At 44.5% G+C, this 71,838-nt stretch overlaps 2 protein-coding genes and 1 pseudogene across 2 annotated transcripts; 2 read left to right on the forward strand and 1 right to left on the reverse strand.

Moving 5' to 3' along the window:
* The first annotated feature begins 152 nt into the window (after positions 1 to 152).
* Positions 153 to 1,535, forward strand: LOC122475940 (annotated as a pseudogene).
* Positions 1,536 to 22,901: 21,366 nt separating this feature from the next.
* LOC122475795 (olfactory receptor 10J1-like) lies at positions 22,902 to 48,502 on the reverse strand. The gene is made up of 2 exons (XM_043567895.1): positions 47,964 to 48,502; positions 22,902 to 23,848 (listed from the first exon to the last, which is right to left on the reverse strand). The coding sequence occupies exons 1-2, from the start codon at positions 48,466 to 48,468 to the stop codon at positions 22,902 to 22,904; spliced, it is 1,452 nt and encodes a 483-aa protein (XP_043423830.1). The 5' UTR covers positions 48,469 to 48,502.
* Positions 48,503 to 67,695: 19,193 nt separating this feature from the next.
* LOC122475799 (olfactory receptor 10J4-like) lies at positions 67,696 to 69,931 on the forward strand. The gene is given in 3 exon segments (XM_043567897.1): positions 67,696 to 68,978; positions 68,981 to 69,164; positions 69,197 to 69,931. Coding segments are annotated over 3 exon segments (1,026 nt in total). The 5' UTR covers positions 67,696 to 68,839; the 3' UTR covers positions 69,900 to 69,931.
* The last annotated feature ends 1,907 nt before the right edge of the window (positions 69,932 to 71,838 follow it).

The following is a 71,838-nucleotide window of genomic DNA, read 5'->3' on the forward strand; positions in this document are numbered from 1 at the left end:
TTTCTCTTGGTCCTTCTAATTCTGTACCTGCTGTGACTCTCTCCAACAATGTCCTCATCGTGACTGTTATTTTTCTGGACCGTCACCTCCATATTCCCTTCATCAGCAATCAGCTGACTGTCTCCATGTGGGACATATACATCTTCCCAAGCATGCTCTCCATCTCGGAGAACAGCTACGCTGTGGCCGTCATTCCTTGCATCCTACCTGGCCTCCTGAGTCCTCACCAGCCCGTTGCCATTCAAGACGGTCATGCCCACTCGTCTCCTGCCTCACTCGTGCGGCCCACAATGCTTTTCCTGTTCCTGGCCACGCAGCCTGATCACTGTGTGGCCATCTGCAACCCCTGTGGTAGCCGGTCCTCGTATTCATCGAAGTTCTCCAGAAAAACAGAACCCGATAGGTTTTATTGATACGTGTAGCAGATTTACTATAGGAATTTGCCTCATGTGCTCAAGGAGGCCGAGGAGTCCCGTGACCTCACATCCGCAAGCTGTGTAGAACCGGGAAAGCTGGTGGTGTAAATCCCAGTCTGAGTCTGAAAGCGCGAGACCGGGAGCACTGATGCGTGAGGGCAGGAGAAGACGGATGTCTCAGCTCATCCGCCGACAGAGAATTTGCCCTCCCCTGCCATTTGCTCTATTCAGGCCCCCAGCAGATGGGATGATCCCTGCCTACGTTGGGTAAGGGTGATCTTCCCCACTCGGTCTGCTGATTCAAATGCTAATATATTCTAAAGACACCTTCGCAGGCGTGCCCAGAATTAATGTTTTGCAAGCTGTCTGGACATCTCTTAGCCCAGTCAAGCTGACGCACAAAATTCACCACCACAGCCGTCCTAGGGAAGAGGCCTGTGCCAGTGGACGTCTGCGTCTCTAAGAAATGGCCTGGGCATGGCCTTGTCCAGGTAACATCTGTGTTTGGCCTGCCCTTCTGTGACGCCCTTGTCATCTTTCACTTCTTCTGTGACGTCAGGCCCCTGCTGAAGCTGGCCTGCGTGGACACCCCTGTCAACGAGATCGTGAACTTTGTCGTCAGCGTCTGTGTCCTGATTCTGCCCACGGGCCCGGTCTTCTTCTCCTATGTCCTCATCGTCTCCACCAGCCTCAAGATCCCCTCCGCCCGGGGCCGGAAGAAGGCCTTTGCCACCTGCACCTCCCGCCTCACGGTGGTCATCGTCCACTATGGCTGTGCCTCCGTCATCTACCTCAAGCCCAAGTCCCAGAGTTCCGTGGGGGCAGGACAGACTCATCTCTGTGACCTACACCGTCCTCACTCCCCTGCTGAGCCCTGTCGTGGACAGCCTGGGGAACAAGGAGGTCAAAGGTGCCCGGTGCAGAGCCGTGGCAAAAACACTGCTCAAGTCTCAGTGCATCGAGACTGTGATAGTTTCTCTCCACGTACTTGTTCCTCTGAGTGTTGACTCGCAGGGACATCGTGATTCTCCACAGCTCCACGGAGCCTCCAGTGGGGCCTGCCCCTGCAGTGTCCTCTCCGGAGACGTCTCCTGTCACACTTCAGTCATATTCCCACGAACGCAGGTAACAGGCCCTGGGATTCTGGCCAGTTCTTACATCTGCCAAATAACACACAAAAAAGGAAGATTCATGTTGGACACCTTGGAAAAAGCTCCAAAAATTTTGTTCTGCTTTGAGGCCAGGGGACCTCCAGGAGAGGTGGGGTTGGTCAATCTAGCTGCGCCTTTTACACTTTCCTCTCACGTTTTCATTTGTTGCCAGACTTTGGTGCAAGTGCACTACTCTTTCTCTCCAGCTGGTCTCTTTCGCCCCCCACCCCAGGGAGCCCGTGCTGAGCCCTGCTGGATGCTGTTCCTCCCGGCTGCTGTTCCTGCCTCCCCCACGGCCGTGGCGTGTCAACACCGGGACTTAGTATCACACCAATGATAAAGTTGTTTGCCTTTGTACACACCTCACGATTTATAAGGAATTTCCACCTGCAGGCTTTTATGTGATCTGGAAGGTAGGCAGGTCAGCAACGATCACCCCTGTGCAGTAAATAAAGAAACCAAGGCACGTATCGGTGGCATTGATTTGCCCACGCATACAGAATTAGACAGCTGAAGACTCGGGATTTGAATCTACTTCTCTTTATTGTGTCTCGTTCCTTTTAGTGAATCCGTTTACAAGATGCGGGAACTTCACGGGCAAAATTAGGACCTTCAGGGAATAGCGTGGGCAGGGCTGTGGCTGGTCTGCAGGAGGCTTTGTGCCCTTGAGGAAAAAAGCATCCTCTCCTCTGGATGCTTCTGTCAGAAATGGCCATCACGGTTTTACTGCCCTCTCCTGGGACTTATCCCGAATCCAGATGTCTAAGCTGTGGATGGACCCCCTTAGTGTCACACTGGACACCTGCAGAATCCCACGCCGCAGGGCTGATCGAGGGATAGACGAGGAGCCTGGAAACAAATAGGTGCCAGTGTCCTTGCCCACAGTCTTCGTTCAGTCCTGGGTTGTCTGAAAGCCTCATTTCCCAGCCCGCCCTTATCGACTGGAGTCCCTCTCACGTCTCTAACTCGGGTCTTGTCGAGAGGATGTGTGAGATGTACAAGTTCTGGAGTTACTGTAAGTGTGGTACCAGCACGGGGGCTCCTAGACTGAGCCAGCCTCTGTGGGTCCTGAGGACCAGATCTGTCCCCAGTTCTGCCAAGAGCTGGAGACAGGAGTTTACGTGGAGGGGGGGTGGAGGCCACGGTTGCCCTGCCAGCATCCCGGACATCTTCCTACAGATACAGGAGCTATGATGTTAAACTCCCAGTTTCCAGCCCTGTGCCTCTAGTTCGGTGTCAGAGAAGATGACACGGGTGCATTAAGTGTTTCGTGTTCGACATGGTATGTCCTGTGTCCTTCAAAAGCTGGTATATCGATTCATTTCTTCGCTCATTTTTACCCAAGTGGTGGTTATTGAGGGCTGTATGACCCGTTGATGCTGTGAAGCTGGCTCTGAGAAGGCTGGGGCCATCCCACGCTTTGTGACCAGGGGACCCCTTTAAACTCTTCGTAAAAATGAAGGAGGACCCAAGAGTCTTTGCTGGTACCATCTGACCGCAGTAGAAGTTAAAACCAAAAGATTTCCAAAGTATGTTTTATTCACTTAAAAATAACAATCCAAATGCCAGCACAAGTCACGTTGTTACGAAAAATAACTACAACCCGGACAAAAAGAGTGACGCCCGTGTACGTTTTTGCTAATGTGTCCAGCGTCTGGTTTCATCCAAGAGACCCGGTTCTCCCGCACGTGCCCTGACGCCCTATCGCATATCGCGTAGCCTCTGAAAAACTTCTCTCGGAAGAGAATGAGCGAAAACGGTGAGGAACGTCCGCTTCATCTTGAGAATGGTTTTGACTGGACAGAGCCTCTGGAAGCACACCCACATCTGCCTTCACCGACCACGCAGATTTTAGAATCAAGGTCAGAGCCAGAAGTGGGCGTGGCGGGGGGACGAAGCATCACTCCTTGGGGGCGGTTAGCAAAGGACCTGAGGAGGCCATCCCGGCCCCTCCTCTCTTCGAGCATTCCTTTGGTCCCTCGGAAGGGGCATCGGGGAGCACGCCTGCGCAGGAGAGTGGAGAAAAGAAATGGAGAGTTGGGGTCAGGAGGCTCATTACCCCTCGGTGCTCGGTTTGTGGGTGAAAGGCTGGCTTTCCGAAACTTGTTTGCCTGTTGATTTCCCTCCCTCCTGACCCCACCCAGCAAACCAGAGTCTTTGATGCTTCCTAGCACCAGCTGAAGCTTCAGACCGGTCCTTTGGACTGCCAGCATCCAACTGGAAGAGACACTGGATGGATATTTTTGTAGTAGTTGGCTCTAAGCACACTGGAGTTCAGAGCCAGGAAGTGCGGTTTGAAAAAAAAAAATCTAATGGAAGAGAGTTTCATGTTTGCACGTTTCATGTCTATTCAACCGTGGGCCCTTCTCTGTCATGGGCCAAATTGGTATATGCATACGCATCCGTTTTGGGATTCTGTTCTGTTGTATGGATCTATTTTGGCTATTTTGTGCCAATTTTATGCTGTTTTAATTAGTATAGATTTATGAGGTATGTTGATATCTGCTAGATCAAGTAAAAAACAAACCCCATTGTCATTTTTTTTTCTGAAAGAGCCTCGTCTATTTTTGCACATTTCCTAAACATAAGCCCCATGAAAGCAGTGAGGTTGTTTATCATTTTGCTGGCTGCACCCCAGCAGCTTTAATAAAAGTGACATAGTGTAAGCACTCAATAAATATTTGTTAAATAAAGGAATGAGCTTCTACTTCTGGGCTAATTTTAGAATTAGTTTGTCAGTATGCATGCAGCATCTTACTGGGAGTTTTATTGGGATCGCATTGAATTTGTAGATTGATCTGGGAAGAATTGACATCTTTGCATCCTTGAATCTTCCCATCAATGAAGGTGGCCCCATTTACACAGTGCTTCCTTTATGTTCTCCAGCAACGGGACATAATATTCTCCAGAAGGATCTCATAGAAAAATATCCACTTACTGTAATAACCAAATTGTCTGAGCACCTTACAAAAACAACAAAAATAGACAACAGCTTTATTGGGATGGAATTCAGAATGTAAAATTCACCCTTTTAAAATATGCAATTCACTGGCTTTTACTAAAATCAGAGTTGTGCGCCTGTCAGCACTACCTAATTTCAGAACATTTTCATCACTGCCAAAGACCCCCTGTGGCCATTAGCAGCCACTTTTTCATTTCTCCCCTCGCCCCAGCCACTCACAAACACGGATTGACTTTCTATCTATGAAATTGCCTATTCCGCACATCTCAGATGAACGGGATCACACAATTGTGATTACCTTCTTCCATTTAGCACAATGTGATTAAGCTCCATCCATGTATGTAGCATGTGATCAATATTTCATTCCTTTTTATGGCCAAATAGTATTCTAATATATCGACATGCCATATTTATGTATCCATTCACCAGTTGATGGGAATTTGGGCTGTTTCTACTTCGTAACTCTTACAAATATAATGCTGCTGGGCACATCAGCCTATAAGTTTTTGTGTGGACACTTTTTCATTTCTTTTGGATATATACCTCAAGACGGCATTGTTGCTGGATCCCATTTTGTAGAGGATGTTTGTATCTATATTCATCAGGAATATAGGTCTGTGGCTTTTCCTCTTGTTTTCTCGTGATGCCATTGTCTGGTTTTGGTATCAAGGTGGTACTGGCCTCATAGAATGAGTTGGAAATCATTTCCTCGTCTTTTATGCTGTGGAAGAGTGTGTAAAGGATTGGTATTAATTCTTTAATGTTTTATAGATTTCATCAGCGAAGCTAATGGTGGTTCTGGGCTACTCTTTGTTTGTTACTGATGCAATCTCTGCTTCTTGTAAGTCTATTCAGATTTTCTATTCCCTCTTAAGTCCATTTTGCAACTTTCTGGGAAGTTGTCCATTCCCTCTGGGTCACCTAACTTGTTGGCACACAGTTCATAGCCTTCCTCTATGATTTTTATTTCTGTAAGGTCACTGGTGATCTCTTCTCTTTAATTCTTGATTTTAGCAACTTGCATCATCTTTTTCTCTTGGTCTGTGTAACTAAAGGTTTATCAACTCTGTTGATCATTTTAAACAGTCAACTTTGGGTTTTGTTAATTTTTTAAATTCTGTTACCTGTATTTTTTATTTCCCCTCCAATCTTTTCATTTTTTCCCCATATGTTTGCTTTGGATGTAGTATCCTCTTCTTTTTCTAGGATTTTAAGATGATTCTTGGGTTGGGGCGCCTGGGTGGCGCAGTCGGTTGAGTGTCCGACTTCAGCCAGGTCACGATCTCGTGGTCCATGAGTTCGAGCCCCGCATCAGGCTCTGGGCTGATGGCTCAGAGCCTGGAGCCTGTTTCCGATTCTGTGTCTCCCTCTCTCTCTGCCCCTCCCCCATTCATGCTCTGTCTCTCTCTCTCCCAAAAATAAATAAACGTTGAAAAAAAATTAAAAAAAAAAGATGATTCTTGGGTTAATGACTTGAGAACTTCTTTTTTAATACACACATGTACTTCTTTAAATTTCTCTCTAAGCACTGCTTTTGCCATATTCCATAAGTTTGGGGATGTGTTTTCATTTTTACTCATCTTAAAGTGCTTTCTTTTGTATTTCTTCTTTGACACATTGGTAATTATTTAGAAGCGTGTTAATATCCACATAGGTGTGAATTTCCCAAATTTCCTTCTGTTGGTGATTTCTAATTGCGCTGCTGTCAGGGAACATACTTTGTTTGATTTCAATACCCTTAAATTTATGGAGGCTTCTTAATGGTCTCACATACAGTCTATCCCGAAGAATGTTCCTTGTGGACTGGATGAGGATGTATATATGTTGATAGTTTGGGTGGAATGTTCTATGGATGTCTGCTGTAGCTGTTTCATAGTGTTGTTTGTGTCTACTTCCGTGATGGTCTTATGCGTGGTTGTTTTACCCATTATTGAATACAGAGTATTAAAGGCTCCAACTATTACCATGGAATTACCTATCTTTTCCCTCAAATCTGTCAGTTTTTGCTTCACGTGTTTTGGGGTTCTGGTAGGTGAATGTACAGTTGATAATTGTCATCTCTTCCTGATGCATTGAACTTTTATCACTTTTGTCTTACAGCAGTTTTGGTCTTCCAGTTAATTTTGTCTGATATTAATATAGCCATTCCAGATCGTTTTGGGTTGCTGCTTGCCAGGCATATCTCATTCCATCTTTTTAATTTCACCTTATTTGTGTCTTTGAATCTATGGCCTGTCTTTTGCAGACTTTGTATAGTTGGCTTAAAATTTCCTACTCCGTTCTGCCGATCTTAGCCTCCTGATTGGATTATCTAATTTATTTCTATTTTTTTGTACTTCCTGATCAAGGAGGAGCTACATCTCCCACTTACTGTTAGTTTTCTGTCTGCCATGTGTTTTTCCTTCCTCTGGCCTTCTATCCCTGCCTTCTTTTCTGTTAGATAGGTATTTTCTAGGGTACCATGGTTTTTCTTTCCCGGATTTTTTTGAGTTGATTTCTTAGTGGTTGCCCCGAGAAGGATTACAATTTTTTACCTTAAAAAACATGCTGATTCTTATTAACACCAACTTAATTTGCCCAGAAGCAAAAACTTTGTCCCAATGTAGATTATTCCCTTACCTCTTGCCGTCCTTGTTATTTTTTTTTTTTAATTTTTTTTTTTCAACGTTTATTTATTTTTGGGACAGAGAGAGACAGAGCATGAACGGGGGAGGGGCAGAGAGAGAGGGAGACACAGAATCGGGAACAGGCTCCAGGCTCCGAGCCATCAGCCCGGAGCCCGACGCAGGGCTCGAACTCACAGACCGCGAGATCGTGACCTGGCTGAAGTCGGACGCTTAACCGACTGCGCCACCCAGGCGCCCCAAGTCCTTGTTATACATATTGCTTTTTTGTACATCGTTGTACACATTTTCGTAACGAGTGCTTTATGCTGCTGTGTTTTAAGTCGGGAGGAGAAGAGAGTTGCAAACAAAACGTATCTGTATTGTCTTCTCTATTTGCTGACACGTGTGTAGTCTTGGGGTTTTCTGACTTTAGCTGGAATGTTCAAACGCGGTCATGAAATGACGTTTGTGGACTTCTGATAGCTGTGCATAAGTAAAGGAAATTTCTTTTTAGTCTTAGCTCCATAAGAATGTTTATGATCAACTGGATGTTGGATTTACATCTGATGTTTTATGTTTCTCATCCTTTGAAATAATACATTTTGATTCTTTTACTGTGGACTCATCCTTGCATTCCTTGTTTAAACCCAGCTTGGACAACGATGCTGTTTTGTTTTGTTTTCACTGTGGATCCTTTTTTTAAAATTTTATTTATTCTCATCTGTAGGTGACATTAGTGTTTAATTTTGTATTTTTAACTGCCTGTTTCTGGTTTGATACAAAGCTTTCGAGGCCAGTGGCCTCATGATTTGAGCTGAGGACATTCTCCTGCTTTTATAAAACCTGAAAGAATCTGCATGTCTGCTCTTAAACCTTTGGTCTCTTTGTCTTGAGGAGGGCGGAAAACTACCTTTTCACTGTCATTTTCCTGTCTCTTGACTGTCGCTCTGTTCATTTTCTAATCTTTCTCAGGCCATTATTACAAATTAGTATTTTTTTTTTAACATTTATTTATTCTTGAGACAGAGAGAGACAGAGCATGAACGGGGGAGGGGCAGAGAGAGAGGGAGACACAGAATCGGAAACAGGCTCCAGGCTCTGAGCCATCAGCCCAGAGCCCGACGCGGGGCTCGAACTCACGGACCGCGAGATCATGACCTGAGCCGAAGTCGGACGCTTCACCCACTGAGCCACCCAGGCGCCCCTACAAATTAGTATTTTTATTAGAATTTTACGTTTGGTCCGGGTGTTCAAATTAATCTAAAGCGTCTCGTGCTGTTATCATTTTCACAGCTGTATTTGCATCCCTAGTTAGGTCCTTATTTCGTTTGTGATTTTATTTGGGTGATCCTTCCTTCATCTGTTCTCAGGGGTAACTACCAAAATTTTAATATCTTCAAGGTCTCCTTTTTATTGCTATTTTTACTTCAATCTTTAAGGCCCATCTAATTATTTGATTTGTCTCTGTCTTTGCCATTAATTCGTATGTTACCAATGTAATGTTACTTGAGAATTTTTTTCCCTTGTATTCGCTTTCTTCTTCTGCATTCTTGAATTAAACACTGCGTTTTAGGTTTTTCCAGGAAGCGGATTTACCTCGGGACCTCTTCATACACCACTCTGATTTTGCAGGTCTGCATTTTTATCTTTTAATTTCACATGGTTTATAATTTTTTTTAACATTTTTATTTCCTCTTTCATACTTCTTTTTTCCAAAGTATATTTTTATACTTGCAGCTGCAGGGATGGTGGTGGGAAGGGCCTAGCAAGGGGTGGGTAGCAAACTTCTGTGTTTGTTTGTTTTCAAACGTACTGCACGGTGTGTGAAAGCCGTGTGTTGAAGCTCAAGGAGACCTCTTTGCAGCAGACAGTGTGGTCAGATTTTTGTGAAAACTCGTGGGCACCTTAAAATAATTTAAAATCGGGTCCAAGGGTTTTTCTCACCGTTTGAAAACTTTGGTTATTTTCTCACAATTTGTCTGCCTTACCAGCGTTTTGAAAATGTTTAATGTCTCTTAAATGACTTTACGATGCCGGTTTCTCCTTGTATCTTTGTCAGTGTTTGCTTGATATATTTTGAAGCTTGGCTGTTAGGTCCATTCCAGTGATGGCGTCTACACATTTCTGGTGAAATCGTTCTTTTTTTAAAATTTGTATCAGAACTCCATTTGCCTTTTAGTGCCCTTTTTTCTCAATGAATTTTAGTCCACGTGATATTTATGTAATTATTACAGGAGGCTTATTCTTATTTTGGGCTTCCCTTGTGTCATGTTTCTCCGTATTTCCCCTTTTTCTCAGCCTTTCCTCAGTTTTTAGATGGTCTGTTTTATATGCTCTATACTGGCTTGAAAGTTTTCCACTCGCTACCTCTTCAGCTAGCAATTAAAACATTTTTAATGTTTGGGAAATAGTGTACCTACAGTTTAAAAATTCAAGTATTACTAAAATGTATATACATGTCCACACACACACACACACACACACACACACACACAGAAGGAAGTGATTCTCTACTCCACCCCTCCCTACCCTTTTCTTTTCCCTAGAGGCAACCTGTTTTGGGGGTCTTCAGAAAAACTGAACCAGTTGCGTGTGTATGTGTGTGTTTTACGTACACGTGTGTGCGAGGGAGAGAGGTGATGAAGGCTAACTTTTACCAAGTGGCTCACATGACCACGGAGGCTGGCAAATCCCAAGTCCACAAGGTGGCTCAACAGGCTGGGGGCCCAGGGCAGCGCGGGTGCTGCAGTTCAAGTCTGAGGCCATCTTCTGAATTCCCTCTTGCTCAGGGTTGGTCGGTCTTGTGTCCCATCCATGCCTTCAACAGGCCCGCCCACATTATGGAGGAAATCTTCTCTACTGAGAGCCCACCAATTTAAATGTCAATCTCCACTCAAAACACCGTCGCAGAAACATCCAGAATGCCGCTTGACCAAATGTCTGGGCACAGTGGTCCATCCAAGTTGACGCATAAAATCAACCATCACACTATTTTCAACAACTTTATCAGTTTCCATCCTCATTTCCTAACTCACACGCTTCCCCATTCCTCTTTTTCAATATAGGTTTACATTCTTATTTTAGTTGTCATTTACTGTTTCAGTGACAATGATTCGATGAATATTACTCACAGCTGATCTGTGCCATGTGCTATAAACACGTATCTCTTGAACAAGAAGGCTAAACGTTTTTTGTTTTTGTTTTTGTTTTTGTTTTCTCTCTGAGGTCCGTAATATCAGTCGTTTCTTAATTTCCCTTTTTCTTTTCATGGAGCCACTTGTCCAGGAGCCCTCTGCCTTTGTCCAGTTTTTCCCAGTTGCTCCTTAGCTGATTGGAGGGATGTGACACTTCAGTTCCAACCTGGGGGTCCCCTTCCCTCTCTGCTCTTCTCGATTCACTGTCTCCTGGATTCTTCATCTTCAGTGTGTACACCTTCGTTTCCATGGCTTCCTGAGAAAGAGGGGAGAAGCAAATTTTGATCCCTTGCATGTTGTAAAAAGTGTTATTTTACTCTCGCACTTGGTTGATGACTGGCTGAATTTAGAGTTCTGGTCTGGGACACTGACAACTAGTGATGGGAAGTCTCCTGAAAAATGGAGTCTGGAGGCTTCTGCAGGGGTGCTGTCAGCCGTAGCACTCCTCATCACTGCAGACCCAGCAGGAAGAGAGGGACTTGACCCTACACGACTGGACCTTGCGTCCTATGGATATCACTCTACTACTCCAGGAGGCTACATCTCCCGGGGAACAGCTCAGCCAGTGCACAGCACCATACTTGGAACCTCCCCCTTTCCTCCAATGGACTTCTAGTTGCTAACAGCCCTCCCCAATCCCCCCCTTTCCCCTTAAAAGGAAGGTGCCTCTCCTTTGTTCTCAGACTTGCGTAGGGTTGTGCTGCAGCCTGTTTGCCCCGGACTGCAATTCTTATTCCCATATAAACCCATCTTGTGCTGCTAAAATAATCAGCAATTTCTATTTTTAAGATTAGCGGGACTAGTTTTCCCTCAAAATGTTTACGCCACTATTTCATGGTTTTCTACTTTGTAGCGTAAAGTCCAGGGCCGTTTTGATCCTTGGTCCGTTGCTTATTATTCTATCTGGCTTTTTATTTTGACGTTTGTAAGGTCGCCTTTTTAACATCGTTTTTAGAAACTTCGTGAAGATGTATTTTGCATGTGGCCGTGATTGTTTTCATCGTGGGAGTCGTTTGGGCCGGAAGCTCGTGTCCTTTTGCTTTTTGAAATTCTCTTTTTACTATGGCTTTGAAAATTTAACCCTTTCTACTTATGTTTGAAGTCTGTCTAGTCAACTATTCAACATCTTTTATCGTCGATATTCATATGTTGGCCCCTGATTTTTCTCCTATTTGCCATCTGGTTCTGGTATTCAAGACATTTCCTCAAATTTCTCCCCCAACTCTGCTGTTTAATTTTTTATTTCAGGTAATGTATTTTTAATTTGTCAAAGCTCTTTCTGCTTCTCAGAACATGCCTTTTATACAGCAGCACTTTTATTTCACCAGTACGGCATCTTGTCACGTCCTTCTGAAAACGTTGAATATGTGTCTTTGGAAAGACTTTAATCTGCTCTCTGGGCCGTATCTGATTCTCCCATGTTCTTTTGTTACCCGTTTGTCAGGCGATGTCTGTTTTCATGTTATTCCCAAAGGCTTGGGGATCCTTGTCAGTCCATTTGTAATATGACTAGTTCACTAATGACTATCTGTTTGGAAAGTGTGTGTGTGTGTGTGTGTGTGTGTGTGTGTGTGTGTGTGTGTGTGAAGGGCTGGGATATCTTGAGTGGTGGGCTTTCCTTATGAGGGTGATAAAGCCGGGTGATGTGGTAAAGATGCTTTCTTTGGATTCTTAGGCTAAGCTTACTTTTTCAACATAGGATGACACCGAACTTTCCATATCTTTTGGTCTTTGTTCATGAAATGCTAAGTTGCCCAGGGAATATCCTTCAGTTTCCTGATGGGGAGCTTGTAAGCCTTTTTCGTCAGTATCCTATAAGGTTTGCCTCTTCCTTACTTTTTAAAAAATTGCTATGGCACCCCCCCCCCCCCACACCTCATCTCTGTAAATGTCCCCAGAAAGTCACCCTCCAGCCTTCTGCACAGGCGGAGGAGAGGTTCTGGCTGTATAGCATTTCTTAAACATTTTCAGAGGTGTTTTACTAAACTAATCACACACTCTGAGGTTCAGAAAGGCTTGCTGCCTCCCTTTCCTGAACGTTTCTGCCTTCCGGAATTCTGGGTGAGAAATCGGCGTTTCTGTTGTTTGCTCTGCATCAGGCACCTTCTGCGGTCTACGTGCTAAGTCACACGGAAGACAGTAACAATGTATTAATCTGCGTTCCAGATTCCATAATTCACCGCACACTCTTGCTGTCATCTGGCTGTTTCTCTGGCTAAGGAGGCGAGCCTGTTCTGAACTGAAATTGAGTAGGGCTTTAGGGCAAAGCCGCAAACTATTACATATGTGAACTCTGTGTTTCAGTTCTGTTTAGCAGAATTCCTAAAACTTTGTTCTAAATTGTGACTAGTCTTAGCCAGTGTGTAGAGCTTCCCATGGAACAAGAGAGGGGAGTGTAATTTTCTTATAATTCTTTTATTAAAAAAAATATTACCACGACAGGGAGGGCTGCGCTTTCTGGGCCACGACCCCCCTGTTTCCTTCTCCTGGCATTTCCCACTGTTATTGTCTTCCACCTCTGGTACTTTCTTGACTGGGCTGACCTTGCAACTCCCGTGGCCTCCAAGGGGCTTTCTCGGTTGAATCACACTTGTTCTGAGTCTCTAGGTCATGCCGCATAGTTTGTAGCCCACTAAAAACTCCATTTCATCCATTTTCATCGTCTGGCTGAATGCTCCTGCTTTAAAATTGTTGTCCCTTCCAGGGTTTGGTAGGGGTGCGGCTGGAGAGTGTGGAAAAGAGAAATGCTCGCTGCTCTCACTGTGCTAAAGTGAACATCAGAGAAACACGGGTTCCGTTTTCTTTACCATTTTCTGAAGTTTTTTCAGCGAGTATTGCCTTTAGAAACAGAAGAATGCCCACTAACATGCCACTGTTTGACCAGAAAAGAAGACAAAAATGGGTGGCATCCTTCTCAGATGATTTGCCTACCATCCTGGCCGGGGTGGTGGGGCTCACACATGTAACGCCCCCTTATGGAACCCAGGTGTCCCTGGGTTTCCCTAACTTTAGAGGCCGCCCCAGGAGCACATGGCAGCCTGACCTTGCTTTGGGTCTTTACTAGAATCTGCTGTTTCGTTGCACTTTGCTCTTTAGTCTTTGCAAAGTCGATGGCTGAAAATCTCGTATGCCATTTTGGGGGGCGACCCTGAGTTCGTAGTTGAACAGTGATCCACGATAGCATGCATTATTGTCTCCAACCAGGCTGACAGCATCAGAACCTGCATAAAGCAAGCCGTTGGGTTTTTGACAAATATTCAGATACACATTTCGAAATACAGTTAATCATTCTGTGACTTAGCCCAAAATAGCTTTGCACGGTAAAATTCAGTAGAGGTGTACATTATGTTTATTACTGCAAACGTAAAATGCAAGAACAGTTGATGACTGAGAGCTATTAATTTCGGGGGCAAATTTAAGAGTTTTAAATAGGAAAATAAGTCCCCGTTTCATTAATATTAAGAGTGTGTTGGGTTTCAGTTTTAGAAAGAATGTCATATCCTGTAAAGCCAGTGCATACTTATAAATTTGAATATACAAAGCAGAATAATGGAAATTAGATACCACAGTTCTAATCTTTGTAAAATTGTCTGGTGTCCTGTATTTATACTTTCATTTTATTTATTTTTTTAGTAATAGATTTTTTTCCCCAAATTTTTATTTAAATCCTAGTTAGTTAACATATAGTGTCATATTGGTTCCAGGAATAGAATTCAGTGATTCATCACTTACATACAACACCCAGTACTCATCACAACAAATGCCCTCCGTAATACCCATCACCCATCTAGCCCATCTCCCACCCACCTCCCTCCGTCAACCCTCAGTTTTTTCTCTATCATTAAGAGTCTCTTGTGGTTGGCTTCCCTCTCTTTTTTTTCCCTTCCCCTATTTCATCTGTTTTGTTTTGTAAATTCCACACATGAGTGAAATCATATGGCATTTGTCTTTCTCTGACTTATTTCGCTTAGCAAGATACGCTCTAGTTCCATCCATGTCATTGTAAATGGAAAGATTCATTCTTTTTCAGGGGTCAGTAATATTCCATCTACATATATCGCATCTTCTTCATTAACCGGTCGATGGACATTTGGGCTCTCTCCATAGTTCAGCTGTTGTTGACAATGCTGCTATAAACATTGGGGTTCTTGTGCCCCTTCGGATCTGTATTTTTGTATTGTTTGAGTCAATACCTGGTAGTGAAACTGCTGGGTCCTAGGGTAGTTCTGTTTTTAACTTTCTGAGGAAACTCTATACTGTTCTCTAGAGTGGCTACAACCAGTTTGCATTCCCACCAACAGCGCAAGAGGGTTCGCCTTTCTCTGCATGCTCACTAACACCTGTTGTTTCTTGTGTTACTAATTTTAGCCATTCTGACAGGTGTTATGTGGTAGTTCATTGCGGTTTTGATTTGTATTTCCCTGAAGATGAGTGGTGTGGAGCATCTTTTCGCGTGTCTTTTGGCCATCTGGATGTTTTCCTCGGAAAGATGTCTATTCCCGTCTTCTGCCCATTTCTTCACCAGATTATTTGTGTTTTTGGGTGTTGTGTTTGATAAGTTCTTTATAGACTTTGCATACTAACCCTTTATCTGCTATGTCGTTTGCAAATGCCTTCTTCCATTCAGTAGGCTGCCTTTTTGTTGATTGTCTCCTTCACAGTGCAGAAGTTTTTCATCTTGATGAGGTCCCAATAGTTCATGTTTGCTTTTGTTTCCATGCCTGGTTTCTTTGATCTGTTCTGCTGTCTTTTTTACTTCTATGTCGTGGATTTCTGTTTTAATCGTTATTATTTTCTGTTTGGGGCTGTATTTGCTCTTCTTTTTCCAGCTCCTTTAGGTGTAAGGTTAGGTTGTGCATTTGAGAATTCCTTCCTTCTTTAGGAAGGCCTGGGTTGCTATAGTTTTCCCTCTTATGACCACCTTTGCCGTATCCCAGAGGTTTGGGACTGTCGTGTTTTCATTCTCATTGGTTTCATGTGCTTTTTAATTTCCTCCTTAATTTATTGGTTAACCCATTCATTCTTTATTAGGATGTTCTTTAATCTCCAAGTATTCGTGATATTTCCAATTTTTTTCTTGTAGTCGATTTCAAGCTTCATAGCATTTTGGTCTAAAAACGTGCATGGTAGGATCTGGATCTTTTTGTACTTGTCGAGGGCTGATTTGTGTCCCAGTATGTGATCTATTCTGGAGAAAGTTCCATGTGTACTCAAGGAGAATGTGTATTCTGCTTTAGGATGAAATGTTCTGAATATCTTTTAATTCCATCTGGTCCAGAGGGTCATTCAAAGCCTTTGTTTCCTTGTTGATTTTCTGCTTAGATGATCTCTCCATTGTTGTGAATGGGGTGTTAAAGTCCCCTACTATTATTGTTTTCTTATTCATGAGTTTCTTTAAGGTTGTGATTAATTGATTTATATACTTGGGTGTCTTTAAGTTGGAGGCATAAATATTTACAATTGTTTGATCTTCTTGATGGATAGACCCCTTAATTATGATATAATACCCTTCTTCATATCTTGTTACAGTCTTTGGTTTAAAATCTAGTTTGTCTGATATAATAAGTGTGGCTACTCAGGCTTTCTTTTGACTTCTATTATCATGGCAGATGGTTCTCCATCTCCTCACTTTTGGTCTGCAGGTGTCTTTAGGTCTGAAATGAGTCTCTTGTAGGCTACATATAGCTGGGTCTTGTTTTTTTTTTATCCATTCTGATACTTCCTGTCTTTTGATTGGAGCATTTAGTCCATTTACGTTCCAAGTAACTACTGAAAGATGAATTTAGTGCCAATGTGTTAACTGCAAAGTTGGTGTTTCTGTTGATGTTCTCTCTGTTCCTTTCTCATCTTTGTTGCTTTTGCTCTTTTTCCCCCCAAATAATCCCCTTTAATATTTCTTACAAGGCTGATTTAGTGGTCATGGACTCCTTCAGTTTTTGTTTAGGAAACTCTTTATCCTTCTATCCTAAATGACAGCCTTTCTGGATGAAGAATTATTGGCTGCATATTTTCCCCATTCAGTATGTTGAATATATCCTGCCACTCCTTTCTGATCTGCCAAGTTTCTGTGGACAGATCTGCTATGAACCTGATCTGTCTTCCTTGTTGGTTAAGGACTTTTTTCCCCTTGCTTCTCTCAGGATTTTTTCCTTGTCTGGTATTTTGTGAATCTGACTGTGATATGTCTTGATGATGACCAGCTTTTGTTGAATTGAATGAGAGTTCTCTGTACTTCTTGGATCTCAATGTCTGTGTCCTTCCCCAGATTAGAGGAGTTTTGAGCTATAATTTGCTCAGATCAACCTTCTTCCCCTTTTTCAATCTCTCTCCATCTTCTGGGACTCCTCTAATACACATGTTATTATGCATTAAGGAGTTACTGAGTTCCCTAAGTCTATCATCGTGATCTGCTATCTTTGTTTCCCTCTTCTTTTTGGCTTCATTATTTTCCATAATTTTACCTTCAGTGTCACTAATTTGTTCTTCTGCTTCATCCACTCTCATTGCTGTGGTGAGGTTTGCATCTCAGCTATCACGTGTTTATTTTTGGCCTGACTAGATTTTAGTTCTTTTATCTCTGCCATAAGGGATTCTCTAGTGTCCTCTGTGCTTTTTTTCCCAAGCCCTCCTAGTATCCTTATAATCATTGTTTTAAATTCTAGTTCACACACCTTAGTTATGTCCGTATTGGCTTAATCCCTGGCCGTTACTTCATCCTGTTCTTCTTGAGGGGGTGAATGACTCCATCTTCTCATTTTGTCCAGAGAAAAAAGATAATAAGACAAAAACCACTAGGTCAGAGGTGTGTTTTGGTCTGCTTATTAAAAGCTAGATCCAAATATATATATGAATTTTTTTAAAAAGAATAAAAAATAAAATTAAAAATAAAAAGGAAGCTAGATCCTATTTCCCCTAGAGCGGAAGCTTTGCAGCACTCTATGATCAGTCGACCTGGTGCATGAGACGGGTTTGTGCCGGTCTTCTGGGGGAGGGGGCTGTTGTGCCGATTCTAAGCTGGTGTTGCTCTCGTAGAGATGCACCTGCAGGGCACAGGGGTGTGGAGCTTGGTGTAAATGGCTCCGGTCTCCACTTGGTGGTGCTGTTTTACTCACTGAGGTTGGTCAGTGCTGATGGGTGGGAGGAGGGCAAAATGGCATTTCCCCACTCTCTTATCCCTGAAGGGTCTGTGCCTGCCACTCTTTAGGAAGCCCTCACGGATGGGAAAGACTCACCCCTCTTGTGTCCTCGGCTTCTGTCGGATCCCTGCCTTCACCCCGTCTGCGCCCACGCTCTTTTCCTGCCGGGTGGCACCGTCTTTTATCTCAGGCACATGGCAAGGTCTCAAAACTCCCAAGTTTAAGGGACTTGTGGCACACGGACCTGCACTGATACTCTGGAGGGAGGGTCTCCCTGTGCTTTTCTGTTCGCCGGTCTGTCCCAGGAAAGTGGTCGTGTGACCGTGAAGCAGTTCAGAGTTTATGGTAAAACTCAGCCGAAAGCTGGCACCAAGGCTGCCCGCACTCCGCCAACATGCCCCTTCCTACGCTTGAGAACGGTGCAGCCCGTCCGCGCTGCCACTTTTGTCCCCGGGGAGGGCTAGCCACCACGCCCCAGTGCACTCCGAACAGGGCAGCTGTTTCTCCCCACGTGACCCAGGGGATCCTCAGACCACCTGCCCACTCCCAGGTCACCACCCACCTTCCCCACGGCAGCACCCTTGCCAAGCCAGGTATGACCCCGGCGATGGTGGACTTCTGAAACCTGAGAGTTTATGTTCTGCTGGGGATAGTAACTTGTGGTGGTCTCTGTAAGCAGGGCATCCCCCCCCCCCGCCCTGCAGCGCCCACAGTGCGTATCTCCCCCCAGATCAACTCTCTGCACCTCCTGCCTTCCACGAGATGGTCACTTTTCCACTTCTAGGCGTACAGTTTTGTTCTGTCCTCACGTTGATTCCTTAGGCGTTCAGAATGATTCTGATGAAATTTATTTATTTATTTATTTTTTAACGTTTATTTATTTTTGAGACAGAGACAGAGCATGAGCAGGGGAGGGGCAGAGAGAGGAGGAGACACAGAATCCGAAGCAGGCTCCAGGCTCCCAGCTGTCAGCACAGAGCCCGACGCGGGGCTCGAACCCACGAGCCGCGAGATCATGACCTGAGCTGGAGTCGGCCGCCCAACCGACTGAGCCACCCAGGCGCCCCTGATTCTGATGAAATTTAAAGTGGGGTTTGTGAGGAAACGGCTAAGAGAGAATCCTTGAGGCATTTTGGGGGCCAAAAGGTGGTCTTATCATGGCAGGGGGACAGGACCCGTGGGCAGAAATGGCTGCGCTGGGATTGGGAAGAGTGAACCCGATTATATACTTTAAAGTTTGTGGAGGGAGAGGGCATAGAGAAAAAGTCGGTTTCCAAGGAATTTCTGGATGCTGAGACCGAGGTCTTACAGGACCCTGAGGATTTAGCTATTGTCAAGGCAAGGTTGCTTTTAGTTTTTAATGACATGGAAACATCAAGGCATTAAGGCAGCCAGAAACTTCTTGAGGGATGTTAGGCACTGCAGGTCTCTGGAAACTATCAGTGGGCTGCAAATCTTAAGGGGATTTAATTTAAACTACATTCTTCCTGCCTTTGTTTCCCTCAGCAGTTTGATATTTATCTAGTTGTGTTTGAGGGAGGAGGCAAGCTTAGGGTCCCCCTATTCCCCCACCATCTTACCTCCTCTCCTCATGAACCTTATACTTTTAAATAAAAGAACAGTGAAGCACAGTATTTTTAGCTTTTTTAATTCTATTTAAGTCCTGAATTTGCAGTACGATTTTAATTTTGCCTCCAAAATCATATATGGAAGATAAACTATTTTTAATCCATATCTAATGAAGAATGTGAATAGAAGAAAGTGTTACACAAAAAAATAAGGTATTTCCCTCAAGATCTTTTTTTGCTTCTCTGCCAATCTCTGTCTCTCATGTGAGAAGTGAATACCCACCTGGCATCCCACACGTGTGATGGCCGTAGCCACCCAGCAGCTGCGTAAGCGTCCCTCCTTTGAAATGTCCAGTATTTAAATATGAACACCGAGGGGCGCCTGGGTGGCGCAGTCGGTTAAGCGTCCGACTTCAGCCAGGTCACGATCTCACGGTCCGTGGGTTCGAGCCCCGCGTCGGGCTCTGGGCTGATGGCTCAGAGCCTGGAGCCTGTTTCCGATTCTGTGTCTCCCTCTCTCTCTGCCCCTCCCCCGTTCATGCTCTGTCTTGCTCTGTCCCAAAAATAAATAAAAAACGTTGAAAAAAAATTAAAAAAAATAAATATGAACACCGAATAGTTAATAAAATTCCAGCGTTGTTAACGTTTTCAAGCAAGATTTTACTTTCAGTAGCCCAGAAACATAGTCTAATGGTATTGGACTTCAGCATTAACTTCAGTTGAGTATTTTAGCTTTCAACTGTTGGGTATTTGATCAAAATGTGTTGGAGCTGCACCTCTGTTCATTGACATTATTTGAATAAAATGAATTAGAACCGACTGAATGAAAAACATCAATTCGTGGTAAGTAGTAAGGATAAATACTGGTCTGTGAATTTTCTGATTCCATTTGTAGATGTATGCAGCCACGCTGGGTTATGTTACAACAAGCATTTCTGATTGAGGGTCATGGTGAAGACTTTGAAATCCCTTGAACCGGGGTGCCTGGCAGAGCACGGGAGAATAGGCAGTAAATTCTGGAATTGCGAGCAAAAGTTAGTGACGCCCAGTTTGGGGATTTCTTTATTTATTTTTTGTAAGGGACTGCACGTGTGCGACCTGCACAGTTAATGAGAAATACAGTAGCATTAGAAGTTAAGCATATGTGGGAGGAAGGTAGGAATCAAAAGTGAGATCACGGTGCCCGGGTGGCTCCGTCGGTTGAGCATCCAGCTTTTGATTTCGGCTCAGGTCATGATCCCAGGGTCATGGGATGCAGTCCTGCGTCGGGCTCCGCACTGAGCGAGGAGCCTGCTCAAGATTCTCTCGCGCCCTCTGCCCCTTGCTCCCCTCTAAAAAATTTTTTTTCAATAGTGAAGTAATATAAAATGGCCAGGAAAAATTGGAGAGGTAAGAACATAGGGATCGTGTTAGCTAATAATAGGGATAATGATGATAATATGCCATATTTCTCCGCATTTCTGGTGGTTAGCACAGCAGTTTCTCCTGTGTTTTTTCTAGTGTAGTTGATTCTTACAACAGCCTAATGGGAAGGACGGAGCGGACATTGATAGCCCCATGTTGTAGATAAGGAAAGATTCAGTGACTTCCTTACAGATCCACAGCTGGGAAGGAGTACATGTGTGTCTTCATTTCAAATGCCTTATGATTTTGTGCTCTTTGGAACAGAAGAGACCAGTTGAGAGGTGAAGGGTGGCGCCCAGGTGTCTGGGGAAACCGAGTACGACACGTGCTCTCCGGCTCCTGGTGCTCCCCGAGGCACTGTTTCGGATGCGTGACGGCTGTGTGCCTGGAGGACCATCCAGAAGCGAACTTGCCCTCCTCATTCTCCAGGGTGTCCGAGGAAAGAGACAAGCCAGGCGTAGAAATAAGAGCGGTGGCAGGAAGGTGGAAGAGCGGCCTCTGAAATCTCGGAGGTGGGGGCCGCCTTGGGTGGGCGAGCTTGAACTCTGAGTTCGGTAGATGCAGTTGGAAGTTCATGGCGATGATTTTGCTGTTTTCTGACTCTAATAGAAATTTTAAAGAATTGTCTCTGTTTCATCGTTTACAAAGGACTTTCACACTTAAGTATCTCATGTGTTCATCACAGGAAACTTTGGGTATGTTTTATAGATGAGGAAACTGAGGCTTAGTGAGGCTAAATAATTCATTCACATGTGGATTGTAAGACGTTCAAAGGACTCCAAACGGAGCCTTTCTCTTGCAGTGCCTGTGTTCCATCCCCTTCACTCAGCTGACCTCCCAAAACCACTGCCTAGTGTTTACGTGGCTAAGTTGGCAGTTATAGATTATCTACTGAGGAGGTTGAACAGATAGGGCAGCATTTTTGAAGCCCGTCTGAAATAACATCTTTTTATTCACTTAGTAAAACTGACTTTTGGCAAATGCAGGGTACTTTTATTTTTGGGTTCTCTTGGATTTCACCATAAATTTCTAAAAAAAAAAAAAAACACCCAAAAGCCCATAGTTTGAATCTGTGTAAGAATGGACCATAATGAGCTTTTTATGAAATATCTGGATAGAGCCCTATTTTTTTTTTAAATTAACATAAAGGAGAACACAGTCTGTGAAAACCACATCCCTTGGTACAAGTGAGCCGTGATACGAGCAGGTGGAGCTGAGCGCCTGGGTGCTACGTCGCTCACACCTTCGTGCGTGAAGACGCCCAGGGGGGAGCTCCCCGTAGTGATGTGTGAATGCACAGCAGTGGGGTGGGAGGGAGTAGTTGGAGCGATTTCATCAGAAGGTCCATAGGAGAGAGGCTTTGGTTTGGGGTTTCGAAATGAGGAGAGCGCCCTGCCGAGTGGCAGTGAGGGATTCCCAGTTAGCAGTAGACTGGCCTGAGGATAGGAAAGGGGAGGCCACCGGTCACTTGGTGTGGTTGGGTGGAGGACAGGCTGAGGGCAGGGGTGCTGGAAGTGGAGGTGACCAGTGGATGGTGTCCCATTAATTCGGGGCCTAGATGGTCTTAAGTGGTAGTAGGGTGGATGGGTGGAGTGTCTTTGGTTGCTCCTAAGTTATCAGATGGCTACATTGTCTTTACCGTGCACAACCGCCCAACCCTCTCCTACTCGCCCCTGCTGTAGACTCTCTCCTTTACTCCCCTGCACTTATTACTTCTTCCACTCCACAAAAGCCTCTCCCGAGGCAAGGCCCTCTCTCCCTGATGGGTGAATCACTCACCCATTCCACTCACCAACCTTTGTACGTCCTCATAATATAGATGCCAATATGATTTATTTGGTGCTACAGCGTTCATCACTTTCAAGGGATTTCAGTCACTTTCCAAAAATGTTTCTCTGACATGATCATGAGAACAGGTTGCCGTTTTCCCATATGGCCAACCTGGAACTTCTATGGAAAAGATCCTGAATTCAAGCCTAGTGAGTTTTATGGAAGCTCCCATCTCTGAGATCCACTTAGTTATGGTGTCTAGGATGCAAGGAACTTGAGTTTCCAGGGAAGAATTTACTTCAGCTTGGGTTTAAATGTGTGTAGCTCTAGGTGGGTGAAGGGGAAACCCCACGTCCAAAACAAGGACATTACAGATTACATTTAAAATGTTAGCCCTGTCCCGGAGCAGCCTCCCCAGGTTAATCACTCCTTCTGTCCTGATCTCATTCTGCCCACATGGCACATCCGCTCCCCAGAAGTTCCTTCCGTGTTGACATCCCATGCTGTCCATGTCCACGCTCCAGGGAAATGTGTCCCTTTCTCCAGTGGCTGAATCTGGAATGCCTTTGTTCTCTCTGGCCCACCCACTGCTGTAGTAAGTTCTAGAATTTTAACTCTAGGGACTGTGGGTCCTTCTCTGCTTTCCCTCTCTAGCAAATCTTATAAGACCCTCCATTGAAGTGGGCCCATCTTGTCAGGAAAGCTTCCTGCCAGTGGCCCGGAGCAGAGCATCCTTGACCTCCTTGTTCCTCAGGGTATACACCACTGGGTTCAGCAGGGGGGTGATGACGGTGTAGGTCACCGAGATCAGCTGGTCCTGATCCCTGGTGTTCTCCGACTTGGGCTTGAGGTAGGCGACGGAGGCACAGCCGTAGTGGACGACGACCACCGTGAGGTGAGAGGCGCAGGTGGCAAAGGCCTTCTTCCGGCCCCGGGCGGAGGGGATCTTGAGGATGGTGGAGACGATGAGGACGTAGGAGATGAAGACCAGGCCCATGGGGACCAGGATCACCAGCACGCTGATGATCACGGTCAGGGTCTCGTTGACCGAGGTGTCGACGCAGGAGAGCTTCATTACAGGTCGGATGTCACAGAAGAAGTGGGCCACCTTCGTAGCACAGAAAGGCAACCTGAACACAGATGTCACTTGGGTCGTCGCCACGATCAGCCCAATGCCGCAGGCGCCCCCCACCAGCTGCACACACACCCTCTTGTTCATGATGACGGAGTATCTCAAGGGGTTGCAGATGGCCACGTAGCGGTCGTACCCCATCGCCGTGAGCAGGAAGCAGTTGTTGATGGCCAAGGTGACGAAGAAGAACATCTGGGTGGCACAGCCAGCCAAGGAGATGGGCTGACTCAGGCCTACAAGGTTACAGAGCATTTTGGGTATAATGACGAGCGTATATACGGTCTCTGAAGCGGACAGCATGCTCAGGAAGAAGTACATGGGCGTGTGCAGGTGACGATCCACACTAATGACGGTCACGATGACCGCGTTGCCGGCCAGGGTCACGACGTACAGTGCAAGGAACACGACAAACAGGCCGAGCTGATGCTCGCGGAAGCTGGAGAAGCCCTGGAAAGTGAACTCACTCACCCAAGTGTGGTTCTCTGTCTTCATCAAATCGTATGTGGGATCTAAGAAAGAAAAAACCACGTAAGGGACCTAGACGCGTGACTTCTGCCAGCTAGGCTGGGCAGGTTCTTGTGGTTAATCTGCCTCGGGCTTTGCTTATTGATATGCACGTTCATGTTTATTCCTTGGGGGAACAGAGAGTGGAGGAACGTGGTTTTCTCACTAAGAGAAGGAAGGTGGCTTTTCCGAGTTTACTGCTGGAAAGATATCCTGCTTCTAACACGTGCCCACTTGTCTCGGGTAAGGAATTAGCATCTCTTAGACCAGTCCCATCATCTTGATCCGAGTGTAGCGATGGGGATGTTACAGAATTGTTCAGATGAGCATGATACTTAACAGTGTAAGCGTTTCTGTTAGAATTCAGACAATTATCAAATACATCCTGGCTCAGTGGTGTCCTGCTGAGCTCCAGGGTCTGCGGCCACCAGCAGAGCTGCTAGGGTTTGGCTGGATCACCTGCGAACGTGGTCCCCTCCCCACGCCGCAGCTCTGTGGGTCCCGTCCCCCTCAACCTTTGCCCTCCGAGCCTCTTCCCGAGGCACTACTCATTTTTCAAAGCTACCCAAAGCCCATGACACCTATGAAACCCTTCCCTTTCTTCTCCACCCCACCTCCCCCTCTGGCTTCCGCTTCCTTCCACAGGTAGGTAGCACAGAGCTGTTTACTGGCTCTTTTGTCTGGAAAGCACCTTACAGTGGATTTGTGATTACCAAAGACATTTACATCCTTTCATTTCATTCCCATCCGGTGGAACGGGGAGAACAAGGAATACTGGTTGTCTTCAGATACAGAAACTCTTTCGGGAATTGCCCGGGGACACCTATCAGCCTGAGCCCATGTCTTCTGATCCTGTCTCCAATGTCCCTCCCGCTACCCAAAACTGCAAAGTAGACCTGCCCCACCAGGACGAGATTATATGGTCTCTGAGAATAGGGAGCCATGTGGCCACTGCGATGGGGGCGTAATATCTTCTGGCAGAGTCATTACCGGTCCTGCCCCACCAGATACATTGCCTGGGAGGAAGCAGAATGCTGGAGTGAGGAAAACCACAGTGAGGTTTTCTTCAGAGAAGAGGAGTAAATGTTTTTACACCGTCTCCTTTTCCCTGCTGTCTGTGCGCGTGACATCAGCAAAGAGCTACAGCACTGGGCTAAATTTTAACACTGAGATTATAAGCCTAGAAGAAAGCATGACACTACTAACATTGAATTGGAAAATACACCGTGGTGCAGCTCGTCCAACAGGCTCTACCCGATTACCAACCAACATATAATTATGTAACCAAGTGGCTATAAAAAAAATAAATTCGATAATGGAAACGATGGAGTTGCCTAAAAAGTACATTTTTGCCAGAAGTAAAGCGAATCACCCACATCGCAAAATGGTTTACTATCGGGTAAAAAAACAAAGGTAGGCTTTTCGCGTACTTTTAACATTAACCGACTTCTCAGAAACACACCATTTTTAATAAAGAAAATCTGCAAAAAGATATAAGAGATTGACACAGTTACGCCTTGAACCCCTTAGAGCAAGCATGTTACGAAAGAAAATGGCATGAGGTTGCAAAAAAACAGTGCAGTTTCACAGACCATTTCTTAAAAAAAATTTTTTTTAATGTTTATTTATTTTTGAGAGAGAGAGACAGAGCACAGCAGGGGAGGGGCAGAGAGCGAGAGAGAGAGGGAGACACAGAACCCGAAGCAGGCTCCAGGCTCTGAGCTGTCAGCACAGAGCCCGACGTGGGGCTCGAACCCACAAACTGTGAGCTCATGACCTGAGCCGAATTTGGACACTCCACTGACTGAGCCACCCAGGTGCCCCTCACGGACCATTTCTTGACAAGGGAGGTGGTTTGGCATTGATGTGTGCACCGTGGTAAGAAACTTAAACCTGCTCCACGAAGCTTTGTCAATAGTGTCTCTGGATTATGATTTGTTAATAGAACGTAGCCAAGGAATCATAGCTGATAAGTGGCAGCCTCTGTTCTTTATTGGCCAAGGTACGCTTTAATCCTGGGAAGCCAGGATTCCTTAGGGTTAGCAAGGCATCTTTGAAAGTGACAGATATTCGTAGACACCAGGACCGTTTTGAGTTTAATTTAACCCTCTAACGACAATCATGGCCCTTTGTAAACCGTGGAAGTCTTTTTTGAAATCTCACTTACTTTTCTTCCTGCAAACCTGTGGCTCAACAGAAAAATGAAAGTAGAGGTCAGAGATGTGGCCCATTGGTCACAAGTATTCACAAGTCAAGGTCATGAAGCAAAGACAGTGTGGTCCTTCCACCTGCACTAGGGCCAGTCCAGGGATGGCAGGGGAAGGAAGGTCACAGGGGCTCCTTGGATACTAGATATTCCCTCCACCTGGAGGAGGAGCTTTTAACCAAGAAAGGCTCTCTGAGGACCATCTCTTGAGGTTTCTGGGTGCCCTCCCCTGGGCACCCGTGAAAGCCACACCGGGGCTGGAAGGAAGCCAACAGCCAGCGGCCGGGGACCTCGTTATGTGTGGGGCTCATTTCCCGCATCACCTGGGTCTGTGCTGTGGCACTTTGTGAGTAGAGACAGCAGTGGCTTATTTGTCAGCCTTCATTTTTTAAATAAATTTTCTATTTTTATACGGTTGGGCCTTGAAACACCATGGTTACAAAGCCCCAGTGAGCTCGAGCTAAGAGCCGCTGCTTGGATTCCAGGAAACTGCACAGTTCTCCCTGGAGTCAAGAGCCCTGCTCGGTATTAGAAGCTGGGGTTTGGTTTTTTTTGTTGTTGTTGCTTTTCTTTTTTCCTTTCCTTTTCTGGAACCAAAACAGTCAAATATGACTATATTTGTTGCCCTGTGAGGTTCAGAAGTGAGAGAGTAAAGCTCAACGGACCTTTCTAGAAGGCCAGGAGACCCACTGCAAGCATCCAAACAAATGCGAGCCGGGATTTCAGCCTCAGGGACCCAGGCAGACCGTCAGACACGCTGGGCCTCCTGAGCCCAGCTCCTCGCCGCTTTCCCTGCCCCAATCCCGTGCACTTTTTCTCCCGAGAGTGTCTTATTCTATTTTTCTCTTTTATATTGTTAAAAGATAAACCGCGACGTATTGAAAACATGAAGCTTATTTGAGCAAAAATCAAGTCTGGCAATGACAAATGGGAAGTGGTTAAGAGTGCCCAACCAGCAGGAACCCGGGGAGACTTTTCTAGAGAAGAGGTGGAAACACGGGGAGCCTTGAGTGGCTGCAGCTTAAAGCCTACTTGGCCCTTCGTGATTGGTTATCCTTAGTATTTTGATTTTGTAACTGTGAGGCGTTTACAGGCTCAGATTTGGGTTCGTTTCTGGAGGCGCCACGGTGGTCCAGCCAGCCAGCCTGTGGCCTCCGTGTTTAATTAATCTAACAGAGATTCCCTTCTCGGTCCCTGGCCAGATCCTGACGGCACTCTTCCAAGTGGAGTTTTCTACACTCAGCAAAAATGAAGGGCTTATATTCATATCTTTTTTTAATCTTTTTTAATGTTTATTTATTCTTGAGAGAGAGAGTGCAAGCGTGAGCAGGGGAGGGGCAGAGAGAGAGGGAGACACAGAATTGGAAGCAGGATGCAGGCTCCAAGCTGTCAGCACAGAGCCCGACGCGGGGCTCGAACCCACGAGCCGTGGGATCATGACCCGAGCCGAAGTTGGACACTCAACTGACCAAGCCACGCAGGTGCCCCTATATATTTATCACTTTTAATACACTTTATACTTAACGCTATGTTTGAAGCACGCAAATTGTGGGGCATCACATCTGGGAACTCGTCACTCAACCCTAGGCTGTTCTCACGCATTTCTCTTGACCCCCGTCCCCCAGCCATGACTCCTTTCTAATTTTGTGTTTATTTTCGTTTATTTCATACCTTTATTGCATATATATGGGTTTAAGCAATGTGTTGTATCTATTTCTGAGCTTTATAAAAATGATCTTCTGTATATAATTTTCTGAGATTTCTTTTTTTAAATGGGTAACCAATTACCCTAGCACCTTTGTTTGAAAAGCCTCCTTTCTCCACTGGCCCACGATTCTCTCTGCCATATTTCACAATCGTATGTACGTGTGGGTTAGTTCAGGGACTCTCTCTCCAGCTCCGCTGGTCAGTTTGACCCCCTGTACCAAGATTACACTGTCTTAACAGTGATAACTTTAAAATAAATCTTAGGGGCGCCTGGGTGGCTCAGTCAGTTACGTGTCCGACTTCGGCTCAGGTCATGATCTCGTGGTCTGTGAGTTCGAGCCCCGCATCGGGCTCTGTGCTGACAGCTCAGAGCCTGGAGCCTGTTTCAGATTCTGTGTCTCCCTCTCTCTCTGACCCTCCCCCATTTGTACTGTGTCTCTCTCTGTCTCAAAAATAAATAAACGTTAAAAAAAAAAGAAAAAAATGAAAAATAAAATAAATCTTAGTTATCAGAGAGATCAACGCCTCTTTATTTTTAAGTGGTTGCACAGTTGCTTTTCCATTTTAGGTCGGGTTTGGAACTGCATTGAATTCAAATATGAGGGGTGAATTGATATAGGTTATCTCTCCATATATTTAAATGTCTTTAACCTTTTGTCGGACATCTTCAAGACCACCACGGAGCTAGATGATTCCGTCGGATCATGCCGAAAAGCTGTTGTAGTCATGGTTATGGTTTATCGCAGTGGGAGGGTGTGCATGTGAATCAACAGGGGGGGAAGGGGCCGGAGCAAAGTCCCGGAGAGAATTGGCTTCAGCTTGTGAAGTGTCCTCTCCCGACCGAGTCCCAGAGACATGTGTGAATTTCCCACCACCAGTGCATGATGATAAGTGTGAAGTGACATCATCCCAGAAATCTCACCTGAATCTTGGTGTCAAGGGTTTTTGTTAGGGGTCAGTCACGTGGTCACACAACACCTGTGTTACCAAGAGCAGGGGTTCAGCATAAAGCACATTGTTAACATAAGTTATCTCATCAGACAGGGATTTAACGCAAGGCCTCGACATATAAAACGCTTATCAAACCGCGTAATTCAGAGGCTCGGAACTCCTTTCCCAGGAGCTGGCCACCAGCCAGTCCTCAAGATGAGCCTTTCTTGGGAATATCCAGGGTTTGAGCAACCCAAGGCCTCCCGAGCTAACCCTTTCCCGCACAGATCTCCGTAAAGAAAATAATTTTGTCATGTTTTTGACAACCTTTTTTCAGATACAGGAGTGCTGATGCATAGGGGCACTTGTACCCCAATGTTTACAGCAGCACTCTCAATAATAGCCAAATTATGGAAAGAGCCTAAATGTCCATCAACTGATGAACGGATAAAGAAATTGTGGTTTATATACACAATGGAGTACTACGTGGCAATGAGAAAGAATGAAATATGGCCTTTTGTAGCAACGTGGATGGAACTGGAGAGTGTGATGCTAAGTGAAATAAGCCATACAGAGAAAGACAGATACCATATGTTTTCACTCTTATGTGGATCCTGAGAAACTTAACAGAAACCCATTGGGGAGGGGAAGGGAAAAAAAAAAGAGGTTAGAGAGGGAGAGAGAGCCAAAGCATAAGAGACTCTTAAAAACGGAGAACAAACTGAGGGTTGATGGGGGGAGGGAGGGAGGGGAGGGTGGGTGATGGGTATTGAGGAGGGCACCTTTTGGGATGAGCACTGGGTGTTGTATGGAAACCAATTCGACAATAAATTTCATATATAAAAAAAAAACCCTTTTTCAGAGACACAATTTCAAACGGACAGAAAAGTTGTAAGAACAAAAACTGTTAAACATCTTGTAGCCAGACACCCAATTATTTCTGTTTTGCCCCACTTCATCAATTTTTTCCTTCCTCCTCTGCTTCTATAATTTTCTTCCAAATCGCTTGAGAGGATGTTGAAGCCATTGTCTCACAGCATTTTAAATATTTTCGTGTGTCCTCTGCAAGACAGGGAGCATTCCCTTGTATAATCGCTGTGTAGTTACTGAGAGTCGGTGTATATGTCCAGACATGCGCATATATGGCATCAAATACGGCAATAGCGTTACCTAATCCGCAACTCATTGTAAATTATGCTGGTTGTCTCGATAATGTCCTTTACAGCTAAGCGTCTTTGCAGCCTAGGGTCCCATCCAAGATTACCCATTGCTTTTTGTCCGCCTCTTCCTTTAATGCCTTTTATCTGAAACAGCACCTTGGTTTTTCTTTGTGTTTCTCAAACTTGACACTTTCGAAAACTACAGGCCAAGTGTTTTGCAAAATGTCTCTTAGTTTGGGTTTACCCGAGGAGGGGTAGAAATTCTAGTTTTTCCCTCACATTCACCTCCAGTTCTTTTGGAATTCTTTCTCTTTTTTCTTTATCCTCTGGTTTAATCTTCATGATTATATTCAGATGATGAGTTTTCCACAAGAATATCCCAAAAGTGACGCTGTATAATGAGGAAGAATGAAATCCTGCCATTTGCAGCAACTTGGATGGAACTGGAGGGTATTCTGCTGAATGAAATAACTCAGAGACAGATATCATATGTTTTCACTCGTATGTGGAACTTGAGAAACTTAACAGAAGACCATGGGGGAAAGGAAGGGGGAAAAAATAGTTACAAACAGAGAGGGAGGAAGGCAAACCATAAGAGACTCTTGGATACTGAGAACAAACTGAGGGTTGATGGGGGGAAGGTTGATGGGGTGGGGGGGGGGAGAGGGGAAAGTGGGTGATGGGCATGGAGGAGGGCACTTGTTGGGATGCGCACCGGGTATTGTATGGATGCCAATTTGGCAATAAATTATATTCATTAAAAAAAGTGATGCTGTGTTGTTCTCCGTGCATCGTACTGGGAGTCACATGTTGTCAGTTTGTCCCGATATTAGTGGCGTGACCTGTAATCTCTCGTTCAAGGTGGTCTCCACCAGAGTTCTCTGTCGTAAAGTCAGTATTTTCTCTTTCTCGAAGGGTGATCTATTGAGATGAATACCTTGTCTCTCATCAAATTCTCGCTCTCCAGTTTTAGGCTCCATTGTTGCGTTTCTAACTCCATCATCCTTGCTGTAGATTGGCATTCTACGTAAGGAAGGGATCTACTTACATACAACTAGATTTAGGTAGTGTAGATTCTATTTGATAACGTTAGATACTATAATGTTATTTTGATGTTTACATCGTCACCGAATTGGTCAGTGGGAGCTGCTGTCATCTGGCTCCCCTGTTCCTCTGACATGTCTCCATTATCCATTAGTAACTTTTTTACACACCAGCCCTCTCGTATTTCTCTCATACTTCCCCGGTGCTGGCCCTCGAACCAGCCATTTCTGCAGGGAGCTCTGATACCCTTTGGTGGCAGGTCGTCTTAGAAACTGAGATCTGGATATTGTCATTGCTTGTAATTAGTCTTAGACTCTCAGTGGGGAAAAACAACCAGCAAGTGGGATGTGTGTTGGTGTCTGCGGATTAACATCTACATCTTAAAATCGATGATTTCACGACGGTATCTGCAATTCAAACTGTCTCAGAGTATATTCTGATGTTGCCCCCTTCCATATTTATAACTCCTGTCTCCAGCAATAAGAAACCTGGTTCATATTCTCAATATATTTGCACATTTGCTCGTCTAATATACATAGAAAGTTGTTTCTAAATTGCTAACCTGTGCCACGTCAAAAACCAAACCTACTAAATGGAATTTAGAAATGTTCTATACATTTATCTGAGCGTGTGCTTTTGTAATACAAATGGACTGTATTCTGTGTACTGTTATAAACTTGCTTTTTCGTATAACAATACATTTGAGATGCTTTTGCAAATCACTGTATGAAGATTTATCGCATTCATTTGAACCACTGCGAATTGTAGAATAAGAACATAGTGTGATTTATTTAACCTATCCTATATCAATGGATAGTTCAGCTGTTTGTGGGTTTTTAGGCATATTCTAGAGAATCACTCTTCATATATAATTGTGCACTTCTGGGAGCATATCTACAGGCTACCCTCCTGAAAGTAAAATTCCTTGGGCAGTGATATGTGCATTTAAGGACTTAATAACTATTGCTAAACTGAAGCCAGGGTAGGACATTTGTATACATTTGGCGTAACTGAGAATGCTTTCTTACCCACATTTCCATCAACTGTGGGCATTGACCAATTTTTCTTCAGGGTTTGGCAAGATGATAGGTAAAAATGCTGTTTTAGTTTTTTTCTTTGAATTTTTATTTCTCTAATTACGAATGAGGCTGAGTATCTTTTCATATGCCCGTTAGTCATGTGTACTTCCTTGGCTGTGAACGTCCATTGACATATCTTGCTCAGTTTTTTGTATCGTATTGTCATTTTCTTGTAATGAGTTCTATAATAGGGAAATATGCCTTCTATCATACATGTTGTAGATCGTTTTCTTCCATTTATCATTTTTACTGAGCTTACGGGTTTGAAATTTTATTAGTATTATATTTATGTGTGGATCAGGGCCTCCCTGACTACAAGATTGTTTTTTTAAGTATCCCTATTTTCATTTATACTTTTTATGTTTCAGTATTTGATTCATCTGGAATTTAATTGGTTTTAAGAAACAAATTTAGAAATATTTCTTAAATCAGATATACCTTTTATTATTCCCAATAACTAGGCATTGTCTCAACACCATTAAAGGGGGAACAAAATTTGCCATCCCAAAATGTCTCTCGGGCATGGGGATTATTAAAAATATTTTTTTTAATGTTTATTTATTTTTGAGAGAGAGACAGAATGTGAGTGGGGGAGGGGCAGAGACAGAGGCAGACACAGAACCTGAAGCAGGCTCCAGGCTCCGAGCCATCAGCACAGAGCCCGATGCGAGGCTCGAACCCAGAGTTTTGAGATCATGACCTGAGGTCTATGCTTAAGCAACTGAACCACTCAGGCACCCCAAGGGATTATTTAAAACTGGTTATTTTTAACAGCACACGTAGGTGGAAACTGAGTAGAATTTGCCCTTTTGTAAAAGACATTTGCATTTATAAGGGAAAAGTCCATTTGTAAGGGTGTCTCCCTCACTGTACCAGGAAGAGGGGAATGACTCAATCTGTTTAAAGTCTCATCAGATCTGCATCACAACCTTAGCCTTATTGGCTGTGCTTTTCATGGTCATCTCCCACTATCCCCCCCCCTCCTCCCCCACATATTCTTCTGTCTTTGGCTGAAAAAGGTATTTGAGGTGATGGCTTCATTTATTTGGAGGGAGTACTTAGTTTTCCTGGGTGTTTCTCCGATGCATACAGGAGGTATGCATGTTGTTAAACTTTTTTTCCCTCCCATTAACCTGTTTCATATCAATTTTATATCAATTATTAGGCCAACCAAAGAACTTAGAAGAGGGAAAACCTTCTGCCCCTATGTCATCTATTAAATAAGAAAAACATCTTGCATCGTTACTCTGTGATGCTACTATATGCTGATCCCAACCCCCACCATTCTTCTTCTTTGGAGTTTTTCTAGTTATTCGCACATTTAACAATTAATGGTGCTTTTATCGATTTCTTATTTGTATTCATAGAAATTTAAGGAGAAGAAACATCCTTAGTTTTTACAACACAGAGCCTGTCTATCCAAAGTGGGATTTAAAAGGAAATGCTTTTATGTGTTTCACAGAGGTTTAAAATCTTCTCCATATGGAAAATGCCCATTTCCTATTCCCATGTATTTGCTGTGTTTTGTTTCATTTAGAAGTGGGCTACTTCCATTATATCTTCTAAAGAGCTATTGTTTTTATCACTTATCTTTCCAGCTCATTCTCCCTGGCACCCTAATCCAAAAATTTCTCAGTTTATAAAGTCCTACACTCTATACCTGCGGGTGTTTGTATCGTTCTCAGGGGCTCCTGCCCTGAGACTGCCCTGGCTCTTCTTTCTTTCCTCCCTCCCCGGTTAAGATTCCACAGACTATCATTTTCCTTGTTGCTTTGCATTTACCTTTAATTCACTTGCCCCTGTTTTCTGGCATAATACCAGCTTTGGTTGAATCAAATGTTGCTTGTGGAGAGCACCTGGGCAGCTGAACTTCACTGGTGAAAAATATGTTACTGTTGTCACGCAATTAGCATGCGTTTGCTCCCTGGTAAGTCACACATAGAAACGACACCCAGTGGAGGTGTCACACAAAGGGAACTTTATTTGCAACAAATAAGGCCATCTCAGGGAATAACTTGCAAAACCACGCCTCTGCCCCAAGCAAGGGTGAATGGGGTCCTTTTATGTAGGATTAGGATGAACATTTAGAAAGGGGATCCTTGTCCCTGTATGTAGAGGCGTGCATAAGGTCGTGAATGCACCTAAGGAAAACACGCCTGTTTGTTAATGAGGCGTGTGCTCCTCCTTGGGTGGAGATTTTAGCATTAAAATGAGGTAAAGCTCTCTCCATGTGTCCCTGCGCAGTCCATCTGCGCAGGTTTGAGTTGGCTGTTGAGCTCAAACTGGTCTGGGGCTCCTCACGAGGGCAGTCGTCACTGCTTGAGGGGTAGTTTGGATTTCCACCACCCCCAGATGCGGTCCCCAGCCAGTCTTTTGCCTGAGTCAAAAGATGAGCTGGAGAGACGAGCTTAAGGGAAATGTGGGACAGAGGTTGGTGGGCACATGCAGGTGGGTGGCAAAAGTCAGGTTTTGGGGTCTTGCTGGTGACGCTGGTAACTGGTTGCAATACTGTGATTTGAACGAACATATTTGGTCAGAGATCACCCAAGTTCATTTCTCATACGTATTGGGTCTTCCTCCAGGCTTCCTGGCTCACAGCTCCCCAAATCCTCCAAATCCTTGAGCAGTTAGAGCAATGGAGACATCTTTTGCAATATTAAAGTAATACCTGGTCTCTTGTCCTTGGGCATCAGAGCCAAAGGGTGAGATGACTGTCTCAGTAATCATAACGAGCCCCTTTCAACCACAGCTGGGTTTATGCTAACGAGGTGAGTTTTGGAAAATACCTGAGGATAGGGGCTAGGTGGCCGGAAACAAGAACAGGGGAACCAGCCGTGTGGTTAGACACTTGGAACGTTCAATCCCCATGACCTCTCTGGAACGTTCAATCCCCATGACCTCTCAGGAGGGGAGAGGTTCCTGGAGATTGTTTGAGTCACCAATGGTCAATGCGTTAATCAATTGTGCCTGTGTAATGAAACCTCCATAAAAACTCAGAAGAACGGGGTTCAGAGTGTTTCCAGGTTAGGGAATGAGAATATATCCATGTGCCCCTGTGCGGGGCCCCAAATTCACGAGGACAGAAACTTCTTTGCACAGGACCTTGACCTATGCCTCTCTTCATCTGACTGATGACTTGTATTCTTTAACATCCTTTGTACTAGATTTGTAGTCTAGTCAATAAACCGGTTTCCTGAGTTTTGAGAGCGACTCTAGCAAATTAACAGAACCCAAGGAAGGGGTCGCGGGAACCTCTGATTTATAGGTGGCCAAGTGGCAACCTGGGCTTGCGATTGGCATCTGAAGGAAGAAGGGGTTCATCTGGTAGGACTGAACCCTTCTACCTATGGGATCTGATGCTGACTCCAGGTGGTGGAGTCAGAATTGAGTTGAATCGGAGGACACTCAGCTGGTGTTGGAAAATGGCTCAGGGGTGTGGGGAAACCACCCCCCCCCACACACACACATATCAGAATTGGTGACCCGAACCCCTTTACTGCTCTTACTTAAATTTCATGACATTTCACAGTAAGTGGGGTATTGATGTTGGTGAGCAATGTGCTATATTTCCCACCTACCGTGCACACGATCTCCGGTCCTCCAACTTCTGGAGGTTCTTCCTTATCCTTGTTTTCCGCAGATGATTTGATGGAGGGAGGCAGATGGGGGATGGGCTAGATGGATGATGGACATTAAGGAGGGCCCTTGTTGGGACGAGCACTGTGTGTTGTGTGTAAGGGATAAAACTGAATTCTACTCCCGAAACCAATGCTACATTGTCTGTTAGCTAGAATTTAAAATAAATGAATGGGGGTGCCTGGGTGGCTTAGTCAGGCATCTGACTCTGGATTTTAGCTCGGGCCATAATCTCACAGTTTGTAGGATCGAGCCCGTATCAGGCTCCGCACTGACAGTGAGGCCTGGTATATATTCCCATCACCACGTCCGCCCGCTGTGTGTGCCTGTGCTCTGATTCGGAGCCGAGCACACCCTCCCCCTGGGGGCCACTGCACGCCCCCCTGGCTGGATGCCCGTGTCACAGCCCCTCATCTTCACGCAGGACCTTGGCTCCGCGGTTCTCCCCTGTCTCCTTTGACTCATCAGGTTTGTACTAGCTCACTTTCATTTACAGCCTTCTGTGTTCTAATTCCCGTTGCGCTCAAAGAATGAAAACAGACACAACCTTCTTTGATCCCACATCCTTTTCCAGCTACAGGCCCATTTATGTGCTCCCCTTCTTACCAAAACTCTTGGAAGGAATTGCATTGTCTTCAGTTTCTCTATCCTCTAATTCCCACTAAATTGGCTTTTTCACCATTATATGCTACCAATACAGATTTTTTTTTCCAGCGGGACTAATCACCCCATTTTGCCAAGTCTAATGGTCAATTAATTGTAACTCACCCTACTGGGCATGTTGGCAGCATTTGACCCAAATATGTGACTTCTCTTTCTTGGAAACCGGTTTTCATGCAATTTCCAGGACATGCCCTGAGTGTTGGTACTTTTCACTTTGTTTTTGTTCCCGCACTGTTCCTTCTCTTTCCTCTTCTCCTCAGTCTCTTGGTGTTAGCTCACCTCAAGATTCAGCCCCAGACCACTCTTGTGTTTATCCTCACCTCTTATGTTTATCCTCACCTATCCTTGGAAAGTTTAAACACTTTCCGAATTAAATCTCTACTCCATACTGCTTTTCAGGATGTGAAGTTGTATGTTTAACAGTCAGTCCATTATCCCTGCTTGGATGTCCACTTTGGCCTCTTGAATAGAATGTGCCCCCGGCTGAACCGGCCAACTCCTTATGCAAAGGCACACCTTGTTCAAAGCCGCCATCGCCTGTAACATGGGCCTAGCAACAAGGCCCTGACTGGTTTCTCCTTGTTTCCCCTCTGGCTCTGGGAGTTGATTTTCCACGCAGCCAGAATAAAGATTTTTTTTTTCAAGTTTTATTTATTTTTGAGAGAGAGAGAGCATGAGTTGGGCAGTGGCAGTGAGAGAGGGAGACGCAGAATCGGAAGCAGGCTCCAGACTGTGAGCCATCAGCACAGAGCCCAGCGCGGGGCTCGAACTCACGGACTGCGGGATCATGACCTGAGCCGAAGACGGACGCTCACCTGACGGAGCCACCCAGGTGCCCCCAGAATAAAGATTTTAATACATAAACCACATCAAGTCGTCGCTTGCTTAGATGTTCCTGCAGTGACTGTCCATCCCATTCAGAGTCCCTGCCATAGCTTGTGAGACCACAGTGTGGCTCTCCCCCCGTCACCCTGCTCATTGTCTCCAGCTGTGCTGGCCTGTCTGTTAATGCCACAGCTAACCCTCCTCGGACCCTTGGCTCTGATCTCAGCCTGGAGTGCTCTTCCCCCAGGTCCTCCTACGGCTGGCTCATGCCTTCATTCCATTTCTTTTGTCCTTAATCGCTTATCTTTAGACACTTGCTACGTACCAAAATGATGCAGATCACCTACACACTTTTGAAGTCAGCTACGATCCTCTTGAAGTATACGCTCCGCGACAGCAGGAGCTGTGTTTACAGCCTGTTTGTTTTCATTTGTGCTTTCCGCTCTCTTCTATTTAGTATTTTGCCTGGTGTATAGTTTTCCCACCCTTATAGCCAACCTTCTTATTTTGTGTCAGATAGCTAGCGATGAGTGCTAGAAGGACCATAAAAGAGCTCCTGGAGAATGTCACTGGTGTGCTTGATGATAAACGAAGTGGTCAGGGAAGGAGCACATGAGCTCGTCTCGCCGGAGGCCTGACTGATGGAGAAAGAACAAACGAGAACGTGGAGAACCTGCACTCTAGACTGAAGGAATGGTAGGTGTAAAGGTCCTCAGAGGGAACAAACCTGCCGTGTTGATAGATGTTGGAGTAGCGGGGGGTTCGCAAGAAGAGATGACGCCCTTCTTAAGGCATGGGCGGCAAGGACAGGCAGAGCTTTGTAGGCCATCAGGAGGAAGGTGGACTTTATTCCGGGTGCAATGGGGATCTGTTGGATAGTTTAATGAGGGGAAGGGTGTCATCGGATTTTCATTTTTAGAAGATCACTTTGCTATTTGGTAGAGAATGGAATGGAAAAGCACAAGAATAAACAAGGAGAGTGCATCGTGAGAGACTCTTTCTGGATCAGAGTAGTTTCGGTGGAGATGGGAGGAAATGGATAAATTCGCGTTGTGTTTTGTAGATAGGGCTGACAAAGCTTGTCAGGAGATCCCAGTCTAGATGGCCCCAAAGGCTCATTTTCTCTCTCCTTTCAGTAGTTTGGCAAAGAGCTGACGCAGCAGGTCTAAGAAATTTCAGTGGAAGGAGAGGCCGACGCCAGCTGCCAAGTTCTCGATGCTGCCCTTCTTTGTAACAGGGCTGTTTCCCCCTGGGAGCTCCTGCTGTTGGATAATCACTTAGATAGTCCCTGTTTCCCCTTTTTTATAAGTGTGTCATTCCCGTGGTACACCCAGCCCACTTGTGCACAGCCAAAGCTACGGGTTAAGGAGAGTTGGGAGATTGTGTGTCCTCGTGAATATTTTCTCCTTACAACCTTGTTTGGTTTAACACCCTGCGGTGCTAGCAGGATCTTGTCTTTTTCTTCTTTTGCGTAAAAATGTGCTGACCGATGCCATTCTGGGGAGGAGGAGGAAGGAAAAGATAGGATTCAAGATAGGCTCACTGGGTTTTGCATCAAGCAACTGGGTAGAGAAGGTATCATTGGCTAGTTTGGGGAATGGATACTAATTTTGGATGTGTTTTATCTGGAATAATCCTACACCTCTAAATGGAAGTGGCGAAAGTGGGCAGCCAGTTAGACAAGCTTGGATCCGGGAAAGACCACAGCTGGAATTATAAATTTGGGATTTCCCCTTATTCTTCATAGGTATCAGCATAAAGCAACAAGAACTAATCTAAAGCGACCTTTTCTTTAGAAAACGTTGTAGAGGGAGTGGTCAGAAACCTTTCCCTTCACAACAAGAGTCCCAGCTCCAGATAAACACTAGGCTATAAAATCATGTGGTGTGAAGTCAGAGGGTAATTCTACCAAAACTTTAAGGAATAAATAACCACACCAGTCTTTTAAAAAGGTGGGAAGGCTTGGGGCGCCTGGGTGGCGCAGTCGGTTAGGCGTCCGACTTCAGCCAGGTCACGATCTCGCGGTCCGGGAGTTCGAGCCCCGCGTCAGGCTCTGGGCGGATGGCTCAGAGCCTGGAGCCTGTTTCCGATTCTGTGTCTCCCTCTCTCTCTGCCCCTCCCCCATTCATGCTCTGTCTCTCTCTGTCCCAAAAATAAATAAACGTTGAAAAAAAAAATTAAAAAAAAAAAAGGTGGGAAGGCTAGAAAAAGAGGGAGCCCTTCAAATTGTTTTATGATGGGCATAGCATTGAAAACAAAGCCTGATTTGATTATCACACGTACACTGGACGGATACACACACACACACACACACACACACACACACGTGTTGGGGAAGACGAATTTATTCTACCCTTGAAGGTTCTTCTAGCTGGACTAAGAATCAGATTGATGAGACAGATTAACAGGAGAAAACCCAATTTAACAGCAAATGTGTGGAGAAGCCACACAGTCCCGGAATTTCAAAGACAGGCAACGATGTGAGCTCAGGAGAAGGGTGGGGTCTGAGGATACAAAGGGGAAGAAGATGGTTAGTGGGAAGGTGAGAGCAGGTGTTAGGAAAACAAAGGTGCCCTGTTATGCACAGAAGTTTCTTAGGTGGCAGGAATCTCTGTTAATAGTGCTCTTTCTGGTACTGGCATACAATTGAGGGGGAGGTAAAGAGCTTCTCCTGAAGCTGCTGGGTTTTGATTGCTCAAAATAGCCTATGTGACAAAGTAGCCCATCTTGGGGCTGCCTGCTGTACACATGCAAAATACGGACTTCACTAAAGTAAATAAAGAGCAGCCAGTACCAGATTAAAACAACAGTAACCCGTGGCAATGCGTCACAGCCATATTGCCTGTGATCAATGGGAAAACCACTGGATCCAAAACTCTTGGGATTCAAAACCGCGCTTCATCACTTAGGGACTATGTAATCTTCGCCCCGTTGTTGAACCTCTAGGCGCCTCGGTTTCCTTTTCACCAAAGTTTATATAACATTCGTACCTGTAAAGTGGGGGTAATAATGGTGTCTACATCCCAAGGTTATTTTGAGGATGAAATTAGTTAATTAGCAAACATCCTTAGGAAAGTACCTGACACCTGGTAAGTATTCAGTATGTTCCCTATTATAATACCAGTAATACGAGCATTCTGGATGTTTCAATCTATTAATAAATGTAATAAACCATAAACCATATAAATAAAAAGAGGAAAATTATATGCCTCTTTCTCTAGATGCTGGAAAGGATATCCAATAGAATGTAACAACCATTCTTCACTTAAAATAGCCAATTAAATAGGATAGATGAATAATTCTGTAACATAAAAATGAGAAACACTCCCATTAAATACAACAAGACAGTGGGGCGCCTGGATGGCTCAGTCCGTTAAGCATCCAACTTCGGCTCAGGTCGTGATCTCGCGGTCTGTGGGTTTGAGCCCCACATCGGGCTCTGTGCTGATGGCTCAGAGCCTGGAGCCTGCTTTAGACTCTGTGTCTCTTCTTCTCTCTGCCCCTCCCATGCTCATGCTTTGTCTCTCTCTGTTTGTCAATAATAAATAAACATTAAAATTAAAAAAAAAGAGAGACAAAATGGTCACCATAACCATTATTGTTTAACTCCATTGTTGTGTACTGACCAACAATATTACATCAAGAGAAAGAGTGAAAAGGTATAAAAACTGGAAAGGAAGAGGTAGAATTGTATTTCCCAGGTAATATAATAGAATACTTGTAAAATAACCCAAGAGAATTCACTGAAAAATTATTACATACATTAAAATTATTCCACAAGGACTCTGGGTTCAGGTTTATCATTTTCCTAGCTACATGGGAATAAAAGGCAATTAATAATATAATGGAAGAAAAGCTATTTCCAATTGCAAAATTATAAGAAATGTCAAAGAATAAACAGAAATGTGCAAAATTTATAGAAAAACAAATTTCTGGTACAGATAAAATGGTATAGATTCATTTCTCTTCTTAAGTACAACTATAGTCCCTGGAAATAACCCAAGAGGCAACCAAAGGAGAACTCTGAGAGACGGTGAGAGGAAGCCAGACATGTTTTGGACCTCAGGCCTACAGAAACAGCACAGTGGCAGGAAATCTTAACCTTCCCCATCCCAACATAAGGTCACCTTGGCCCCTGTGTTTCCTGCCCATCGACCCGGCTCTTTTCCTATCCTGGGTCAAAGAGGAGTCCCTCCCACAACAGTTGGCCGGCCTAGCACCACCACCCACTAATAAGTAGCCAGGGAAAGTGTGTTCTCTCCGAGCAGGGCCTGTAGCTCCCCTCCCGGACCCAAAACACTAGGGCTACTGATCCACCAAGAAACCCAGTTCTGGAAGCCTCTTTGACCTTGTGAGGCTGATGCTTCCCTCCATCCTCCAGAGACAGAGTATAGGCATGGGGAGTACGAGAAGAGACTCTCCATTCCCACATGTGAGGGGTGTGTGACCTTAACAAGCACTTGCCTAGAGAAGCCTCTGTCCCCAAGGCTCAGACTCCCCTCCACACCAGCAGCCCAGCTTGGGGAAACCCCTGGTAACCCTCAGGCAGCACCGGGAGGGCCATCTCAACAGCCCCAAATAAGCCAAACACACCAAATAATAGAAAATGTTCTGAAAATTAAATATCACTGGAACCACAGGCAACAAAAGCAGGCCAGGCCCTGCATGCTAACCCTAAAATGGGCGACTGCCTGCTAAAATAAAAGACTTAAGTGGGATCTCGAGTCTTCTCACATAATAAACAAAATGTTCAGGATGCAAACCAAAGGTGAGTAACAGAAGGACAATAGGAAAACTTCTAAAAACATAAAAATTAAGCATCCTGCTTCTAACAAATCCATGGGTCAAAGACCACGTCTCAAAGGAAATAAAAGAATACATAGAAAGGAGTGAGAATCAACGTAGGATGTGTCGTACATGAATGTGGCTAAAGCAGTGTTGCTGGGGAGATTCATAGCACTGAATGCTTACATTAGAAAGGAAGGAACTTCTCAGATTGGTAATCTAAAGTTCCTGCCTCAAGAAACTAGAAAAGAAGAGAAAATAATCCCAAAGCAAGCAGAAAGAAATGGTAAAGAGCAGAAGTCAATGAAATAAAACAATAGGAAAATAGCAGAAGAAAATCCACGTAACAAAATGGGTTCTCTGAAAAATCAACAAAATTGATAAATCTCTAGAAAGACTGACAAAACTTGAGAATACACAGGTCACCAACATCAAGAATGAAATGAGGGTATCACTACACATTCTGCAGCTATTAAAAGGATGATATGGAAATACTGTGAGCAACCTTGTTTCTAAATCCAGCAACTTGACAGAAGTGGATCAAGTGCACTTGATCAAGTGGATCCTCAAAAAAAACCAAGCTACCAAGACTCAGCCAGATAATCTGAAAAATCCTATAACTGTTGGATAATCTGAGTCATCTTAGAACCATGAAAGAAATTGAATTCATAGTTTAAAAACTTCTAAGAAATCTCCAGGCCTAGATGGTTTCACTGGAGAATTCTACCAAACATTGAAAGAAAAATCAATATCAAATATGAACAATCTCTTCCAGAAAACAGAAGAGGATAGAACACTGATCAACTCACTTTAGGAGTTCATAATTTAGAAAATTTTTTTTTCAACGTTTATTTATTTTTGGGACAGAGAGAGACAGAGCATGAACGGGGAGGGGCAGAGAGAGAGGGAGACACAGAATCGGAAACAGGCTCCAGGCTCTGAGCCATCAGCCCAGAGCCTGACGCGGGGCTCGAACTCACGGACCGCGAGATCGTGACCTGGCTGAAGTCGGACGCTTAACCGACTGCGCCACCCAGGCGCCCCAGGAGTTCATAATTTATGAGGCCACTATTACCTTGTTATAACACCACGTAAAGGCTGTACAGATAAAACTGTTGATAAGTATCCCTCAGGAACTTAGATGCAGAAATCCCTAACAAAATATGAGGAAACTGAATACAACAATGTATAAAAAGAATTACACTCCGTGGCCAAGTTGGATTTATTTTAGGAATGCAAAGCTAGATCAATGGTCACAAATCAAACAATGGTATCCACCAGATTAACAGATGAGAGAAGAATGATCATATAATGACATCAACTACAAAGAAACACTTGATAAAATCCAGCACTCATGACAAAAATTCTTTGCAAGAATAGAGGAAAACTACCTCAATGTGACAAAAAGCATATCTGAAAAACCTGTACTCAATGGTGAAAAAATGAATAGTTTCCCCCTTTCACCCCCACAACATTAGCAATAAGGCAAGGATGTCTGCTTTCACCACTCTTATTTAACATAGTAATGGAAGTTCTAGTCAGTGCAATATGGCAAGAAAAAGAAAAGGCATACGGATCAGAAAGGAAGAAATAAAACTGTCCTCATTTATACAGATGACCTAATCGTCTATATAGAAAGACCCAGAGAGTCTACCAAACCCCACCCCCAAAACTCCTAAAACTAGTGACTTAAGCAAGGTCATAACACACAATATCAACACATTTCTGTAAACTAACACTGAATGTATGGAAACCAAAATTAAAAGCACGATATCATTTACCATTTCTCCTAAGAAAATGAAATGCTCAGGTATAGAATGTGTGTAAAATTTGCATGCTGAAAGCTACAAAATGGTGATAAAGGAAATCAAAGAAGACTTAAATAAATGGAGAGACCTACTGTGTCCATGGACTGGAAGATTCCACATCATAAAGATGTCAATTCTCTTTAACTTGATCTATAGATTTGATACAATTCCTATGACATCCCAACGACGTGCTTCATAGACATAGACAAGCTTGTTCTAAAATTGATACAGAAATACATAAGACTTAGAGTAATTAAAACATTCCTGACAAAGGATAAGAGGACTCACTTGACTCAATATTGAGACTTGCTCTAAAGCTGCATTAACCAGGACGGTACAGTATTGGAAAGCATAGACACTGACTGCAACAGAAAGAAACCCAGAAACTGATCCACAGAAATATGCTCAACGGACTTTTGACAAATGTGAACATTCAGTTCAGTGGAGCCTGATTGCCTTTATTTATTTTTTTAATTTTAATGTTTATTCTTGAGAGAGAGAAAGGGGCAGGGTCAGAGAGAGAGGGAGACACAGAATCTGAAGCAGGCTCCAGGCTCTGAGCTGTCAGCACAGAGCCCAACGCAGGGCTTGAACCCACGAACCGCGAGATCATGACCTGACCTGAGCCAAAGTTGGATGCCTCACCAACTGAGCCACCAGGTGCCCCAGATGATTGCTTTTAAAGATTGGCCTGGAGTAAGTAGTTATCTGCAAGCAAAAATCAAACTTTGACCTCAACCTTAAACTTGAAACAAAACTAACTCAGGGTGTCTGGATGGCTCGGTTGGTTAAGAAGCAGACTCTTGATTTCAGCTCAGGTGATCTCACACTTGGTGGAATCGAGCCCTCCATCAGGCTCGGTGCTGATGGTGCAAAGCCTGCTTGAGATTCTCTCTCTGCCCCTTCCCCCACCCCCCGAAAATAAACTTAAAACTAACTCAAAACAGATCATCTAAATGTAAAACATAAAACTATAGAAGTTTTAGGAAAAAAATAGAGAAAAATGTTAAAGTTCTCTCTCAAAATAAATAAACTTTAACTCAAAAAGAGATCATTTAAATGTAAAACATAGTACTATAGAAGTTTTAGGAAAAAAATAGAGAAAAATGTTAAAGTTCCTGATTCCAAAGGAGACTTGAGCCAATGGAGAGTAACGCTATGTTTTTGAATACGGAGACTCAAGATCATTAAGATGTCAATTTTCCATAAATTATAAATGTGGTAGGATTCCCGTAAAATAGTGCTGGGGTGTGATTTGCTTGTGTGTGTTTAACCATGTGGAGAATGCTGTGTGCCTTTGGGGCGGGGGAGGGTGGGTTGTAAATTGAACAGACTGCTTCTAAGACTTATGCGAAGCAAAACATCCAAAAAAAAAAAAAATTCTAAAGAAGAATGGCAAATAACTAGCTCTGGTAAATAAAATGTTGAAAAAAAAATCCATGATAATTAATGTTGTGGACACACGGAATAAACACATAAATGCGACAGAATAAAAATCCTGCCCTGTTTTTGCATTTCCCATTCTTCATTTCACAGGAGTTTCATTCGCCCCAGGGTAAACCTGAAAGAACCCAGAAAAAAAAAAAAAGTCCATTGAATTTCAAAAAGATTTTTTTTTAAACTCTTAACTAAAGCATTTGTCTTAAAAGCCGAAACAGTTTTTAACTTCAGCAAACTTTTCTAGAGAGGAAAGCCTCTTTTAGCTTACAAATCATGGTTCTGAATATCAATTTCTTCATTACAGGGTCAGGGGCACAGCTGAGTGCCTAGATGCCTTCAAGGAGGGGCTGAGGGAGGTCCAGGGGCCCTAGAGTAGTCATAAGGAAGGTGAGGTGCACGGACCACATTGGTTAAAGAGCACGAGACCAGGGTCCTCTCAGTAGGTGGCACCTGGGGCATCTGGGTGGCTCAGTCGATTGAGCGTCTGACTCTTGATTTCGGCTCAGGTCATGATCTGATGGTTGTGAGACTGAGCCCCATGTCAGGCTCTCTGGTGAGCACAGAGCCTGCTTGGGATTTTCTCTCTCTGCCTCTCCCTCCACCCCATCTCTCTAAAGAAATAAACTTAAAAAAAAAATAGATACCACCAAAGATGGCCACTGGGGGTCATGTATCTCCATAGGATCCAACGCGGAGCAGTTAGAAGTGACCGTGGACTATAGTTCCCTCCTCTGTGGTAAGGAGACTAGAAGCCTTGAGCAGAACTTGACTGATTCGCCCCGAGGAGAATGGGGAAAAAGGGGGGAGCAGGAATTGAATTCAATTATGTTTACCCATAAAGTGACTTATTCGCTAAATTGCCCCAGTATGCATGGAAAGGACTCGAGGCCTTTTCTTTTATCCGTCCGATTGGGAGCTCAGAATGACCAAATAGATTGAATTGTAGAACTTCTAAAAGTTAGGTGTTTATGCACCCGCATGCGTTGGGTTTAGATTCATAATCACTTAACACATTTTGATATTTCTGCATTTCAAAAATATTTTGCAATGAGAATACTGTGTACTCATGCGTTTATTGTGTCTCTTTACAAATAGCTCAGGAGAGTAACTTTGACTTGCTCAGCAATTACAACTGCTAATCACCGTGTTATTCAACACCTATTTCGTCTCACAAGTTGAGTCTGAAGTTCACCCTCATTGTTTTATATATTTTTGAAGCGAATAACGGTGAATAGTCTTTTATTATTACACGTCGAACTCAGTTGCTTTCTTTTTATGGAAGTTTCATGTCAAAAATCCTTTACTGTTGACTTTTTTTTTTTTTTTTAGCTTTCCAGGAGTAATAATATTAACCTAATATATCAGAAAGATATTTTGTTGACCCTTTTTCATATTTTCACTGAGCTTTCTTTCCTTGCCTTTGTGACTGTGCTTGTGAAGGGCTCAAGACCCAATCTGAAGGACGTTTTCTGAATGCCTGCCCCCTGCCCTGACCGTCCCCTGGTCCCTCTGCTTTCTCTTACTCTCCTCTCACTGGAAGCTCCCATTTGGATCTGCCTCTCATTTGTCTTTCTTCTTACTCAATATCACAGCGTTCTTTGAGCAGTCTGCTCCCTGAGCCATCTGTCTGCTCTTCTTCTGAGCCCCTTGGTCATCCCATCCATGGGGGGGGGGGGGGCATTGCTGTCAGCCCCACAAGGACTTCTTTGTGTAGCTTGTGTTCAGCCAGAGGAAGCAAAGGGTCAGACCCAGTCCTGTGCGCTGTTTCTCTGGCCAGAGCTTCACGACTCTCACACGTGGTTAGGAGTCCCCTGTGCGTAAATTCCCTTCTCCTCCACCCCCAATTTCCCTTCCCTTGAAGCCCCACGTGTGAGTTACAGGAAACTTGCAGGGTGTTGCTAGAAAACCTTCTCTCTAGAAGGTTTCTAGCTCATCCCAAACCCATTTCCTGAAAGATATCTCTCTTTTTGCTTCCCTTATCTTCTTAAAACACAAGGCGATTAGTTTTTGGCCCAGTCTGCATTTTAATAACCACTGGTTCAAGCATCCAGTTTATGTTAAAAGAAGGTTCAGTCAAGTGTGATTTTAAAGTGGTTTATACTTTAGGGGAGTGGACTGGTCATTTTAAATGGAAGCTTTTGAGATGCACACTAGATCACGCTCTGACCTTGTAGTTCTCTCCTGGAATAGGGCCAATGGGCATCTGTTCACAGGCCTGCAGAGTGACCTATGTTTTTGTTATGTTAACAAAGAGGTTGAGGAAGTAAGAATCAATTATTAGAAGCCAGCCCCCAGCCTCACTTTTGCTCTGGCCTTGGCTGCGAGGAGTGAGATTTCGCCAATCACTTGAAGCCGTGGCCGTGTAACATTACCTATAAACTCCCATGTGGAAGATACGCATGCCTATTTGTGTAGAGATTTCATCTTAGGGAAGGGATTTCTCAGAGCATCCTGGACTTCTTTGTTTCTCAGACTGTACACAACAGGGTTCAGCAATGGTGTTATCACAGTGTAGGTCACTGAGATTAACTGGTCCTGATCCTTGGTGTTCTCTGACTTGGGCTTGAAGTAGGCAATAGAAGCACAGCCATAGTGGATAATGACCACCGTGAGGTGGGAGGAGCAAGTGGCAAAGGCTTTCTTCCGGCCCTCAGCTGAGGCAATCTTGAGGATGGTGGAGATGATGAGGACGTAGGAGATGAGGAGGAAAGTGGCAGGGGCTGTGATGGCCAAGAGGCTTATAGTTAAGGTCAAGATATCATTAACGATTGGAGTAACACAGGCTAAATCCAACACAGGTCGAACATCACAGAAGAAGTGCTCAATCAGTGAGTTACAGAAAGGCAGTCGGAAAATGGCCACAGCCTGAACCAGAGAGAGCAAGAACCCCGAGGCACAGACCGAGGACGCCAGAATGGTACAGGCCCTCCAATTCATGACGATTGGGTAACGAAGTGGGTTGCAGATGGCCACGTAGCGATCAAACCCCATGACTGCTAGCAGGAGGCAGTTGGTGATGGCAAAGCCAAGGAAGAAAAAGAGCTGAGTCCCACAGCCCACCAGGGAGATGGACTGGCTCAGACCCACGAGGCCGGAAAGCATGCGTGGGATGATGACCAGGGAATAGCATGTCTCTGATGTGGAGAGAACACTTAGAAAGAAGTACATGGGGGTGTGGAGGTGGTGGTCAACACGGATAATAGTCACGATGATGACATTGCCGGCCAGAGTTAAGAGGTACAGGGTTAGAAACACGGCAAACAGTATGAGTTGATGTTCTCGGAAGTTGGAGAAACCTTGGAAAACAAACCCCCTCACCTCTGTGTGATTAGCTGTCTTCATGGAGGACGTCAGACGAGAAGGGTAAAGAGAAGGTTGACACTATCCCTTTGCGCCAAAGACCACCACGTCCCCTGGTGAGCACACTGTCAAGAGCAAAGATTCAGTAGCTCAAAACAGGTTCGAAACTTCATGAATCAACTGCCTTTCCCAGGAACGTGGAAGACTCGGTCCTAGAACTGAAGTAAAGATATCAAAAATCTGAGCAACAGTATTTGAAAGTCTGAGGGAAAGCGTTCTTTGCAAGGACACCTGACCCTGTGGATGGCCCATGAAGTTGGTCTAGATTTTCTTAAAATGTTGACCACATTCTCAGGGGACGGTGTGATTAAGTTAGAGACTATGAGATAGACACACAAAAAAGCTTGAAAAATTGGAAATGTTTGGAAATCTATAGTTCAAAGAGGAACTTAAAACGGAAGTTAGGAGGTATTTAGAATTAAATAGTAATGGAGAACCACGTAGCAGAAAGTGCACTGTGCATTCAGAACGTTATGAGAAGAAAGTTTATCATTGAAAATGCTTGTTTTTTTAAAACTGAAAATTGATGAGAACTCATCCTGAGAAGTTATAAAAATAACAGAGTAGGAGGGAAGAAACAGGTGCCTGGGTGGCTCATTCGGATGAGTGTCTGACTCTTGATTTTGGCTCTGGTCATGATCTCATGGTTTGTGAGTCTGAGCCCCAGATGCGTTGAGCATGGAGCCTGCTTGAGATTCTCATATTCATTCATTCTCTCGCTCTCTCTCTCTCTCCCCCCCTCTGCCCTTCTCTCCCCCCTCCCTCCCCTTCTCCCTCTGCCCCTCTCCCCTGCTTGTGTGCACACTTTTTCTAAAATTAAAAAAAAAATGAATAATGATGAAACAGATGTTAATGATAAAATATAGAAGATCCGGGGGCGCCTGGGTGGCTCAGTCGGTTAAGCGTCCGACTTCGGCTCAGGTCATGATCTCGCGGTTCGTGAGTTCAAGCCCCGCGTCGGGCTCTGGGCTGATGGCTCAGAGCCTGGAGCCTGTTTCGGATTCTGTGTCTCCCTCTCTCTCTGCCCCTCCCCCATTCATGCTCTGTCTCTCTCTGTCTCAAAAATAAATAAACGTTAAAAAAAAAATTAAAAAAAAATAAAATATAGAAGATCCACAAAGGTAAACTTTAGGTAAACTCCTGGTGAAAATCTGATCAAGAAAAACAAGTGAAGACATAAACTGGATTATGAATAAATGAAGGGACACCGTTACATAATCTTCAGACACAGAAAGGTGAACGGTAACATTATGAACAACTTTATCTCAATATATTTCTAAACTTCAATGAAATGGATACATTTCTAAAAAAATTATCAACTTTGAACCAAGAAGTAGAAAACCTGAAAACGTTTTTAAGAAATAAAGACAGTAATGGGGCCCCTGGGTGGCTCAGTCGGTCAAGCGTCCGACTTCGGCTCAGGTCACGATCTCGCGGTCCGTGGGTTCGAGCCCCGCGTCGGGCTCTGTGCTGATGGCTCAGAGCCTGGAGCCTGCTTCGGATTCTGTGTCTCCCTCTCTCTCTGCCCCTCCCCTGCTCACACTCTGTCTCTCTCTGTGTCTCAGAAATAAATAAACATAAAAAAATTAAAAACAGAAAGAGCAGTGAAAAAAAAATCTATAAACAAATCTCTAGGACAAGGTAAACTTACCAGTAAGTGCTATGAAACATTACAGGATAAGCTGATGTCAATACGATACAGATTTCCATGTTAGGTAGTAAAGGAGAAGTCCTCCTTACCTCCTTCTACAAAGCTGGAATTATCCTGACGACAAATTTAACAGGCCGATCTCACGGATCTGGGTGTAAAACTCTTAAGCAATTATTATCAAGCCAAATCCAGCAATGTATACAATGGGTACATGACCAAGTTGGTTTTGTTTCAGAATGCGAAATTTGTTTAGCATTAAAATGATCCAATAATGTATTTCCTCAAACTGTTTAAAGGGGAAAAGTCATGTGATTATTTCAATCGCTGCCAAAAACGCATTTTTAAAATTGAGTGTCTACTTATAAGAAGAACCCTGAACCAACTAAGAATAAAAGATTTTCTTTAAGTTGGCAAAGCATGTGTACAGAAGTTCAGCCAACATACACTTCGTGGTGAAATACTAAAGGATTCTCTGTGAGATTGGGAATGAGATAAGGGTGACTGCTTTATCCACCTCCTTCAACACTGAACTGTACGTCCTAGCCAACCCAGTAAGCCATGAAAAAGAAATTAAAGATACAAGGATTGAGAAGGAAGAAACTCTCTACAGATGATGTGCTTGTACACACAGAAAATCCCAAAGAACCTACTGATAAATTAAACATTATTAAGAGAGTTTAGCAAGCTTTCTGGTACAAAATTTATAGAAATCCATTGAATTTCTGTACTTCAACAAAGTGATAGCAAATTAAATTTAAAGAGGCTATCATTTATAATAGCTTAAAAATATCAAGTATGTAGGAATAAAAGCCTTCACCAAGAAAATTACAAAACCTTAATGAGGAACACTAAAGAGAACTGAAGTAATGGGACAATGGACCCTACTATGAGTCGGAAGATCTAAGATTTTGAAGATTCCAATTCATCAGAAATCTATGAATTCCTAGATCTGTGGTTGACAAATCAGTAGAGTTCAATCAGAATCTCAAATGGATTGCTGTTCGTTGGTTGGTAGCTTCATAACTGATACTAAAATTTATATGAATGTACTAAGATCTGAGAGAAGCCAAAACACTCTTGAAGAACAGAAGATTGGCCTTTCAAATATTATTACTTATTAGGCAACAGTCGTTAAGAACGTGTGGTGTTGGCACAGAGGTGAAGAGTCACTCTCGTGGGAGAAAACAGAGCTCTGAAATATGGGAACTCTTCATGCCAGGGCTGGCACTGTAGGTTGGTGGATTAGTCAATGATCTTGGAATTGTGGGCTATCTGTATGGGGGAAAATGAAATTAGATCGCACCATAAAAACATTAATTTCAAATGTAGTAAAAAACCTAGGAAGAAGCAAAACACCCTATGAAACGTTTAGCAGATAATATATGAGAATGTTTATAAAGCTCTGGGTAAGAGATACAAAACATAAAGGAAAATAATGATACATTCTGTTGCATAAACATTAACTTCCATGTTTCAAAATATACAAGAAAAGGGCGGGAACAAGTAAATATATATATTAAAAAACCACAAATAAAATACTAGTATCTAGAGTATCTAGAGTTTGAAACACCAAAAAGAAAAAAAAAAGATCAGCTTAATATAATGATAGATTTAGCAAGTGTTTAGGAATCCCATATCAGGGGACACACAGATGACATGTGAACAGATTTTTAACGTCATTAGTAGCCAGGGGAAAATAGACCACAGACCACAATTTCACACCGATCAGGCTGCGAAAAAGTCAAAGCTATCACAAATAAAGAGCACTGGCGGTTCTGGTTCCCTGCTGGAAGGAGAGCGAATTGACACAATCATTTTGGAAAACAGTTTGACGTTACCTGTTCAAGTTGCAAACCAACCGCCCTATAGGAGCCAGCCGTTCCACCATTAGAATTTAATCCAGAACAACTAAAGACACACAAAGTTAAGACAGCTTTGTTTATAATAGGGGAAGCAAAACAAACAACAACCCTGAAAAAAACAAACGTTGTTGAAAAGCAGAAAGGATAAAGTAAACCCTACAGTATATTATGGAACAGCAAACGAATTAATTACAAAACAGGGGTGCGCAAACACAGCCCAGGGGCCGGTGGTCTGTTTTGTAAATAAAGCTTTATTGGGACCCAATCACACCCACTTGTCTACATGTTGTGTAAATTGCATTCACGCTGTGGCAGTGAAACTGAGTAGCTTCAGCAAGAGACTGTATGCCTCACAAAGACTAACATGTTTACCACCTGGTCCTTTACAGAAAAGGTCCACGGATCCTGTGAAAGATTCCTAAGGGCACTGGTTACAGTTTCACGCTTCAGCATAGATGAATCTCACAACCATAATGTTGAATAACAGAAGCCAATCACAGACACGTGTGTGTGTGTGTGTGTGTGTGTGTGTGTGTCCCATTGATGTAATGTTCAAAAGAAGGCACGACTAAATAATATATTATTTAGGGATAATCTGTTTCTTTATAAATGTGGGAATACTTTAATCTAAAATTCATGATCGTGACTATTTGGTGAGTATTTGAAGTATTTGAAAGGAGCATCTATGAGGTTTCTAGATTTACAGTGATCTTTAGTTTCTTAGCCCGGGGAGAGAGTAGCTAGGTGTTTGCTATTTTTCTTAAAATGCACATTTGTTTTATATACTCTAATGCATACCCTATTCTACAATAAAAATTTTAAATTATACGTCAAGGAAAGTGTTCATGATATTGTTCAGTGGGGAAAATATTACAAAACAGTAAAAGTCATATGATCCCAATTTTGTAAAGAAAGTAAAGTTCTATATTCACGTGTACGTGAATATGTATGTATACAAAAAAAAAGAAAAATATGTAAATGAGAGGCAACTGGGTGGCCCAATTGGTTGGGCATGTGACTCTTGATCTCGGTTCAAGTCGTGATCCCAGGGTCACGGGAACAAGTCCCACATCTGTGGTCGGCACTCTTTCTCCCTCTTTCTCCTCTCCCTCCCTCTCTCTCCCTCTCCCTCCTCTTCTTTCCCTCCCTTGCTCATGCTCACTCCCTTGCTCTCTCTCTAAAGAAATAGAAATATGTGTAAATGAATATGTGTGACATTTGTAAACAGAAACTAATAAGGTATTTTAAAAATCTGTACTATGTAGCTTTTAAATGATACCCTGAAAATTATGTAATTCAATGGGAAATAAGTTATAAAACGGGATATGATATATACAAAATTACCTCAGTTAGATGAAAATGTGCCTAGGAAAGATGCTGAATGGAAATCCTCTAAATGTTAGTAGCGTGTGATTCTGCATGGTAAACTTATGGGTGAATTTTTGCTGTCTCCTGAATTTCCCGAAGTGTCCATAATAAATATATATTATGCAGTGGGATAAGGTAGCTTCAATTTCTTTGAAGCCTCCCTTGGGGTAATTCTCTTCACCCTCTTTCCATCCAGGCATCCCGCCCATCTTGGTTCTCTCAGGCTTTCATTCATTTGTACATGATAACACTTGTCACATTCAATTGAAATGATTTATTATCTCACTTTTCAACTAGATTGTAAGTTTTTTTGATGACAGATCCTACTTACTCGTTTCCACATACCCGGAACTTGTCTCAATTTTTGCCGTACGTCAAGCGTTTGATCCCTGTGTCAAAGGAACTGATAAGGAAAACTCTGGAGGTACTTCTGGTCTGAAGGAGCCCCCCCCCCCCACCTCTGCCAGGTACTTCCAGCAGTACTGACAGCGATGGGTGGAAGTCAGAACAGTAGACTCAAGTGAGCATCTCGACCTCAGAGCTGGAGAGAGGAGAGGTGGGGACGGGACTTGCCCATCAGGGGGGCATTGGAGACGCATGGAGCTTGTGAAGCACTCAAGCAAAAGATGGGCATGTGGCTGACAGGCGGACAGGAAGGGAGAGAATCTGCAGGCTCACTGAAGTTGAGAGGCTTCCAGGGGACAAAGATGGAACTCTATAGGAAGACATGGGTGGCTGAGCTAAGTATTGGCAAACCATTATCATCAACATAGACCATTGATCTTGGGTTAGTTTTCCAAATCTCAGTCTGACTTTTGGTGGATAGCTCTTTTCTCTAAAAAGATTGTAGAAATGTATATGAGTTTTTTACATTTGACAGTTTCCTTTGTTTGTCAAAGTAATAATGCACCTACTGCTTAGAAGTAACTCTGGGGTAGAAATGTGGGGACACTTAATCCCCAAAAGGATGCAGGATGCCTGATAGCACTCATCTAGTTCACGGCAAAGATAACCTGGGGGCCCAGCTCTCTTTGCCCAGTACTGAGTCCTTTGCTCTTGAGAGAGAGTAATACTGGAGGACCTTTCTGTCCCAGATGAGATACCGATAGGTTTAACGCTGACACGGGAAGCGGGTGAGTCTTCTTAAGGAAGACATTAAGAAACAGGAAGTCACTGTATCTTGTTCTGGGTTGTTTTTGATGTCTCTGTGAAGGGATGCGGACTTAATAAATATTACCCAATTTCCTTTTAGTTCCTAATGTAGCTACTAACATCTTGTTGAGGGGGGGAGGGTGGGAGGCAAGGCTCAGGGGGATTTGGTGTTCTCTTTTTTCCTCTTTTTCTATCTCAAGGACAGCGTCTCCTCCTCTAGAATCTCCAGCCCCAGCCCAGTTCACGTCCGTGTCTCTTTCTCTCCTCCCCCCAACACAGATTATGCCGAGCATATTTTTCTGGAAGCAGTGATCTGACCTGGATGCCCTGTGTTACACTGACAAACAAAAGCAGGGCCGAGAACCTGACCCAGAATTAAGCATTATAAGTAAGAGGAGTCAAGGCAGGGTATAGACCTCAGAGGCCGACGCAGCAATAAAGTTGTCTGGGGTCATTAGAAGCCAAACTGGAGAAACGAACATCTGGTTAAGATACCTGCCAGCCTGTGAAGACAGACTACATTGTTCAAAGTTTAGCAATTACCCTACAAAGAAATAAAATACTCATTTTATCGATGGAGAATCTGAGGGTCAGAAGGACGAACCACTTATCATACGTTTCTAGTAATGATAAGAGCAGGTGTGAAACACAGGTCTCCAAATCCATTCGCTCACATTGAATCCAAACTGCGTCGAATGAATGTTCAGACAAGAGCTTCAGGTTATGGGGAGGGAGGTACCAGCTGTCGGAAAGCTGCCTGACCCTCAGCCTCATTCACTCGAGACACCAGGGACATCGGTAGTAGATGACAGCTCTGGGATTATAGAGGTTGTCTTATTTTTCTCCCCCGTCCACGATTTTTAATAGGTTCCCTCATTATTTACTTACGGGCAGGAGAACAGTCTCTTCCGCTTTATAGGCTCCTGGGCTCAGTCGGCAAAGTGGGAAACTCTAAAGTTCAAGAAAAGCATCAGAAAACCAGAACAGGAAAACGAAGAAGCTTAGAACGTCTAAAATCAATTCTCTCCTGGGTTTTTCTACCTACAGCCACTTACTTCCTGCAAGGTTGGCAAACGAGGCAAATTCTCTGAGTTGCAGATCTACCTTAACTTTTTAAACAAAAAACTCAGAAGAGGGCTCTTCACAAGGTCTTGGGGGGGGGGGGAGGAGAACTCGAACCCCAGGCCTAGAAGGGCATCATTTCCTGAGTGTCTAAAGGAAGCTTGGGGTATGGTGACAGGCTCAAAGCCCGGAGCATTGATTCCTCTGGCCTCAGAAGATCCTCCTGCAGAGCTGAAGCCTCTTTAAAAACCCCAGATCCGGGCATTCAGTCTGTGAATTCCCAAATCCTTCTGATCCAGGACTCCAGGGACATCCCCTTGAGAATCGTTCCAGGGCACAGAGGGCAGCAGAGAAAGAGTTTGAGGCTCTATCCCAGGGGACTGATTAGGAGCTTGGGCAATTAGTAGAACAAAACTCGACTTTTGTTGACTGATTCGCAAGAGCGGTTAGCCTCGTAGAAACAAATACGTTTTGCTGAAACTCTAACGAACGCAGGAGACACCTGCCAAACGCGTGCCTATTATTCTACATCTGAGGACCGGGCCTTCATTTATTGAAGTAACAAAGATGTAACGCACGGTTCCAGGCACTGTGCTGGGCATTGGTGGTGCAGGTGTGACAAAGACAGTCATGGCATTTGCTTGCATGGAACTCATCATTAATGTATTCATCCACTGGGTATTGTGCAGATTAGTAAAAGGAGCCTCCTCCGCATAGACGCAGCCCGTGGGCACCCCTCTTGTTGAGGAGACAGCGTATTTTGGCAGCTGGTAGAAGGGCATCCCTTCACGTGGACGGCTCCATATTGTGATGTACCACTGGTCGAGTGATGATGGGCCGCCTTTATCCCTCCCGCTGTCCCTCGGTTCGGTATCTTTGTATCGTCTATGGTGGCCACACCAGGCAGGTTTCAAACATCCAAGGCCACAAATAAACACGTTATTACAAACAGCGACACATGCCACAAAGGGAGAACAGAGTTTTGCGAGAGCACAGAATAAAGGGGGTGACGTTTTGCTAGTCTGGGAAGTGTAAATATTCCTCTGAGCGGTGATTTTGCGCTGGGGTCTTTAAGATGAATGAAGGTCAACTAGACGAAGTTAGGGAAGAGAACCGGAGGCAGAGAAAAACAGGAGGGAAGGACTTGATAGATTATTGATAATGCGTCGTTTCAAGAACTGAAGGAAAGCCCAATTGTGCACAGAGAGCTCAAGGGAGAGATGAATTTAGGTGTGAGGATGTGAGTATACGGGTCACACAGCACTTGGTGCTTATGGGGCAATGTGGACCCAGCAAAGCTTTTAAGGAGGCAACGGCACAGTCCAGTGTGCTCTCTAAAGCATCTGGTTGAGAAGTGGGAAATGAATTGGAGAGGAGCAAGTTTGGGACCGGGTTAGGCGGCTGCCACGGTTGTCCAGTGCGAACACGACAGGAGCTAGGGCCACAGCGGCAGGCACGGAGTCACCGACTCCCTGGGATAAGAGAGACCAGTTCACAACAGGCACCCTAGCGGGTGTGGTCAAGTGACCTGCCTCCTCCAGGACTCAGACGTTATTCAGGAAGCATTTCTCAGAAGAATGCTCATCTAGAGAAGGAAAGTATGATTTTTTTTTTAAACAAAAAATCTGAGGATTCTGTGCTGTGATCCTCCTCTTGAGGCTGGACAGAATCCTGATTTCATTCATTTTAATGGAGAATAAGTCTCTCACCCAATTCCCAGACTGGAGACAGTTCACATTCCCAGAACTCAAGTTTGTGTGTGTGTGTGTGTGTGTGTGTGTGTGTGTGTGTGTATAGAATGGCAGTGATCGCACAAAGAGGGAATCTCAAATAGAAGCTATAGAAAAGGAGCAAATGCAAACTCTAGGTTTGAAAACTATAATAACTGGAATTTCAGGGATCAACAGTAGATCTGAGCTAGCAGAAGAAAGAAGCGGGAAGCCTGAAAATCAATCCTAGAAATCACCCAGCCTTCAGAACAGAAATAGAAGCATGAAAACAGAGGGAATCTCCCAGACCTGTGGGGACAAAGGAAACATCCCAGCATTGGTGTGATGGGATTCCCAGAAAACAAGGCAGAAAAAAAAAAAAAACTTAAATAAATAATGGCTGAAAACCTCCCAAATCTGATGAAAACCATTAACAGATTCAAGAAACCCAACAAACCCTGAGTGGGATAAATGCAAAGAGAACCACATCCAACTGCTGAAAGCCACGTACAGACTAATCTTGAAAACCAAAGAAAAGTGACTCACCCTCATGTACAGAGAAAAAGCAGCATGATTAATAGTGACTTCCCGACAGGAAACAAAATTGAGACCAGAGGAGAGTGAAATGGCATTCAAATTGTCAAGGGGAAAAAAACAATTAACAACGACAACAAAATCTGAATCTAGCAACAATATCCTTAAAAAAAATGAGGGAAAATTAAGGTGTCTCTAGATAAAAAGATGGAGAGAATTTTTGCCAGCAGACCTACCCTGCAAGAAATACTAGAAGTTCTTTCGCCTGAAAGGAAACGGCAGTTGACAATAACTCATTTCCATAAAGAAGAACGAATAAAACCAGAAATGCTGCCTATCGTAACATGTATAAGTAATCATACGAGAGTATGTATGTGTGTGTTTATGTGTCCACGTTTTCATGTTCCTCCTGTAGTAATGTTTTTAGAGAAAAACAGACCATCATTCGAAGCGGTCGTATTGTTATAATACTGTATGGATTTATAAATTGGATTTATAAAAATAAAGATGTTACATGACGATAGTGCAGAGGCATAAGGGGAAGCAATGGAGGCGTATTTCCATATTGCCGTATTTCATTGAAATCAACTTTGTATTAACCTGAACAACATTGTGATAATTTAAACATGCATAGAACAAGCACTCAAAAAAAATATCCAGTTTTAAAATCAACAAAAGAATCAATACGGTACAATAAAAAAGTTGTTTAACAGAAAAGGCAGTAAAGGGGGAATAGAGGAATGTAAAACACACGAAATTTGGAAAACAGCTAGTGACATGGAAGACAGTGCTTCATTCACACTGTTTATTACATTAAACGTGAACGCACCGACGACTCTTGGTTTCTGTTCAGGTCCTGATCTCACAGTTTGTGAGTGCGAGCCCCGCATAGGGCTCTGTGCAGCCAGTGTGGAGCCTGCTTGGGATTTCCTTTCTCTCTCTCTCTCTGCCCCTCCCCTGCTCGCTCTGTCTCTCTCTCTCTCAAAATAAGTAAACTTAAAAAAAAAAGGTGAACCCATTGAATCATCAAGTCGAAAGGGAAAGATTGTCAGAACGGATTTTAAAAAGCAAGATGTAGTTGATAAGTTGTTTACAGGCAGTACCTTTAGAGTCAGAGACACAGATACTTTGAAAGTCACGGTGGTAAATAGATACGCCACGCAAACAGTAACCACAGGAGAGCTGTGTTAATATCAGACAAAATAGACTTTGAGACAAGGGATGTTACAAGAGACAAACATTTATGATAAAAGAGTCACTCTGTTAGGAAGATATAAAATTATGAAGGTATATGCACCTGAGAGCAGAGCCCAGAAATCCATGAAAAGGACAGATTGAAAGGAGAAATAGACCACACAACAAATATAGTTGGAGAGCTCAATAATTCTACTTTATTAATTTATAGAACAATCAGAGAATCCACAAGGATGGAGAATACACGAACAACATTGCCAGACGACTTGACCTGACACTTCTGGAAAACTACACATAAAAAGAACAGAATGTGTATTGTTTCTGAGTACATGCAGCACGTTCTCCAGGCTAGACCGTAGGGCAGGTCACAAAATAAGCTTCAAATTTTTAAAAATGGACATCTTCTTTTCTGATGTTTACATAAAACAATAACTTTCTTTTGATTAGTGTTTGCATGGTATTTTTTCCATTCTTTTATATTTAATCTTTCTGTATGCTGACAAGTATGTCTTCTATAAACAGAATTTTGTTTTCTTATCCCGTGTGACAGTTTTTGTGTACTAATTGGATTATTATTTTGCATTTAATGAAATTTACATTTTTATATTATAACAAAATTACCGATATCTTTGGGTTTTACGTATGTTACCATTTGTTTTCTACTTTTCCCATTTTTTAGATACCTTTCCTTTTTATCTTATTTTGGAATAATCAAGTATTTTTATTCCTTTTATTTGTTCCTTACACATCACTTTAATGTTTACTTTAGAGATTAGATTTCAAGGACCATGCCACGATTATGTGAAACCTGAATTTGATTTATCCCTATCTTAATGTTGTTACTGTGTATTTTCATTCCACAAGTATTTAGACATTCACAAGATATTAATTGGATAATATTACGTATAATATTAATTTATGCTTTCCATACATTTATCTTTTATGCTGAAATTCATTTTCATTATTTTTTGTTTTGGTTTCTGTCTGGCATGAATTTTCCTTCCATCTGAAGAACCTCAGGGGCACGTGGGGGGCTCAGTTGGTTAAGTGAAGAACCCCAGCTCATAGTTGTTTAGTGCGTCTTCCGGTGAGGAATTCTCTCATTTTTTCCATTTCCGAAGCTGTTTTTATTTTGGCTTTTCTTCGTGCATGATACTTTCCTGGAGTCTAGAATTCTCCTTTGGCAGCTACTTCCTTTCAGCCTTTCGATATCATTCCACGGATTTCTGTTTCTTATTACTGCTGTTCAGAAGCCAGCGAACAGTCTTATTGTTATTCCTTGAAAATAGTGTATCTTTTTCCTCTACCTACTTTTAAGCCTTTTTCTTTTTTGGCCATCTTACACGGTATGTGTGCATGCATTTTGTTGGGGTGGGAGGTGTGTGTGTATATGTTTTGCATGAAGTTCAGCGTCATTCTTGACCCTCTGTCCTGATATTGTCCTCGGGTTTGGAAAACTGAGAACATGTTTCTGCATCTGTTGCTTCTGGTACATTCCATCTCTCTCTCCTGTCTACCCATAACTCCAATTACACATACGCTAGACCTTTCACCAGGTTCTCTATGCCTCCTCTGCTCTTGAATATATATTACACATTCTTTCTCCCTCCCTGTGCTTCTGCTTGGATATTTCCTACTGACATGCTTCTCATTCAGTGATTTTTTATCTCTAGTTTTTTTTTTCTTTTTATAGTGAAACTTCTTAAAAAGGTTTATTTATTTTGAGAGAGACAGAGACAAGACAGCATGAGTGGAGGAGGGGCAGAGAGAAAGGGAGAGAGAGAATCCCAAGCGGGCTCCACGCTGTCAGCACAGAGCTCGAGGCGGGGCTCGAACTCATGAACCGTGAGATCATGACCTGAGCCAAAGTCAGATGCTTAACCGACTGAGCCCCCCAGGCACCCCTATCTCTGGTTTCTTTCTAATGTGATGTTAAATATTCTATTGAGTTCTTAGTTTCAGTTATTATAGGTTTCACTTCTGATGTTTTCACTCTATTTAAAAAAATATATTTTCCAGTGCTCTGTTGTGGTTCCACAATCTGCCAGCTATTTCCTTCAACACAATAAAAATTAGTTTTTTATTGCTTTGCAACAAATTACCACATACTTTTTTTTACATGTGGCAAATTTACATTCATTTTCTAATATTCTGTCTCAAATAACCACAGATTTAATAGCTTATAACAACGCAGACTTGTTATGTCACGGTCCCCACGGCTCAGGTGTTCTGGGTCCCCTGCTCTCTGTCACGGTCCCCACGGCTCAGGTGTTCTGGGTCCCCTACTCAGGGTCTCAAAAACCTGAAAGCACAATGTCAGCCCAGCCCCATTTCCTTCTGGACCTGGGCGTTCTCTCCCAAATTCACGTGGTCGTCGGCGGATTCATTCCTCACGGTTGCAGGACTGAGGCTGTGTTTGCTCACTGGCTGTCACCGGAGATCAGTTCCCCCAAATGCCCACATTCCTTGCCACATGGCCCCCTTGCGAGTCCTCTCAAAACGTGGCCGCTTACGTCTGCAGAGTCAGCAAGGGAGGGTCTCCGTTCTGCTAAGACAGATTTTTACCGGACGTGATGTAAGCGTGAGAGTGACATCCCGTCACCTGTCTGTCCTCTGTTGGGAAGAGGCAAGTTACGGTTGTGCCCATGCTCAGGAGGAGACGATGGTCCAGGGGTTTGTATCTCGGAGTTCTCAGAGCTTTAAAACGGGAATTTTTTTATGAATCTATTTCTATTGAGTGCTTTCTTTTTTCCTTCTTGATCTTTAGCCCTGTGGTCTTTTCTCCTCGTACAGTTAGTGCATCCTCACTGCACCCTGCATGCACAATATCGGGGGTCCTCCAGCCCTCCCCACCCCCTCCCCGGAGGGGGCCTGGTAGTAAATAATGTAGGACTTGTGGACCCAAAGTCTCTCTTGCATCTACTTAATGCTGCTGTGGTCGTGTAAAAGCAACCACAGGCGGCATGTGGGGGCGGGGTGGCTTTTTTTCTTTTAATATTTTTACTGTTTATGTTTGAGACAGAGACAGAGCCTGAGCAGGGGAGGGGCAGAGAGAGGGAGAGAGGGGCAGAGGGAGGGGCTCGAACTCACAAACCACGAGACCGTGACCCGAGCCGAAGTCGGACGCTTAACCCACTGAGCCACCCAGGCGCCCCGGGAGTGTGGCTTTGATTAAGAAACAAACACAACTTGAATTATGGTCACTGAAATATGACTTTCATACAATTTGCACGCCACACAATGTTATTCTTTAAAAGTTCTTTCTTTCGATCATTACAAAATATATGGCCCATTACACAGCATGTAGGCCGTGCAAAAACCGATGGTGGGTTCATGGGCCGGCAGGCAGTAGTTGGCTTACCCTGCTGTAAGTGCAAAAGCAGTGAAGATAAATTGAGGCTCTACGTTACATTATCTTCCTCTGTTTTACTTCCCAGCGGGTAGTTAGACGATGGGCGAGAACATATTAATAAGCAGGGATTACATGAAATTGAAGCTGGTTTCAGTCTTTGTGAGGGTTGGTTTCTTTCTCCTTTACCTCTCGGTGGAAATACAGCCCTTAAGCATGTGGACACCACCAGATGACCAGATGCTCTGCTCTCTCTTTTTCTTTTTTTTTGTTGAGTGTTTGGACCAAAGCCTCTGAGCAACAAATTACAGTTCCTTGAAGAAATTGCAAACCGTGGGTGTTGGGCTGACATTTCTACATATCCTTTCTTTATGGAATCTTGGCCCCTCCATTATTCACCGACTTAGAAGTGACATCACCTCTTTCTTTATTTTTTTATTTTTTTAATGTGTATTTATTTTTGAGAGAGAGAGAGAGACAGAGTGCAGGCAGGGGAGGGGCAGAGAGAGAGGGAGACACAGAATCCGAAGCAGGATTCAGGCTCTGAGCCGTCAGCCCAGAGCCCGACGCGGGGCTCAAACCCACGAACCAGGAGATCATGCCCTGAGCTGAAGTCGGACGCTCAACCGACTGAGCCCCCCAGGCGCCCCAAAGCTACACCACTTCTTATGGTCATTAGAACATCGTTGCAGAGATGGAAGAGAGATAATGCCATCCTTCGATTGGAGGCAGACGTGGAGAGTTAGCAGTGGGGGTGGGGGGAGGGGGGAGGACCCTGGGAAGGGCCTCTTATTGCACTTTCTGATTGAACCTCAGTTTCTTCATTTGTAAAGTGAGGATAGTAATATTGAATATTTACCTACTTCCTCATGTTATTGCGAGTCACCCAAAGCCACATGAAGGGTGCAGAGCGAGAGCAACTTCCGGGGGGACGTCGCCGTCCTCCCCGTCGCCACATGCGACTCCATCACCCGCAGGTGCGTCAGGAGGCTCGGGTCAGAGGAGCATCCATCCAGACTCCAGTCAGATTTGTGGCAGATCTGGACGCTGAACCTGGGGAAACAGAGCCCCTAGTCTAATGCTTTTGCACCATCACCAGTCCGCCTTCCTGGATTGTCCTCGCCCGCGGCACGGCCGTTGAGCACAATTTCAAGTTAAATTTGGTCTCAGCGGTAGTCACGGAGAATTTCGCCGTGTCCAGACGTGTGCTACTGTTTCTCCTGAGGCCAGATTTCCCGGTTGGAGTCCTGGTTCCTCATGTATGAGCTCAGTGTCCTAGAGAAAGTTCCACAGCGTCTCTGTGCCTGTTTTCTCTCCTGAAGAGGAATGTAGCTACGCTCCCTTGTAGATTTATCGCTAGGATTAGATGAACTAACATGTACACTGCCCAGTTCAGTACCGAGCAGATAAGAAGCACGTATCATAAGTGTTAGTAATTATTTTGATGAGTAGCAGGTGTAAGTACCCTGAGAGAAAAGATGGAGAGTCTCTAAAGATGCTTATAATTGAATTACGGATGTGAGGCCAATGTGAAGAGTATGACTAAAGAGTTAAAAATATGTGACACTTGAGCGCTAACTTTTGCCTAGTTCAAAGCCATTGACGCTCACTAACATCTGTGTGGGCTGCAGGTAGTACACAGATGTACTTCGCGGAAGGTGGCCTGGCAAGGCGGAGGCCTTGGGTGGAACAGGGCCAGAAGTTCCAGAATGATGCAGGGTGTGCAGTGAGCAGAGCAGAGATGGGCAAGATTGGTTAAAGTAGAAGTCACGGGATGGAAGGGAATACAGTCCGTGGTACCGTAATAGCGTTGCGTGAGGACACGTGGTGGTTACACTCGTGGTGGGTGTGGCATAACCCACAGAGGTTGCACGCCTGAAGTTGGTGTCACGTCGTGTGTGAACTATGCTTCAATCAAAAAAGGTGTAAAGGTGAGAAAGACAAATACCATATGATTTCACTCATATGTGGAGTTTAAGAAACAGAGTAAGTGAGCAAAGGGGGAGAAAAGAGAGGAGAGAGAGAGAAGCCAACCGAGAAACAGACTCTTAACTACAGAGAACACACTGCTGGTCACCGGAGGGGAGGTGGGGGGCGGGGAATAGAGGGATGGGGATTAAGGGTGTACTTGTGATGGGGGCGCCTGGGTGGCTCCATCGGTTAATCGGCCGACTTCTCTGCTCGGGTCATGATCTCGAGGTTCGTGTGTTCGAGCCCCGCGTCGGGCTCTGGAGCCTGCTCCGGATTCTGTGTCTTCCTCTCTCTCTGCCCCTCCTCCGCTCATGCTCTGTTTCTCTCAGTGTCTCAAAAAGTGAATAGAAACGTTAAAAAATTTTTTTAAAAATAGTGCCCTTGTGATGATCACCAGGGGATGGATCTAAGTGTTGATACACCATATTGTATACCTGAAACTAATATTACACTGTGTGCTAACTATGCTGGAATTTAAACAAAAGGGTAAAGGTAGTCTTACAAGAGAATTCTAAGCACGGATTGGATTGGTGATTGCACCCTGGGACTTTAAACTGGCTTCCAGTGCGAGGTATCTGAAGGTCAGCCCTCTGCGGACCTGGCTGCAGGGTTCCATGCTTAAATCCTTCTTGGCAATCGTTGCTTCCCTTCTGCCACACATGAAGCATCCTTTCCAGAAGGGTCTTAAGCTCCTCAGCTTTGGCACCAGAGAAATGGACAGAAAGTATAACACGTACCTCGCGGGACCATGGCCCAACCTACCAAGTTTTCAGATCAGCTTTTCCCCACAGAGATTTCTCCTAATTGCCAAGCCAGCTCTACCTTTCAAAATGTTAATCCCAGGATGAGGCAACGAGCTTGCTGGGTAATGAGGTCTCTTGGCGCTCTGCTGTTTGGATTGTGCCCTCTGCTACCATAGGTCACTTGGGAGTAGTAGGTGCTGTTTTGGGGAGAGAGACCCAGGAGTCTGGACAGGAAGTCCGCACCTTAAGAAACCTCAAGCCAGAGTTATTATTGCTTTGTGACCCAAAGAAGAGCTGCTGTCCGAGGAGGTTGTGGGAATCCAGAGGAAGTCAATGTGACTTTTCCTGTCCGTCACTCATAGGCTCAGGCACTGAAGACTGGGCTGTGTGTCCTTCCCTTCCTTTCTAGTTTCTTTTCGGTATCCCCTTCTGGGCAGTATCTCAAGATTAGCCAGTAAAGGGAGGAGTTCCTATGAAACCACAGCTCTGCTCAGTAAGATGTTAGTGATCATCAGATAAGAAAATCCGTAGACTTTTGGTAAAATAGCGCTGGTTTTGCACAGTGACCCAGACTCAAGTAACTGATGGATTTAAAATAATCTCAGGAAGGGCATTGACAAAAATCTGGGAAATGCTTTGTAACTATTAGTACAAATCCATATGTATTGTTGCAGGCGTTCGGTGTCCCGAGTGGGCGGATGTGACTCTCAGAAGACCAGAGAAACAGGCTGCTGGTGAGTTTCACTTCCTTGTACTCTGGGACGGTGCTTGTTGATTGTAGTGTAATATTCGTTCATCACGGAGTCAACGGTGATCTGTAGAGGGGGGACCACGATCTCTCATAGACAATCTTGTGCTTTTTATCCTTTTGGAAATGTGTATGTATGAACTAATGTAGGGAGGAGGGACGTAAGACTTGAGGGCTCTTTATTTGGGTCCTATACAAAAGGCTGTCCAGAAATCTAACTTCCGTGAGGGCACGGACCCTTGCTTGGTTATCTTTGTGTTCCTGATACTAGCACAGCACTCACTTCGTGACGTACTCAGCACATTGAACTCCTGGAGAGATGGTTTTGCTTGCATTCAAAACAAAATTTTATTATTTACAGTAGACTTAAAAAAAAAAATGGAGACCCAACAAGACAAGTAAGTTCTCTTCCCGGGAGAAAAACTGTAAGATTGGGTCAGGGACAGGCCTTGCTTCCCTCTTTTTGTTGTCATTTATTTGAGAGAAAGAAAGAGTATTAACCCCAAAGTCCACTACGGTCTGAATTTCGAGGTTTCTGTCCATCTGTACCCTCCCTACCTTTTTGTCTCTTTCCTTCTTCACCTCCATTTCTTACACCCAAGATGAGTAGCCCTCTTCTTGCCATCCCGTCTCCCCATCCCACCCTGCTTCCCTTTCCTGGTGGCTCTTCCAGAGTCCACCCACATAGCGGTGCTGGGATAGAGTCGTTTAAGGTGATAGTAATTTAAAGCGGATTAATGGTCTGGAGGAGGAAGAAAACAAATATTCTAGGCTACAGGCAGGAGTAAAATCTTTTTCCAGGCAAGTGGAAGGGAGTTATAAGAACAACCTGGATGCATTTCCATGTACGTGTGCAAATATAATAAGACCTGTGGTTGTCGATGGATGGGTTCCGAACTATCCGTCAAAACCCAAGAACACAACTTGGATGTCACTACAGACTATTCCCGGCCAGCAGCTGGATGGGCCACTGTGATCTAAGGGAGAAAGATGTTGGGCGTCTCTGGGACGGGAGTGCAAAGCAGAACTAAACATCTCATTCTACCAGGTCCACACCCACGTTGGGATAGTACATCGGGCACTACATGGGTCTGGTCCGTGCACCGCGAGAAAGATGTTAAAAGCGCGTGATGAAGTTTGTGTGAGCAGTTGGAAGGGAAGTGATAAGAGTTATAAAAATCAAGGCTGGTTAATCGCAGGCTTGTTTACAAATCCTTGAAAGCTGGGCTGAAGCCGATTAAAAAATTCTCTGTAATGTTTATTCGTTTTTGAGAGAGAGACAGAGCGCGAGCAGGGGAGGGGCAGAGAGACAGGGAGACACAGAATCGGAAGCAGGCTCCAGGCTGTCAGCACAGAGCCCGATGTGGGGCTCGAACTCACGGACCTCAAGATCATGACCTGAGCCGAAGTCGGACGCTTCACCGACTGAGCCACCCAGGCGCCCCCAAGTTTTTATCTTACTTCCCGTCTAGTTAACCTACAGTGTTGTATCAGTCTCAGTTGTGCAGTATAGTGGTTAAACGATTCCATTCATTACCCAGTGCTCATCAATGTACCTGGAGACTTCACCCTTCATCCCCGCCACCTGTTTCTCCCACCCCCCACCCCTCCTCTGGTGACCAGCAGTGTGTTCTCGATAGTTAACAGTCTGGGATTTTGGGGTTTGTTTCTTAAATTCCACACATGAGTGAGATCATACGGTGTTTGTCTTTCTCTGACTGACTTATTTCGCTTAGCACTGCACCCTCTGGATCCAACCATGTTGTTGCAGATGGCAAGATTTCATTCTTGTTGATGCCCGAGTAATATTCCATTGTGTATGGAATGAATATACCACATCTTTACCCATTCATCTATTGATGGACACTTGAGCTGCTCACATAATGTGGCTATTCTAAATAATGCTGCAGGAAACATAGGGGTGCATAAATCTTTTCGAGGTAGTGTTTTCATATCCTTTGGGTCAACACCATCAGCAAATTTTTTTACCATTCAGGGGGCTCGCTTGGAACTTGACTGAGGTTGATGCAATGAGGGACCTTGGTTGGGAGACCGTTGCAGTCTCTGCAGAGAATGACATTGTGCCCACAAGTTGGGTGTTGGTAGAAAGCGCAGGGAAGAGGGGACACAGAATACAGCATTTTGGGAAGGACTGTTTTCCGCATGGAAAAGGATGATGCTCAGCTTTCTGAATGGAAGTAACGGATAACCATGGTGGGTTCTGTCGGGAGTAGACATGGGTTGAAAGGCAAGACTAAACCTGCCGCTGTCCAGTCTCCAGTTCTGAGCTCACATGAGATGAGCCCATTTCTATCCCTGTCTCAACTTGAAATATGCAAAATTGAAGGGAAAAATAGAATATCTGGTCCTTCTCTGATTAGGTGAATTTTATCTCTGCTCTCACACTAGGAAAACCCAGCCCCTTCTTGAAAGGATCTCCTCGGATCTGTTCCATCCTGTTTTCTGCTCAAATTCAAGGAGATAAACCATACCCCTGCAGTGCCTTATCAAACCTTTTCCATGGCCTGAGAGGTTATGTGGTGTGGGGCTTTCAGGAGGACCAGCTCGTAGAAATGCTCCCTTTTCTAGTCTTTCATGATCGCAGGGGATTTTAGGCGCTGGGCTTGGTGAAGGGACTCTGAGAAGCAGAAATCATTACAGGACTCTTCTGAGCCATTCGGCAGTGACAGTGCCTTCTGACAGGTGTTGAAAGGATATCGGCCTCGGATACGTTCTGTCTTTTACCTCGGTTACTGCCCTCACTAGATCCTTCCCAGCAAATTCAAGAGTGTTTGAGGACCAACTTCTTCCCTGACCTGGACTCGCCTCTTCGATGTCTGGGCAAATTATTTCTACTGATCTCCTCTGTACTCGGCCTCTGCCTTCCCTCTGGGATCTGACTCTGCCGCCGATCTCAGGGTCCTGGGGTGGAGCCCAGGAAGAGGTGGATAGAGGTGATGACCGCAGCTGACACTGATGACCGTCGAGGTCCAGGGCATTTGCTCAGACGATGGACACACTTTTTACCCAAGGCCTTGGGTTAGCCTGTTCTCTTGTACAGTTGGCTCATCACCCCTGTCCTTTGCCCAGAACCACACCTCCCTCAGTGCCAACACCAAACTCTACTGCCGTGGTCGAGTTCCTCTTTGAAAGGAACTCGGGTGGCCGCACAGGCTGGTCTTTGCCGTCTTTCTGAGTTTGCACCTGCTGACTCTGTCCAGCAATATCATCATCATCGTGACTGTTGTTCGTCTGAACCATCACCTCCATACCCCCATGTACTTCTTCCTGATCATGCTGTCCCTCTCTGAGACCTGCTACACTGTGGCCATCATCTATGCTTTCCGGCCTCCTGAGTCCCCACCAGCCCATTTCTGTCCAGTCTCCTCAGTCCCCAACGAGCCATCTCCATCCCAGACTGTGCCACTCAGCTCTTCTTCTATCTCACCTTCGGCATCAACAACTGCTTCCTGCTCACGGCCACAGGGTATGACTGCTACGTGACCACCTGCAACCCCCTGTGGTATTCAGTCATCATGAGTAAAGAGGCCTGTGTCCAGTTAGAAAGTGGCTCCCTGGGAACTGGCCTGGGCGTGGCCACTGTCCAGGTAACATCTGTGTTTGGCCTGCCCTTCTGTGACGCCCTTGTCATCTTTCACTTCTTCTGTGACGTCAGGCCCCTGCTGAAGCTGGCCTGCGTGGACACCCCTGTCAACGAGATCGTGAACTTTGTCGTCAGCGTCTGTGTCCTGATTCTGCCCACGGGCCCGGTCTTCTTCTCCTATGTCCTCATCGTCTCCACCAGCCTCAAGATCCCCTCCGCCCGGGGCCGGAAGAAGGCCTTTGCCACCTGCACCTCCCGCCTCAGAGTGGTCATCGTCCACTATGGCTGTGCCTCCATCGCCTACCTCAAGCCCAAGTCCCAGAGTTCCCTGGGGCAGGACAGACTCATCTCTGTGACCTACACCGTCCTCACTCCCCTGCTGAGCCCTGTCGTGGACAGCCTGAGGAACAAGGAGGTCAAGGATGCCCTGCGCAGAGGCGTGGGGCAGAAGCCCCTTTCCTCCTAACAAGGACAGATTATTGGAAGGCTTTTAACTGATTTTGTTTAACGTGTATTAATTTTAATGCTGTTTCAAAAATGCCTTTAAATATGGGATCAAGAAGGATGCTGGGATGGCTCGGTCGGTTAAGAGTCTGACTTCAGCTCAGGTCGTGATCTCATGGCTCGCGGGTTCGAGCCCCGCTTCGGGCTCTGTGCTGACAGCTCGGAGCCTGGAGCCTGCTTCAGATTCTGTATCTGCCACTCTCTCTGACACTCCCACACTTGCACTGTCTCTCTCTTGTTCAAAAATAAATAAACATTAAAAAAATTTTTTTTTTTAAATTTTCCATTAAGCTCCTAAACCTGCAGAGGTTAATCTTGAGAAGTTTCTTCTTAGATGCTCCCAACTTAAAACCGGACTTAAAGCCAGCATTCCTGCCTGAGCATCACAGAAGGTGAACACGTGCGCTCTGGTGCAAGGCAGGGTCCTTTCTCCCTCATCCTTCTGTGCACTCTGGCCTTCTACGCCAAGGACTGAGCATACCCTGACTTCCAGACGCAGCTCCTGCAACGCCCAGAATCACCCCACGGGGTGACCCTGCATGGGCAAAATATCACTTGTGAGAGTGTCACGGGGTCTGCTGGTTATGAAGGGTGGGGCAAGGCAGTGGAAATGAACAAGTTCTCCAAGTCAAGTTAACCTGTCTGACTTTGCACAAAACACTAGCTAGCACATGAAATCAGCCTGCAGATCGAAGACACCTTTGCCTTCATGTCCAGATTTCTAAACATAATAGCACCAGTGCCTTGCTATGAGTATAGTCAAAATTATTTTCAAAATGTTTGGCTTAGTCATCCTGCTTAAATCCAGATAGAAAGCCATTAGGTAGAGGTCTGACAGCCGGGGTCTCACTCTCTTCTGTCACTTGTACTCAGTGAATGCTGTGCTACCCAACCTGGATTGCTTACCTTTGGGCCCCACACATCTGTTCCCCCAGCTGCTGGGAGGCTCTGAGGCAATAGAGGTCAGTTGAGTTGCTCTTCGGAAATTGCTGTTGGTGAAGAGCTACTTTCTCCAGAGTCTCACCTTCTGCCAGGGCAGACCGGCCGCAAAGACTTGCCTACTTCCGGCTGTAAAGACTGGCCCCCGTCCCTCCAACTAAGATGATTAAAAAGGGCCCTCCCGGCTCCAAGGCTCTCATCTGTGAGCCGGTTTGACATACATCACATTTCAGCTACTCCCCCTGCCAGGGTCCGCTGCCTTCACTCTCACACGGGTGTTGATGCCAAGGGCACTCTCTGGGAAACCTGTTACATTTCAATCGGTTTCAGAGTCTGTTTTCTTTTTCTTTCTTTCTTCCTTTTTTTTTTTTTAATGTTTATTTATTTTTGAGAGCGAGAGAGTATGAGCAGGGGAGGGGCAGGGAGAGAGGGAGACAACAGGATCCGAAGCAGGCTTCATGCTCTGAACTGTCAGTACAGAGCCTGACGCGGGGCTGGAACTCCTGAACTGCGAGGCCATGGCCTGAGCCGAAGCTGGACGCTCATCCGACTGAGCCATCCGGTTGTGCCCATCAGAATCTGTTTTCCGAGGATCCTAATCTGCAACAGTTTAGCATCCCATTTCTAGAACAGTCCTTGGCAAGCAGAGAGCCCAGATTTTTAGCCTTGATATATTCTAGTGAAGGCAGGAGGCCAATGGCTTCTATATTTTAATTAAAAAATAATTTCACCCTATTAATTGAACTATGACTTACTTGTGGCTCAATTTGGTTGGTTGGAAACTGGTGAAAAAAATTTAAATGTGAACTTTTCTCAGAATCCACAAGAAGTTATTCCTTTATCCTCAGCGATTTTCAGTTGCATGGCAGCCTTGAATCCCCCTTCAACTACCTTGCAGTGAGATTGCTGACCACTCTCGGTGATATTTTTAAAATTTCAAATACAGGAAAGGCTAAACGTGA

This window comes from Prionailurus bengalensis, chromosome E4 (genome assembly GCF_016509475.1).
Source record: "Prionailurus bengalensis isolate Pbe53 chromosome E4, Fcat_Pben_1.1_paternal_pri, whole genome shotgun sequence".
In the NCBI taxonomy this organism is placed as follows: domain Eukaryota; kingdom Metazoa; phylum Chordata; class Mammalia; order Carnivora; family Felidae; genus Prionailurus; species Prionailurus bengalensis.

Coding starts and splice junctions, on each gene's coding strand:
- LOC122475795 (XM_043567895.1), bottom strand. CDS start 48,468: ATGAAGACAGCTAATCACACAGAGGTGAGGGGGTTTGTTTTCCAAGGT. Junction 23,849..47,963: donor CATTTTCCGACTGCCTTTCT/GTAACTCACTGA, acceptor TTTCTTTCTTAG/ATCCCACATACGATTTGATG.